A 67,664-nucleotide genomic window follows, 5' to 3' on the forward strand; every position below is an offset into this window, starting at 1 on the left:
TTTTGGCTGCCTGTGTCCTGATATTCCTTCTGCGTAACAGCAGGTCTCCGTGCCCTCCCTATAAATGACTCTCAGATCTAGAAGCACTTGAACATTTCAGCTGACTCAAAGGCACAGAAACTAGTGAAGTACTTAAGGGTACTGTAGGCACAGCATAATTACCCAACGAGTTACAGGAGGGCATCCTTCGTCCCCTGAATAATTAAGACACTTTCCATTTCTGAGAGTGGGACGTGGGCTTTGGGGAGAAATGTTTGGAGGCAGAATGGCAAATCCTCCGTTTCTCATTCTTCTCTGTTATTGCAGTCTCCTCTTGCTATCTATCTGGGGATGCTGCTAAATGAAAAGGTTTATGACAGCTCTTCAGCACTCAATCATATAAAACACTCTCTAAAAGATGTTCAGTAAGTTAAAGGAACTGCCAGCACTTCGTCAGGTTTTTTGTTTTTTTTTTTTTCTTCTTTTTAAATCATAGACTGGGATTTTCACCGAAGTAAAGAAAGTTTACACGCCTAAATTCTATTGGGTGTCAATGGGATTTGGGTTCCTCACTTCCTTAGGTTTCTGCAAAAATCCCTGTCTTATTCTGGATTTGCATTTCATCTGAGGGAAGAATAGCTTGCGGTTAATGCACAGAAATAAGGTTACGAATATTTCTAAACGAGCGAGGATTTGAACGTCACTGAATTACTCCCAGTTTATGCCAAAGCAGCTAAAAGCAGAATTTGCACACCGTATTTCCCCCCCCCCCCCAAATAAAATGAAGTTCCTGTTACAGAAGAACGCTAACATTTATATTGAGCTTACTCTCCGGCCAAGACTGTTTTTGTCTAAGCAAAAATAACTCTTCTGGACCAAATTCTACTCCCACGTCAGCTACTGTAAGCCTCCAGAGACTTCAGTGCAGTTGCTCTGGATTTGTCTGGATTTAGTTGCCCTGATCCTTGGCTATGAATGGAGGAATTTAACGTTCCTGGGGAAAAGGTGGCCTTTCCGCAAGGTCGCCGTTGCCCTCCGCGTACCAGTGAGGAATCAGCCAAACCAGCTGCACGCACTCGCCGACACAAACTGCTACTCGCATTTGATGCGAAAATAGACATCTCGCTAGCGATTTCTGCCTAGAAGACAAGGTACAGGGTGGGGGAAGCATCTCAGTACGGATCCTGTTTCCATGAAACAAGCTGCATGAGATGCTACTGATTTCAGCGATAGCAGCATCGGGAATTAAAGAATAAAAATACAGCAGGCTTTCTGATCCATTTTAAGCAAAAGATAGAGAAATCACGGGCTTTCTTCTCTCTGTTACAAGACAGGTCTTTTGGGGCTGAATCCTTCTCTCACGTTTACACTGGTATCAACCTTGAGTAATTTTTTTTTAAGTCACTATTTAATTTGTAGATTTTTCCAGGACGAGGATCTGATCTGCAGAAACTCTAAATCAGTATCAGCTGCCTTTAGGTCAAAGACCTCAAGCATTAAGTATACCTGTCAGCTAGATATATACAGACATATATCACAGCCTGCGTGATAATTGCCTCTTATTCCCCCAAGGCAACTAGTGGATAAGTAAAATATAATTAATTATTGTATTTTTCTGGCCTTTGATAACAAAGGTAGTCAAGCCACTTACTCATTTCTGCTCAGCATTGCCATAACTACTTAATTAAGAAAGCAAAATTCCTTTCTTTCCTTTTCTTCTCTGCACGGTTGAGTTCATTCACACAGAAAGGGACGTGCCAGGAACGGTTCCACTGAACGCAATCAACCGCAAGAGACAACCAGGACTGTCACAAATCTATAAAGCATCCTTCCCTTCTGATCTGTCATTCACCTCCCAGTTGCTCCTGCTCTCACATCTTTTCCTTTTCTCACATATTTTCCTTGCTGGTGAAAGAAATGCTAAATTAACTTCATCACCGTTGAAACGCACAGAACTTTGAAGGCCTGTCAGATGGGGAAGATGTTAAAAGTAGTCCCTAAGATCTCCCCTCTATCCAGACAAAACCTTCCCTTTAAAAAAAAAACCCAAAATTAACAGCTGCCCTATCAAAACACCTGCAAAATAAAAAATCTGGAGTCGATATCCAGATGCTACTGTGTGGCTCTCGCTCTCCCGTTACCACAATAAAGCTCAGTGTCCTTTCTATGGGCTAGGTCTGGTGTTTTTACATATTTATACCAATATTACCCACGAAATGTCTCAGAACTATGTCCTGATGATTAATAGACGAGCCTGGGACTTGAAAGAGTTCAGGTTTGGCTGCTGCCATGCCAAGAACTTCCTCTGTCAACCGGGGAAAGTCTTCAAACGATACATAAATATATAACTGTCATTTGCCTTCAGCAGAGCCTCTCTCATCTCTAGCACGGGGATAAAAGCTTTTGCCGATGTCAGATGGTGTTTTGGAGGAAAAGCACGGTGAAGCACTGTGCTCTGCAAAAGACCGGAGTCAGATAACGGCTACATAAATACCTATGTCAGATATTTTTTTGGTTCTGCTCGGCGATTTGAACATGATCCACGGGATTACACCGGTGTACAACCACCAGCCGTGAATCTTTGCATTCTAGCTCTGCCGTAGTGTTACGCAAGGGATTCAATTTGGCCTCTTATCTTGAAACATGCCTAGTTGTATTTTACGACTCTTGTTTCCCTTCCCAGTCCGGAGCGGGAGTCTGGGGGCCGCAGGGAGTTAGCACCTGGCGTTGAGAAGTCCAGAGCGTCATGTGCCAAGAGGAAAAATTTATTTTGTTGACGATTGTTTCTGACTTTCACTTCCCCCAGCTGGCTAGAGATGCAATTTTCAGATCTGCCTGAGGCTATCCTCTCTGTTTAGAGAAACAACAATAAAAATCCCCAATGCAAACTTAGCTGGTGTATACGAGCACATTCTGGGAGCTCACATTACTTGCAACTAACAGGGTTTTAGTGAGCTCATTGACTAATTATTTTCAGAAGCTAGCGAGGTTCATTAGATAAAATGGACAACTGTAATAAAGATTTGGAGGCTGCTCGTGCAACATTTGGAGAGGGGAAAGAACATCGCAGACAACCATGAGACTATTTCTGGATAGCTAACACAAAGCTTGAATTTATTCTGACTTAACAGGTTTTCAGATTTTACCGAGAGCACTGCGTAAGGGTTATCGAGCTGGCATGGCACTGGCTTTTCCCTGAACCACGCAGAAGGGCTGAGGCTGGATGGGACCCTCCGGAGATCTCCTCAGTCCAATCCTCCGCTCCAAGCAGGGTCAGCTGCTCCAATCCTTTAATCACCTCTGTGGCCCTATGCTGCGTTTGCTCCGGTATGTCCGCGTCTCTCTCGTACCGGGAAGCACAGGACTGAACCCAGTGCTCCGGACGAGTCTCGCCAGCGCTGAGGAAAGGGGAATAATCATCTGTCACCCACCTATGCCTCTCTAATCGGGCTTCAGGGTCCCGTGTCTGCAGCTGGTTTCCCCAGCAAACAATCCCGAGGCGGTTTCTGTCATTAAGAGAAAAGTCTTGCAGAAGATTCATTTTCTGCAGATCAGGGCCGGGGAGCTCAATTTCACATCCTCTCATCCGCCACGTGACCACGGTGCGCAAGATGCTTAACCGTCGCGAGTGGATTGGGTCTCAGAAGGTTCCAGAAAGATTGCTGCCTGCTTGGGCTGTTTTCACTGTGTATTTCCACTAACCCATTAGTCACCATCGCAGTTCCCATGCCTTTGTAGATATCCATATTTTAGCGCATTATCTAATTCACAGAGGTCTATTGATTCCCAGCTTTGCTCTGAAGGGCAGTGACTCATCTTTCAGTGCACACAATAGAAGAGCTGCTAATAAAAAAAACATTTAACATTTAGAGCCAGAGTATCTAGATGAGAAATGCTCCTACATTGCAGACATCCAGGCATCGTGAGCTGGATTCAGAATCGGATGAGCTTTTTTCCCCCTGCCCTGATGCCGAATACACGCACGCTCCCCGTGTGCTCATTTTCTGGGGAGCTGGATGGGCCCTGGGTCCGCAGCCCTCCGGGTTAACGGGCAGTCATTCCACGAGACGCACGACCTCAACCAGCTTATAGGAACTTCCTTTTTGTCTGCGAATGTTGGAGAGGACAGAGAGGGTTTCTGGAGAGGGAAGTTCGCCCCTGTCCACAAGAGGCCATGACCACGCTGTTGTTATTCTCCCTAAACGTTCAAACTGGGATCTGAACAAGACTGAAGAAACGCGCAGGCTTTGTACCAGACTGAGTTGTACAAAATGAGTCCCTACTCTTCAACTTCCAGAACAAATTTCCTTTTAAAGCTAAAAGGATGAGAAACTGACTGGAGAGAGAAAACTGCACATACAAAAAGGGAGAAAAACACAAGAATCATCTATCAGTCACTAATCAATAGTGCCTGAGCAGTACCGCTCGCAAAACTCTCACTGATTTCAATAGGAATCTTATTCAAAGAGACTCAGTGCCACCTATTGTGATGATTTCTCAGACTCGTGGCATTTTTTCTTAATAATTATTACAACATCTTTCATTTTTTGAAAGCCAGTCTGCAGGAACCCTCAGATTAGGTGAGCATCTCAGCTTTTTGCGCACGTTTGCCTGCCAGTGCATGTGGTTGCAGAGAAAAACCTCAGAGGACTCTGAATAAAACTGCATAGGGCTGAACCCAGAAGGCAAACTACGTAAGAGCGAGCTAGACTTTTGGAGTTGTATTCTTTTGATACACACCTGCTTTTCTTCCTCCCACGACCTCGTGAGCTCTTCTGCCCGACTTTGAATCCTGCCATGATAGGAATCCGGATAGATTAAACAAGTAGGTGTGGCGACTCCGACGCCAGACGCGCTGGGAATACAGCATTCCCTCTCGCTATCGTAAGCAGCAACCAATAACTTGACTCACGTGGCACCTCACATCATAAAAAGAGCAGAGGTAAACTGGTTTGAAACGTTATAGGAAACGGGGATCACAGTTTGGTGTGTACTCACGCATCTCCTTTGGCCTTTTATTTTTTGGGGGGGACTCGGTTATTTTTCAGCTAGCGCAGATCGTTGGGCAGCCGCACAAACCACCGTGCGGTGCTGGGCAGAAATAAGTGGTCGGAGGGGAAGGCAAGGACCAGCGCTGGGCAGAAATACGCGGTCGGAGGGGAAGGCAAGGACCAGCGCTGGGCAGAAATACGCGGTCGGAGGGGAAGGCAAGGACCAGTGCTTTTTTAGCAGGTCAAACTGCAAACATCCGTGTACAGCTACAGCAACTTAGTCTCTGGTTTGACCTCCCGACAGCGCTGGGGAGGTTTAATACCTACCTACGAATGGTGACTTTCTATCTGAGCGCACAATGCACTTAATTGGCACGGTTTAAGTGATGCGCATACCTTCTGGAAGAGGCTACAATCAATTCAGCCTGCAGCTTTCCCAATCTGGGGAAGGAGGGGGGGGGGGAGAAAAAAAAAGAAAAGAGCTTTAAGAGTAGGAAACCAGGGAAAGAATTTTTCTCGCTTCTCTGCAGGACTGAGCCATGTGACTTATAAAGCGTGTATTACAACACAGATGCTAATGCCTCTTGTGCCGAATCCATCAATTCACAAAACGTAAGGTCACAAGGCAATATTACAGGTCTTCTCACGCAACCCGTGTAGCGCAGGCCAGAGCGTTTCATCCTCCGCTTTCTTTAGCAAGGCCTTGACAAAGAAAAATATAGCCCTTGATGCCAAATACATACCTTTCAGCAATTCACCTACCGCTACCTGCATTATTATCAGAGTCCACCTCGGCCTCTCCTCCTCTCCCCTCCAGACAGGGGCGGAATCCCACCCGCCCGCCCGCCAACGTACGCCGTCCTTTCCAAAGTACCGCAGGACAGCATTTGTGCTGGGGGTGGGGGACCGCCTGTGCTTCTGAAGTTACAGGGTGGATCCAAAAGCCGGCCCACAAAGGTAATTTTCCAGCCAGCGGAGCAACCTAAATACCTAAGCGTTTTCAGTTTGACACTTTGTTGTACTTCACGTGCTGTCAAATGGAAGCCTTCGTCACAAATAAACCAAGATTTGTTAAAGGAAATGAACCTTGATAGGGTGAAGGTGCCGTCTCAATCCTTCAAACGTTTCTCCTGTCCTCATTCTCCTTCGCAGAAAACTTGCTGCTCTAGTAGACTTTCGATTTTTCTTGATCCTAAAGAAGTGACGTTTACAAAAATACCAACTCCGCTAAAACTACTGTAATGAAAGAAACACTGCGACACTGACTAATGCCGTTCATTCTAACAGAGGATGGTAAGTGAAGTTTTTTAAGACTCAAATCAGCTTAGCAAATTGGGGACCATTATGCAAAATTTTCCCAATAGCTCCACCTTATTTAATCAAATACTTAACTCCATGCCTATCCAGGCCAGCAATTAAGCATGGCAGGAATAGAATTAAGTGTGGGCTTCAATACATTTTTTTTAATGAGGATGTTTTCCAGGATTGGGGCCAAATGAGCCGAAATTCATCACTGCTCAGAGGTAAGTGTAGTGCTGTAAAAGGGAAAGAAGAATCATTAAGTTTCCTATTTGGACTAAACCCGAAGCATTAATTAGGACATTAATTTAATTTCCCTTCCTATGTCAGCTTTTAATTAAGCATTAATTTACCCTCCTATGTTGGCTTTGGGGATTGCATGGAATTGCCACGGATTCTTTGGCATCCTACAGAGCGTTGCCAGCACCGAGCCCAGGTGGTGGCTGGGCAGAAGGAGAGAGCAGAGAGAAGCGGGCGCTTCCATTACCGGGGCTCGTTGCTCAGGCAGAGGGAGGACGGCGTCTCCAGGGCTGCTGATCTGGCTCCATATCCGCATGCGGATGCTCAGATCCTCTGCTAGTAGGAATCTCTGCAGACGCACAAATTTACTCCCATTTCAGATCCGGCTCTAAAATTAATGCAGAAAAATTACTAATGGTGTCTTAGTTAAATTATCTCTCACTTAAATTCAGCTCTTTAAAATGTAATATTAAACTAACAATGTCTGGTGGCTCTTAATTCATTACTCCTCTATTTCAACCTTTTAAGACTTCCTCTTTTCATTTCAGGATATTAGCTTTGATATAACAACAATGGCCTTAGTAGAGGAAAAAACTTTCTCCTAAATAATCTTGTACTGCTTCAGCAAGATAGCTCTTCATGATCTTCATTTTCATTGTACGCTCGATTCCATTACTCATTTCTATTATGCACTGGAGTTCAAAGAATAGCCACAGCTACTCAGAAACAGAGAAAGACCTCAGCTATCCTCTCGTTTAGAAGCTTTCAGGGAATTAGGACCTCGCTGTGGATAAGGTACAAAATTGGGTTGGGTAATCTGGACCGCAATCCTGTTTCTGCCCCAGTCTCCCTGGATGACGCCGGACAAGCCATTCGACGGGTTTCTTGTGAGAGTGAAATAACAACTTCTAGCCCCACGTGGCTGCTAAGAGGATCCATTCATAATCCTTGTGGAATGCTGGAAATACTTCTGCCTCCTACAGAAACAATATTTATTGAATCAGGAAACAGAAAAGACGCTGTATGATCTAACTGCGACTGGGGAAGGACTGGGGAACCGCATATAATTCCCTGTTCCTACCGTCACTGCCAGTCTCGGCACGATGAGCTGGATGGATCGCTGGTCTTGTTCGCTATGTTTGTTCTTACGTAGCTGGTCTGACTCAAGCCAAAATTAATCGTGTGTTTCAGTTCAACCAACCTTATTTACACGGTAAGTACAGGATCGGGAGTTCCAGAAGGACGCTGTGAATGGCAGGGAGCTCCTGCCGCAGGCAGGGAAGGCGGAACGTGGCTGCGGGGGGTCTGTTGAGATGCGTCCATTACTCAACGTGCAGGATTGCAGAGTGAGGTCTACTGTGAACAATCTACGGGATTAAATTTTACCACAGAAATTACCAGTCCAATGCTTGCAAAAGGCCTATTTGCAGCCAGCAGAATAAGCTCGTAGGCAGAAAAACATTGCTAAAAGACCCACTCTTTTCATCCCAGAAGAAATCAGTTGATCGCCACTGGGGTACTTTGCCAGCCCATTCAAATCAGTAGGAATCCACCACCCAATTTAATGGGGCTAGAATTTTTCTCGTCGCATTGCCACAGTTATAGGAAAGAGATTATTGAAGTGCACAAGCATGATTCAGCAAAGTCCCTGCCCATCGCCACCCATTTTCCAGCAAATTTGGCCAAGCACAAACTTTGGCAGGGGGGATCGGGAGGATATTCAAGTGAATTATATTTTGTCATATTAAATTAAGAGAGGAATCAGTTAAAAATCATTTTAATCAAGGAAACAAATGGAAAAAGAAATGGAACGATCCCTTGTAGACTGCTTTTGACATTTGTGGATTTGTTTTGTATTCCCTCTCACTCAATAAACTGAAGGATGACTGAGTTCATTTCACAGAAGATGGATTGTATTTTCTTCTCTCAGCTCTATGATGCCCATCGAATTCAACCAGAAAAAAATTTACTGTGCTTTAAAAACTCATGATTCCTACATTATTAGAGTCAAACTGCACACCTGGGGCAAGGGGAAGGAAATGAATACAATCTCCGTGTATGATAGCTGTGATTACCTAATAACGGTGGTTAATATTTGGGGGAACTTTTGAAGCATATATGCACCGAGACGTATCGATGAAGCCAAAACGGAAAGGCTTCGTTTATATATCAGCCGTTGCCCAACCCAAATTACTGATTTTTTTGGTGAGCCAGTTGGAGACTGGGTCCCCACACCTGCTCACTCACTGGAAGAAAGCAAAGCAAACGGCAGCAGATGAAAACAAGTCAGGAAAAGACATTAAAGGTCAGTTCTGGCCAGCTGCAAGGGGTGTTCTGCCTCCCACCTAATCCAGAAAGGTCCCCACCACAGGGCTCTAAGCCTTTGGGGTGAAGAGGCTTTTAAATATTCTGGGGAAACTGTTGTTTTTTTTTTTTTAAATCTTTCTACATCTTTCTACATCCAGCATAAAGCAAGTAGTCAATGTCAGTGCAGCTCCTATCAAAGCCAACGCCTCTACAGCGACTTGTATCAGCTGAGGATCCGACTTGGTATTTTCACAACAAAGGGCAGCAGAGAAGGAGGGTGAAATTAAGAAAGAAAGAAAGAAAAAAGAACAAAGCGGGGAAAAATAAATAAAACTAAAACTGAAACCCGCCTATTCCTGGCAGGGACTGAAAACAGGGAGAGGAAGAGATTGTTCTTGCGCCCAGGAGGTCCTTATGTGTAATAGGCACGGGCACCAGTTTAAGACACTCAGTAAATCTGCAGCCTGGATAAGAGGTCTGCAATACCGATTGCAGAAGACACATTTTTGCTTGAGGATTCGGGCATTTTATTGGTAGATATGGAAGATAAACGTTAACCCTCTATCAGCAGAATAATGGGGTATATCTCCTGGTTGTAAGCTTTTGGGCTTGCTTGTGTTATTATTTGAACGCCCCTGGTGTTTAAGGGCACTAGTGAAACACGATGATGCCGTTATTGTGGGCATGAGAGAGAGCACACGGCCAAAAGTAAACCCCGATTCAAAGTCTCGGTACTACAATTTCAGCATTGCACAAGCGTGACTCCAATCCCTCTGCACAATATCAAACTGTAAAATGTGATCGAGAACACCTCTCCCTGCCTTTTCAAGTCAAATAAACTGCCCACCTCCACATACGCTGATATTTTCCTTCAGCAGAGCCGAAATGTCAATAAAAATATTTCCATTAGGTTTTTTTGCACCAGGATTTCTTTATTATCTCATAGGTGACAGGTGCAGACTGTGCAGCAAGGAAACTGCCTACGAGCTGGGTCACACCGCGCTGCGGCCTACGAGCCTGCACATGCAATCTTGCACTTAGGAATTTGCAAACTGGCTTCACTCTTTAGTATGAGAGAAGGTTGTTAAAGATTTAGCAGACCTAGTGCCAAAAAACTACTTCGGGAGATTGTTTTTTTTTTTTTTTGATCGAGTCTGTCTTCTGTAAAGTCTCATTTGAATGCTGTTAACACACATCACAGACACTGATGACACTGAATTATTTAATGCTACACACCTATCTTAGATGAAATCTTGCAGAGCAAAAGAAAATGTTTACTTCAGTTGGGTGCAGTTTCTTTATACGCAATATATGGTGATGAGACAGGCACTAGAAAATATTGCGGGAACGCGGGTAGTAGGAAATTAGTACAAATTCCTTTCGGCAGTCCTTCTCTGCTTCTCACACCCCCGATCCCCAGCCTTTTCTGTCCCCTGATAACACTGTCAATCTGCTGACGCACGGGCTTTCAATTCACTGACTGGTGTCCTTAATATTATTCCCGCTCAAGTCATGCGTTTTGGTGTTTACTTCTTTTGCAGTAACAACAGAGGATATGGCTATCTACCAAGCAAACAAAAGGGCTCTATTTTCTCCCCCTGTTCAGGTGCGCGGATGATTCTGAGAATTTGAGGCAGAACTTTGCCCGTGGGTAATTGGCCTTCATTCCTTTCAGCCTAACAACAACCTAAAATGGCCACCGTCCCATGTCTGCTCCACGTGAAAGGAGCTTGCAGTCTTCGTTCACTGGCACTTGAAATACTGAATTAAAGTTGGATTAAAGGTTCGGTTGGTTTTAACTCCAGTATTTCACAAACACTTGAGATCCTCCCAATTCATTCTTCAGGCAGATAAAAAAAACATGACAACAATGTCCATGCAAAAAGGGAATACGAATTGTCCTATTGCCCCCATTCCTTGACGGTTTGGCTATCACACAGCCCAAGATTAAGCTAAATGGGCGAGGAAATAGCGGTAACGGAGCAGTGGGAGGATGGAGCTACACCTTTGGCAAAGTGTCGAAATTTGCCCTCTTCGCTACGTGCGAGTGGCAAAAACTCTGAAACCTTCTGTAAACAGAATGAATCTCAAGCAGTCGCTTGTTCCTTCTTTCTCTTGTCCTGGGCAGCCTCAGCTATGAGCACCTTGTGATCCACACGCCAAACCTACGTGAAAGCATGAGTGAGGCTAAGGACGCCATCAGATCAAAATGCTGCCCTTGCCTGCTTTCTCAGCCTCACCGGTCTCCCGCTTTCTTTCTGAGGAAATGCAAGGGCACAGGTTCAATCTAAAAAGCCCCCGCTAGCCTGTGATCAAGCTGCCTTCTCCATCTACTGCAACAGAGGTGGCAATTAAGTACTTCGGGAGTCTCTCTTTGACAGACATACTCAGACCCTCACACGGAGTAGTTTCAGATAGGATGCTGTAGCGTGGGGACCTGTTACCTTGAGAAATGCAGTTTTGAGATCACAAGAAATGCATTTCCTTATGAAAACGCAGAGAAGCGAGTTACAAAGACTTACTTGAACAATTAATAATTTCAGGAGTACTCCAGGCCACCTTTTGAAAACCCTTGCAACCAAAATTAGGACTACATATTCAGAACAGTACCCGCTTTTCACTGGACAAACAGACATTTTCAGAAGTATTCAACAGCCAATGCACTGAGCTAGTCAGAAACCTGAAGTTCTTCTGTTAGTGCAAAATTGGGCTGAAGACCTTGGCTCGAACGTCTTTATGAAGGCAGACGCAAGACTAACGGACTAACACATACAGGAATTCATTTTAAATATTCATCCGCATTGTCTAAAGTTGAAGAGCATCTGTGGAACACACGTTAGCGCGAAGGCACTGCTTTTATACGTTTTGAGGAAAACTCTACTATCATATCTCCTATCTTCGGATGCCCTGTATCAAAGTAGAATCCATGTAAAGCCAATTAGAACCTATTTGTCAAAGGGTAGAACTAACATCATAATACGCATGGTCTCCTCACAGCTCACTAGCTGTTACTCGAAGTCACAAATCACAATAACTATTCTGTTGAAATTGTAAAGGAGAAGCTAGAAATCCTGCTAAACTCAATGAGCCATTAAATAGTTGACAATATTCTTTACAGGAACCTAGAATAGTTAATTAGTCCCAAAATACAAATGGTGAGCGTGAATAATTACCACCATAGATTCCAATCAAGATATCCAAGGCTAGATCTGCAGCTAGCATAAATTGATATTGCTTCATGTACAATGCCAGCTCATACCAGCTGTGAGACTGGCCCCAAAAGGTTGGTCTTGTGCTTAAAATACGGGGGTCCTAGATGAGAACGCCTTGGTTCTGTTCCCAATGCTGCCACTGACTTTCCATGAAACCTTCAAGTATTTTTTCTACCAGTTTACCTGCTTGCGTTGCTTTTGTCAGCACAGTCCTCAACCCATACCAAAGGATCTGTCTATTCCTTCATCTTCCTCACTATTAACTTCCTCACTGTTATAACAGCTCTTATAACAGCTTCCCCCGGCTGCTCTCTGCCCTTGTTACTATTCTTTCACCTCTGTTACTCTAGGTGCTCTATTCCCTTCCCTCTTCTGTCCTCTCCATTTTGGCATTTCCAGGCCAACGTTTCTCTCCTCAAACCAGCAAGGCTCTGCTTATTGACGGATAGAACGTTCCCCCCAAGTTTTGTACTGATGAGACGTGACATTCAGAAGTTATTGCATTATACAAAAACAAACAAAGAAATGCCATCAAGTTGAGCGCAGGGAATTTCTCAATCAGTTAATATTTGCATATCCTTGGATGAAAGATAGCAGTAGTACAAAGTATTATTATTAATAAAAGCCCACCGAGAATCTTCTGTCAGGCAAACGCAGCTAGTGATGTCCCTTGCTTTCTGTCTTGGCACCCCACCAAGCTTCACAGGGGTTTCATGAAATACCGGCTTCTTGCTCAGCCCACAAAGTCTGGCAGAGTTTGAGGGGGTCTGGATGATCAAGCTGGGCGACAAAGTTCTGAAAGGAGGGAAAGCCACACCGCACCTACATCACCGCAAAGATGTCACGTCTCGACACCGTGCGCTAAGCGTGACAGCAGAATTGTCCCTTCGCTGAGGTCCCTGCCTTCATTTCCCTTACACAGTCTTGATCTTGAAGGTGACTTTTCCGAACCAAGCTGCTCAGCTACGCAAAGGTAAGCTAAACTTGAGCACTTCATGGCTCAGGATGGTTCTTCATGGCCACTTCATGGCCATATTTTAACTACACGAATACTCCTATTGAGTATGGCCACTTCATGGCTCCTCACTCCTTAGGAAATTCATTCTGCATCCTTTTCAGCACTGCCCAACAAACAGCAAAACGGTGGCCCTGATCCTGCAAACATTCACAAAGCATTAGGGCTACCGACATCCAGCTTCTCCCCCGACTGTCCCGTCTAGCTGGTGCCTGTGGGCAATCTTGGCGGCGGAGATTCGAAACACAGCCCCGATCAACTGAAAAAATGCCTTCTGTTTCGTTGCAGCGGCTCACTGACCTATCATGCATCTTTGTCTTTCAAAATGAAAACAGGTGCTCGAGCAGGGTGTATTTGAGGACTTGCAAATGGTTTCTTCCCCTTTTGCTGCTGCAGTGTCCGCAGAGAGCCAACTGCCAGAATGCGCTTGTACAAATATATTTGCTACAGTAAACAGCCCAAGGCAATCTGTTGCACCCAAGGACCTTGTGTTGATCCTGCGCTACTCCTTGGAGGATTTGTTCCTCCTTGCAAATTTAAAGACGTGAACCTGGGAAGGACCAGAACCTTGTTCCTCTACGTTTGCTGGCCTGAGGCCAGCCATGCAAAAATGTATTAATAGACACTGACAATTTTATATGGCTACACCAAAACACCCAGAGCGACGTATACATCTAAAGCAAATAATACTTGAAGAAAACTGGAAAAAAGGGCCAAACGTTATTTCTTTTCAGGGGTGTTCCATAGCATTGCACTTAAGAGATAGAATTTGTGGAATTTGGTGAATATTTGAGAAAAATAAGAAATATTGAGGGAAAAAAATAATCTGCAGTAACACTGACTTACTGCCCTTAACTTGAAGCACATGGTTCTCAGTCATTTCAATAGGAGTATTCATGTAGTTAAAACAAAATATCTCCTCAAGTACTTCATTCGGGGCCTCAAGGACAAGGGTAACGGCCTTAGGGATGTCAGTGGTCAGGAGCCAACCGCTGGCATGAACTGTGATCTAAGAGATTAAGAGACTGCCCACGATCTCCTGCCAACATTACGGTGATAAATGGAGGCAGAGAGAGTAGCTAGGTCTGGTTTTGATACGACCGCTTGGCGTTTTCAACAGTCAACCCCCTCAGTTCAGGCTCTTGAACATGCAGCCAGTGAGGGACTCTGTTTTCATGACTCCGCAGAACAGGTCAGGAGCTCACTTTCAGGATTATAATGTCCCTCTCCCCCTCTTTTTTTCATTATCACCCCTTCCACCTATTCCCACCTCTCTAGCACCTCTCAGCTGCTCCTCTTGTAGCACCTGGAGCACGGTGGCACCACTCTGGAACCATCGGTGATGCCAGCATTACTGAAAAGGCGAGGGAAACCTTAGGTAACCGAGTTAAAGCGTCTCGACTGCTGCAGAAAGAGAGGAGGACTTTGTTGCCTCCAGCGAGCAGAAGGGCTCAACCTTGCCAGACCTGTCCTTGAACTGATGGGAATAAAAAAAGAAGATAGAGTAACGAGTCGGGGTATGAGAGACAGAAGGTAGAGAGGAGAGCAACTCTACCGTGGCGCTCTCCGCCTTGCACAGAAGCGAATGAGCAGCATCAGCAGAACAGGTTCTCCCCAGTGTACAATGGGATTGATACGGTAGCTGTCCTCTCCAAGGGTCTTGGAGGAGCCGAATCTACAAAACCTCCAACAGGTAACTCCATCTGGACTCAAATGGCACACTCTAGCGTAGCTTCATCAACTTCAGCGGCAGCTTTCACCATCTGGGTGAAGTCCATGTGGAAGACTACTCTGATCTGCTGCTAGAAGCGAGGCCAGAACCAAGCCCTGAACGTTGTTTTATTTGAACTCTGCTTACCAAGTTCCCAGCTTTCTGCTGAGGCTGGCAATGAGTAGGTGACTGTAGCAAGAGTTTCCTTGTGCGTACCTGACTTTAGTTTCTCTTTCAAAAGACCCTATCGCCTTCCCCATTGAAGTAATATCAGATAAACAGCATTTAAGGCTTTGGTAGCTGTGAAAATAAAAATAAACAAACAAAACCTCGGAGGCAATGCTGGGACAGGCTGAGCCAGTCGCTATTATTGCTTTGACATGAATTCAATTAAAATCTTGAGTCGCACAGTGATAAGTTCCTATTGAAGAGCAAGGATGTCAGTGGAATTCCAGCAAAGAGTCTTAACAAGTCGAGGGGCTAGCTTCAGCCCCGCCTCGTCCTTGAAATAACACAGCGCTACTGATTCGGGCACGGCGGTTGCAGGCTTTGCGTATCACACATAGCAAAACAATGTGACTTTTCAGAACAGATATCCCTGGAGAAAGGCCGCAGGCAGAGGAAAGAAATTAGGATGACATTACACTAAATGCACTGAGAGTAACAGGCACCGTTGGATTTGAACTGCTACTTGGAGACTTCAGCATGGGAGGGATTTCAACAAAGTTTAGCTGCTTTTTAGGGCATCAAAAAAGAACACAGGCTTTCAAGAGGCACATAAAAAAAGTAAAAAAAAAAAAACTCATCTGGTCATAATACCTCTTTTTTTTAGCGTTTATAACAGCCAGCACAGAACCGCAGCAAGAAACTCTCAAGTCGTGCCTGCAACTTCTTTTTGATCTACAGCTCTCGACCTCAACTTTAACCAGCTGTACAGGGCAATAAAGCGCTGTCTCAGACACAGCCTAATTAGCTCTGAAAAAGCTGATACGTCCAAAAGAACAGCACATATTCGTGTGGAAGATCCAGCTTCTGTCCCAGAAGCCCAGTAGCCACAACGCTCCAGCATCAGTTTGGAATAATTAGTGCAATGCTGTTTGCAGCACAGAGGCCGGATCTGGTATCCCTGTGCAGGTTGCATCAGACAGTATCAATATAGCTTAGCGACAGAGAATCTGTCGAGTTATTTCCAGGGTTAACAACTCAGACTGTTTAAAATATAAATTTCATGTCTAGCCTGAACTCGGCTGCTTTCAGGTTCCCACTCTTGGGTCTTGCTATGCTTTTGTCAGATAGATTAAATAGTCTGCTATGATCAGAAACATCCTCCCCACATGGACAGTGATGAACCACCATCAAGTTACCTTTAGAAGGATTTTCTTCTTCTAATAAAGGTAGCAGGGACTAAACCACACTAGGGCTTCTTCCACCATGAAGCTAACCTTAACAGAGGAGGTTTTCAAAGGCACAAAGGACCATTTAAATGCTCATTTCCCACCGAAAATCAGGGGCTGTGGGTGTCTTACTCCATTTGTAAAACTTTGAAAGTCTCCTCTCCCCTGTCTTGGACAGCATTAATGGAAAATAATAAAAAAAATAATTTAAACATGGAGTCTCAGAGAGATGATTCAACTACCAGCCCTAGCTGCCACAGCTGTCACTAAATTAGAAAGAAGAGAAACACAAAATCATCCTTTTCCATTCCCTTCAATTATGCCAGGATGGTTCTTCCCTCCGATGGGCGCTTCGGAGAGCCCTTCCCCATCAGCCTCTAGCAGGCAGAAAAGTGCTCAGCAAGGAAGTGAGAGAAAGGGGAAGGGGGAAAGAAGGGCAAAGCAGGACACCCTGGCTCTTCAGCAACGTTTGGCAGGACGCAGAGCAGTCTATTACTGGATGTCATCCAGCAGCAAACACGCTTGCTACAGAGCAAGGAAGGCAAAGAAGAGAACGCAACCGGTCTCTCCTCCGCACCAGCTATTCCTAGGGGACAGCTGTCAGGGGCTGATAGTTCCCAACAAAACCTGCAGAGGAGCAACAGGCATCGCAGAAAAACAAGCAAACAACGAAAATGAGATATCGCAGGTGCACAAAATAAAAACAAAATCTGATTTTAGAGGCGGCGGGGGAGACTGCTTAGCTGCCATGAGAGCCCTACCTGCTCAGGCGCATTTTAAGTCTTGCTGGATGAGTCTCATTCATTCAGTACCACCAGCATATTCATTAATTGCAGTACGATTCCTGTTGTTACACATGTTCCTAAGTAAAGCAGCTTCAATATTTCCTACGTTGCAAACGTGAAACCTTCAACTCTGAGAGAGGGCTTTGGAATACGCAGTCCAGACCCAGGACTGGACTTAGTCAAAAGGCACTGCAGTGAGGAAGGAAGCCAAGGAGGCACCAGTGCATGAGCTAGCTGCAACTTGGGAAATTCGCTTTCTACAACCTTGGGTAAGTCACTTCACTTCTGCACGCCCGTGATTCCCATTTATACCATTGATTAAAGAGCATTTTCTTAATTTTAAAACCAGAAAGGCCAATCGCAGCCCAGAAGGCCAACCATATCCTGGGCTGCAGCCAAAGCAGCGTGGCCAGCAGGTCGAGGGAGGGGATTCTGCCCCTCTACTCTGCTCTGCTGAGACCCCACCTGCAGTGCTGCGTCCAGCTCTGGGGTCCTCAGCACAAGAAAGACACGGACCTGTTGGAGCGGGTCCAGAGGAGGGCCACGAAAATGATCAGGGGGATGGAACACCTCTCCTATGAAGAAAGGCTGGGAGAGTTGGGGTTGTTCAGCCTGGAGAGGAGAAGGCTTCGGGGAGACCTTATTGCAGCCTGTCAGTACTTAAAGGGGGCTTATAAGAAAGATGGGGGCAAACTTTTTAGCAGGGCCTGTTGCGACAGGACAAGGAGGAAGGACTTTAAACTAAAGGGGGGTAGATTCAGACTAGACAGAAGGAAGAAATGTTTTACGCTGAGGGTGGTGAATCACTGGCCCAGGTTGCCCAGAGAGGTGGTGGCTGCCCCATCCCTGGAACCATTCCAGGTCAGGTTGGACGGGGCTCTGAGCAACCTGATCTAGTTGAAGCTGTCCCTGCCCAGGGCAGGGGGGTTGGACCTTTAGAGGTCCCTTCCAACCCAAACTATGCTATGATTCTATGAAAATAGGAACCTCAGAATTACCTAAGATGGAACTTGTATTTAAATTTCTCTTAGTTAACAGGCATTTGCTCAGGGCTTTGAGGGCAATTTCCGTAGAGATGCACAGATAAGCATAACCACACGTTTCACTAAGGTCCCTTCAAGCCCCTGAGGTTTCACCCACTGGGACCCTCTCAGGACAAAGCACTAGGCTACAAATGCCGCTTCGGGGTGCTAGAGCTTTACAGCCTCTGCTCCCTTGCATGGCTGCCCCACTCCTTGCAATGGCAGTGCCGAACTCTGCAAAGCAGCAGTTCCTCACCGCCCCTGCCTAAGGAGCCTAAGCAGTAATTAATCATACAAAATAGAATTACCTCAAACCTCAGCAACCCTACAAACAGTTTGAACAAGGATTGTTTGCTCTGGGCCTTCTGTTTCAAAGAGTACCCAGACGACAGGGATTACAGAAAGCCTGAAGAGGAAATCACATACGAGTTTGATGCCAGTTCTCAGAAGCTCATCTCTCTCTCTTATTTATACCCATGATTGTATCCCTTTCCAGCTGATTATTATACCTCTTTGGTTCTTGTTAGCTGACCTCCAACAGGCGCACGTTAGGAGGGATGCGTATGTGAACTTTTCAAAACCAGCTTTGCTCTGCTCCAAGGAAAAGGCCAGTGCCTTAATGGCTGCAACTGCCTACAACTTTAATGAGAAGAGGAAGCCTTTCTGTCTGTTTTTTTTTCTCCATAGGATGTCTAAGGTCCAGGCCCTCTGCTAGTTAACAGAGGGGGGGAAAAAAAGACCTCCCACTCCACCAGAAAAATGCATTTAATTAGGTAGCACAGATCTAATGCCTCCAGTGCTCTTTGGTTTAATCTTCGCAGTTGTCCATTTTTGATGGAAAATTTGTGCTGATTTCATGGTGGCTGCTTGGAGAAAAGTCACCACACTTCATGGTTATTTCATAGCTGGGGGGGGGGGGGGGCAAGTGGTGAACAATGATTTAATTAGGTTTCTGTAATAACATCTCAATTTCCAAATGGCTGCCCATATGTATTAGCATGGCAGGATCTCAATTACTGTATTTCCTTTAATTCTGTGACTTCAGCCCTGATGGAAACTGAGAAAAGACTGACATCATAAACTAAACCAGAAACTCTTTGCCCACAGAACGCGTATAGCACCCATTAGAGCAGTTCACGCTTCCTCCCACTGCAGCCGCATCCACGTGCAAAAGCTGTGTCCGTACCTAATCAGCGCAAACATTCACATCAGCGACGATGCTGCCAGATCAAGCCCGCCGCTAGAAAGACAACCCTGAAGAAAGGAGTATCCTGATGCATAGATCAGCTAAGATAACTTAGACTGCAGACTAAGGAAAAGGTCAGCCAAAAGCTTGTGGCATCCCCTCATTCTTGACTTCATACCCCCACCCCAACACATCTTCCAAAATCCTATCAATGTAAAATAGACGCATCCTACCAACACTCGCACGGCTCCATAAAATAGACAGTGTATTTCGCCCGTGAATTTCAGGAGACGGCATATATACAATTTAACAAGTCTTGATGATCTATCCTGTCCATAGGACTGGGTCAGACTGTTTATGGATGTGTTACTGTTGACATAAACAACAGGGCAAATAAAACACAACTAGACCCCAAAGAAAAACCCAATCAGTAGTGCCTGCCTTCTAATTCCTCATTAGATAGAGTGTCAAAGCCTCGGCTAATCTCATCTTACTGTACAATCACTCCATCTGTTCCAGCCTCTAGTTTCAATATGAATGGAAATAAACATAATTCCTGAAAATGTAAAAACATCTCAGATTTCCAAGCTCCTTTGTCTCTTAGCAAAATTTTATACCCTCCTGTTTGGCACAGTGAGCTCTTCAAGTGCTACCAAGCTGATTATATTAGAGAATACTACAAATTGGATAACTCAAAACCCTCCTAGAGAGCTCTCGTAACACTCCATGGTTGGATGGAAACTGGAACAGATGGGCGAGCTCCACCAAACGCTATATTAACCCCGCTGTTCTCTGACTGGTGGCCAATAACACACTCAAAAAGTACAGCTCTAAAAACAAGTCTCCAAAACAGAAGATGATCCAAAGCTTTTAATACACGGCGGCAAGACAGATGACCACTTGGCGACATACTTTTGCTATGATTACAAACAACTTCTTCCACGGAAATACAAGTATTTCAGCATCTGGGTGTCTAAAAGAGAGGAAGTATTTAAAAGGGAAAGGCATGTTTCAAGGCAAATTAGTGGCCACTCGTCCATACAGCTGAAATACTTCAACCATCACCTCATTACATGTAGAGTAATAGCAAAGAGAGTGCAACGAGGGCCACAATTGGACTGGGGAAATGGAGCAGGAGCCCTGGGGGGAGATTCGCAATGCTCCGGTCGGTGCTGCTCTATAAAAATATCTCTATTTTTGCTGCTGGGTACACAAATTCCCATTAGATTCAAAAGGAGCTTTGGGTGCCCAGAGTCTTTTAATCTCAGCCCATTTGAAGTTTTAAATACCCATCTTTCCTCCGTGCCACCGGTGAGTTGAATAACATGTTTTCACAGTTGGCCTGTGAGTTCTTAGATACCACAGGGCGAGGATTTCAGAGGTGCCAAAGGAATTCAGACAACCCCAAGATGCTCTGAAGGGGTCTGATGTGCAAAATGTTCTGTCTCTATAGCGAGGACTCTCCTCTTGTGGAAACCGGTTCCTTCTGCAAGCCACCCGTGCAAGGCAGCGCTCTCGTCCCAGAAGCAGTGGACTGCTGCAGATCCACCTCTCTCACTCCTATAATGCTATTCAAAGACCTTCCAGGTGATGTACTCAGCTGAGGTATTTACTGCTGGGCAGACGCCCGAGTGCTTTACACCAGTAGCACGACACAAGCAATGCAGCGCTGAGCGCCCTTGGTATTGTCCCTAAAAGCCAGCCCTAAGGGAATAGCCTAGTCCTGGGGGCAGGGGGCAACCAAACAAATGAAAAATCCATGTAAAAATCTATTGCTTTTTCCCTGATTAGGTATCAGAAAACCTCATCCTGCAGCGAGCTCCAAATGAGCGGATCCCCGCACTTGCTTGCAGATGCAGTTTGTAGGATGATCATTCCCCCAGACAAACAAAACAAGCTCTATTCTTCATTCTTCATGCTGACAGGCACGAAGGCTAATTGTTTAGAATTGCATTTCAAATGTCCCAGATGAGATAAGTGCCAGGAGGTAGAGGTAAATCACACAACTACCCACTAGCTGCCTCAGAGTTTAAATAAATAGAAATTCAGGGCTAATTAATATTTAGGAAATGCAACTTAAATCAGGCTGAAACACAATAATCACATTAAGTGCTTACTTCAGCAAAATACCACTGAAATGCTAAGTGTTAGTGAACTATGTGCGTATTTATCCACTTAATTGACTCCTGGCTCTGACAGAACTCTATTACCCGGGAGTTAGAAGGAAATTTAATTCTGATCTGTATGTTTACACTCAAGGACTTCTGTTTGACTTCAGCTTATTTTCAGTGGCAGAACCGAGGGGCTACATTTTTCCAGATGTAACACTACTAAGTCGAGCCCAAAACATGACATTTAGCTTTTCACGTGACAACCTTCCATTCGTATTTTGGAAATTTTTCACCCTACTTCAGTTTCACTTCCAGATGCCCTTAAATAAAGCAGCTACTCGGTGCTTTCGCACACGCAGACTCCGATAGGAAGCACTAACGCAAATAGCCAGCTACGGCCAATCTTCGGCTAAGGGAGCAGCCTTGCTTTTATTTGGTACCTCAACCTTGTAACGTACTGTGCCGCCGCCACGCAGGCATCAGCTGTGCGCTCCCCTCCTTCCGCACAACTTCCTCGTGTTAGAGAAGCTGCACGGAGTAAAATCAAAAGCGTTACGGACCTACGCGGTAATTGACTGCTCGACCATCGTTTCCCGCACAGGCCAGTTACGAAAACCCAGTGCCCCTCCAGTTTTTGCAGGGTGGATGGCAGCTCTTGTGCAGACGCCTTCAAAAGCCGCAGTTCCTGCGACAGCTTGACGCAGCAGACAGCTGTACAACGCTTCTCTTAAAAGCCAGACTAAAAAACCCATTTAATAAGCTCTCTGCTGCAACAGGACGAAGCGCCATCACATAGCTCATCTGACAGTCACACGTTTGCCGAAAGGCTTGCTGCGGGTTTCACAGCAAATTGGGACCTCAGTTTGCAGGCAGCAAAGGTCCGTACTTCGGCTGCTCAGAGCACCGGGCAGTTCCGGGGGATTTCTCCGTTCTCTTCCCACATGTGATCTGAAAATAAATAAATAAATAAATAAATAAATTTCTTTCCTTCCTTCTTTCCTTCCTTTCTTTCTTCCCAGAGGCACAAGGCTTGAATGGCCCTGCTGCTCCTTTCAATTCTCCTCCTGCGTGTGACGCATTTAAATATTTAACAAGTTCATAAGCTATTTGTCACTGCCTAACTTGCCTGCGCCAACACACCACCATGAAAACCTTCACATGTCCTGCTCGGCACCCTTTCAGCACGAACCAAGATCAACTGAGCTAATTACGCCTCTCGGATTGAAAGCCGATTCCAAGAGGCATCAGTCTGAGATTTACCATAGCTGGGACTGAGCAGAGGCATGTAAATAAATTTACAAGACTGTCAGCACACGGGACTTCACAGATTAAAGACAGTGTCTCGAATCGCATCAGGAAACAAAATAGAAACTCACGGAGAAGCAACGTTGCCTACGCCATGCAAAGAAACCTTGTTGAAATCAACGGCACTCCTTCTGTAGATTCAATGTGTGATGAACCAGGAAACATCCCTGGAACCATTCCAGGTCAGGTTGGACGGGGCTCTGAGCAACCTGGTCTAGTTGAAGATGTCCCTGCCCACGGCAGGGGGGTTGGACTAGATGACCTTTAGAGGTCCCTTCCAACCCAAACCATTCTATGAGTCTATTCTAGGTCTTATTTTAGCATCTGTAGCCAGTTTTCTGAGTGTTTTCAATGAAAAAAAACCTGGCCCAGAGGTAAGAAAGTTGAGAGCAGTTCAAAATTCACAATTCCCAGCCCGGCTACTGATGTTGAAGAACAAACACTGATGCCAGCTCTTGGTTCAAGAGAATCCCCGATGTAAGAGAAACGCCTGTGCTTGCAGGTAACGGAGAGCTGGTGCAGCGAAGGGGAGGACACAACAGGGGGACAGCAGGATGAGGCTGACGTCGGACCGTGTGTGCCCAGATATGACATGAAAAAAACCTCAGTGCTAGCGATACCGGGCAAAACAACATAAGGGACTCCTCGTCTAGCTCCAACGCTCCGAGACAAGCCAACTGCAACAAAACTGCTCTCCTTCCCTACCTCAAAGAAATAAAATATAGGGAGCTGTTTTTTTCTGCTCAATGAGGAAACCGAGATAAGGTTTGTGCACAAAGCCAAAGCGACGCTCCTGCTTCACTTGAAAACAGAAATTGATGTTTCAGATCCCTTTTAGAGGATCTGATAAAGATCAGATAAAGAGAGTGCCTTTGATTTCCACTCCGTGAGGACATGTATTGGAACAAAGCTTTTGATGGATACTCCAGCCCATGTCAGTGCCTGCTCCTTTATATAGCAACAGTAGGGCTTTGCCGGCACTATCATGAGGACAAATGCCACCCCTAACTGCGATGTTTTCGGCTCTGGCCTCCTGTACCAGACAGCCAATTACCAGAAGGTGCTTAGGGCGGTGCAGATGCAGGGCGAGAAAGAGCGAAACGTGCTCTGTCCTCATTTTGTGCTCTCGCAAAGTAGATGCCGACTGCTCGTGTTAGCCAAAGCCGGGGAACACTGGGGTAACGAAGGCCTGGCAGAGGGGAGGAATCTGTCACCCTTCCAGCGGCGGAGAGGTAGCCACGCAGGCACCTCACGGCACTGTGACTGCGCTGGAGAGGCAATGGTTTGCAGTGGCAGAGTTAAATCCTCACAGCAATGGGAGACGACTGCACCAGCTTCCCTTGTCTGCATCTGGGGCGTCTAGCAGAGATGGGTGCGGAGCAATGCAGGCACCAAAGCACCACCTGAATAATCTCGCTCAATGTGCTGTATCTTTGGTTTTCATAAAAATAAGCTGCAGAAAAGACCCTCGCAGAGTTGCAAATAGGGCCTGGAAAAGCTCATTAAAGGCAGAACCTGGCAAAGTCATTATTATGTATATGTCAAGTTTAATTCTGCAAAGAAACAAATGCCATTAGTGCTCTCCAAGTAATCAATACACACTTCATATCTGCCTACAACAGGGAACAAAAACCGATGGGGGGAGATGACACTAAACAAACCATCACACACGTTCATGAAGTCTAAGTACTCAGAATCCTTTATTTCCATACTATCCCTACTTGAGTCATTAGGAGACATTTTGTACTGTTCTCAGCCACGAAGACTTGCCGCAGGCCAGGATTAATGAGTCTGACTTCTATTGACTCAATTGCACCCAGATCAGAAACACTGGAGCTACAACTCTCAAAGTTCCAGACAATACGCAAATAAAAGCTCTTGGCAATGGAAGGGAGGACCAGCCTCACAACGAGATATGAGCTACCAAGGGCCCCATCATTTATTTCTGCCTTCCACCAGCTAGCTGCGTGACCCCGTGCAAATAGCTCTCTGTGCTTTGGGTCTGCAACTCGGAACACTCCACAGAAGGCTGAACCACAAAATTCCACACGGAGGGAACCTGCTCGCGCTCAGACACGTACGTGTGTGCGTACAAAAGCACAAAAATACGTATATCTCTATATAAGTCTGTGCTGAATTAAATGCATATGAAGGAAAGGGGGACTCGATGTTGCTAATGGAAAATAACACAAAGTGCTCGTTCATTTTATAACATCAATTCCAAAACAAACCCACCAAGCCAAGCTTTCAGTAATGCTGTCTTGTTTGCTGCAGATTCACTCTTACAAAGCAATCGGAAAACCTGCAATGAAAAGGAGGGGTTGCAATCCACAGGATTTCCAGTGAGTCCCTCTATTCTTGTTTTATTCAAATCAACAAATGCTCATCTCAGCAGGTAAAAAGAGTTGCCCAAAGTTAAGGGCACTAGCCTACGATTCAGGATCAATTCCTTGCTAAAATTTCCTGTGTGAACTAGAAGTGACTTAAGCCTGCGTGCCTCAGTTTCCTTCTACAGCTGAGCTAATACTTTCCTACCGTACACAGAGATTGTGAACATTCAGATACCAGGGCAGTGGCTATGAACAGGTAACATACAATATGCTTAACATACGTCTAACATATGCCGCTATTAACCTGTGTTCTTTTAACTACACGTGTCTGCTTTGGAACACCTGAATTTTTTTTTTTTTTTAATTGCGTATTCTGATATTTTCAGTTCAAAAACTCTTATCTGCAACTCAATTTATCAGTAGGGGATGTGGGGCTGGCTTCATCCCAACTGAAGTTCCTGCCAAACAAGTGAAGCTGCCTATTCACGCTGTACCTCTCCTTTTTAAGAGTCAAAACCCGCCTATAAAGGTAATTAAACCGAATGAGTTTGATTATAAACATGACATCATTCCACACTGGATGTCAGATGAGCTCAAGACAAAATCCCTTGCACAGTAACCTCCTTGTTCCACGCACCTGTGCGCTTTGGAAATGGCTCCATATGCTTAATCGAAAAGAAATCTAATTACCTTAATTTACTTCATCCAAAAGTAGAAGAGTAAACTGTATGTTTAATTATAAACTTTCCACTTTGGGCAGCTATAATTAATGAGTCAAGGAATCACGCAATATGCCTAGAGCAACCTTTATTACTCCTGAGGTACCCGGGCACCACTCGCGGTTTAGAGCAAGTCACCTCCTATTAGTATTAGGAGCCGAAGTGCCTACCTAAGGCATTAATCACGGAGTGCTACAGCTCTAAGACTTTTAATTACATACAGTGCGTACGCAATACATGGATCGCACACATAGCGCGATGTTAATAAATAGCCTTCCCGGGGCTACCAAGGGCCTTGGTTAGGTTTCTTTCACATGGTTAAGTTTTATGCAGATGCAGGCAAGGTTGTTAGAAAAATGAGACTGTGATTCCCCTCGCTGGTCCGGTACGGGGCGGACCGAGCCGTAGCTTGCAAATACTGAAGAGTGAACAACAGTCCAGAGCGCGGGATGCTGACGGGGGAGCGAGAGAATCTGGGCACCACTTCCAGCTCTCCCACTTACTTCAACCAACTTTCTCGCCTTTCTGAGAAAGCGTTGCCTCCGAGTCCCCTCGACGACGGATTTCTCTGGAAGTATCTCCCCTCCTTCTGCCTCTCCCCAGATCCTGAACTAGAATTTTTGGATCGTGTTACCATTTTTTCCCCTTATTTGAGATATGTCAGACAGCACAAAGATAATGGTGTCAAGCAAATTAAAATTCCCTCCATGCTCTAAGGAAAACACTACAGAAAAGACTAGATGGTTTCCCAGATTCGCCACTTTTTGTTCCTGGTCGAACAGCTTTTACGGAGATCTTTTTTCTCCAGTGCAAGGAGAGCCACCGCTCTTCTTGAGCACAGCTAGGAAGGCTGACCTCCAGAGGACTCTGCAAAGCTATTAGCATGAAGAAAGAAAGAAGAAAAAATAATCTTTAACAAAGTATAGATACAACCAGAACAGATAGGAAAAGGGAGAGGGGAGAGGTATTTGGATAATTACATGGTTTGTATTGCTGCCACATGGGAAAAGTCAGGGTGATAATAGCTAGGGTTATTGCTAGCCCAGAAGAGAAACAGAGCATCTTTGGTAGCCAGTTGGGCTTATCTTTGAACATGGAAAACAAACATGATTTAAAAAAGAATCTGCAAGAAAAATCTGTTCAATATTTTCCCTTAGTAAAATAAAACAGATTTTTTTTTTTTTTAATCTCTAGAGTCTACCTTTCCCAAGCTCCTCAGCTGTTTTCCATAGATTTCCCCTTTAAGTACCTATGCCATTTCCTCTTCCAAAGCTACAGAAAATGGTGCAAGAAGTGCTTTCCAGGCACAGCCTGCGTGCTGGCTCGCTGCAAAGCAAACAGGTTTGCTTTGACTGGCCAAACGTTTGATTGCGCTGGTTGGTATTAGCTGCACTGATTTCAACAAGGCTTCAAAGGACGATGACGGTAGTCAGCGGTGCCTCTGCCAAGCCCTGCTCGCTGAGGCTCTAGACCTATGTTTCAGGGTGCAAAGCTTTCTACACCGCGCTCGCTTTCCCTGCTGGATTGGGGTTGCTCTGCACAGTTTGGCTACAGACGAAACGTACTGAAACGAATGGCAGAGTGAAGCAGGTATCCAGCTGGGAGCCATTTAACCTCCAGTACAGGTTCACCTGCGTGACTGCAGATGGCAAAGTCAGTGGAAAATGGGTTTCCAGGCTTGTAAGAACCACCAGTACCTATCCGCAGCTGGCCACAAGCCGCCTATAAACACGGGACACCAGCTTTTAAAAAATTTGAACACAAGTCTCTCGATTTCCTTTTAAAATGTTACAAAGGTGCTATTAGTCCCCATTTCAGTCTCTGCTTCTGCTGTAACACTGCCTGCAATGTCTGCCTAAGCAGGCGTTAACCCATACTGTTCAGACTTGATTTAAAAAAATGCAAATCTGCATGTTTAAGAGTCTCCCGGACTAATCCTGAAGTCTTGTTTCATCAGGGCATCACAATACGTACAAGAGCTCAGAGGATCCCTTTGTAATATTTAGACCTTGCTACTCCTCCTTGCCCAGGGCTGCTGAAATTTTCATTCAAGGATGAGACAGTAAAAGCAAGCAGTTTTGTAAACTGGGAGAGCGTGCACCGAAAAGGAAAGGGGGGACCTAACTCATCTCAGTTCTTGTTGGAGCCTCAGCATAGATGTACATACAATTCTTCTATTCTCAACAGGTTCTCGAACAAGAAACCTGTGAGAGAACAGTCGACCAGCCATTCACTCAGACGCTGTAATCTGCCTACAGCCTGCCCGACGAGCAGCTGTAATTGTAAAAAGCTCTCCTTTGAAACTCAGTAGATAACTCCCTTGGTTCTTCAAGTGCATCATGCATTATTCCGAGGTTCATGACAAATGCCTCCGAAGAAAAGATCTCCAAAAAGCCCTGTCACACTGACTGTGCTCTGAAGAGCTCTTAAAGTATTCATACGACGCTGTAAAGCATTTCCGAGGCAGCCTTTACATATCTGTTACTTGAGGCCACCCATTTTGTTTCGAGTATATTAGCAGTTCCTCAGGTTTTAGGTGCAAGGCTGCCTCTTGTTTTCTTGTGCATTCATTACGTATAGTCCCTCAAACTGAGGAGGGAATGGGAGGACGTGGTATCATTACAGCTGCCAGTAACAAATCTGCATCAGTTATATCTGTCCTCGGTCGCTCCCAATAAACAAGTAAGAATTTAAGATACCCCTCTGGTCATCACAACCACAGGACCCAAATCCTCCTGTGAAAAGAGGAATATTTTCATCCCTCTTTTAGGGCTTGCAAGAAAAGAAATAAATGACTTGCCCAACATCACAGAGGAAATCTGCAGGAAAGCTTGAAACAGTGTCTCAGGTTTAGGTTAGTCCCCCGAACAATTTTGCTTTGTAACAGGAATGCAGAAATCAAATAAAAAAGAAATAAACTAAGAAACTCTTAAGAACTTCTCCCTCTGGGAGTGCCTAGGGGTGCCTCTGCAACAGCTAAGAGCCCCTTTTGTCCTGCTTGAGTACTAGGACTCTTTTTGACCAGCTTGGACTCCCTTGAGTTTTCAACAGGAGCTCACTGATGCACACACCGATGCTCTCGGTGAGGAGAGCTTCCTGCATTAGCAGCCACAAAATCATCCCGACTCCTCTTTTCCTTCTTCGTGTGCTCAGATGAAGCACATTCTCTGTTCTCAGCTGGTTACTTTTGCGGCCCCAGCGGTAGGCAGCTGTGTGAACCCTCCTGGGATGAAGCTGCCGGACAGAGGTCCCCTTTGCAGGATAGGGTCCCTTTTACCGTGAGAGCATCCAGACAGGCAACCGGTTTATAGCTGCAATATACAGTAATTCAGATAATAACACTCAGGAAGGACTTGGTGCCAGGAAAAATGAGTACCGCTGGCAGAAAATAAAGTAATAAGCGGAAGAAGACGTTTCACAGGTGATCTTTAGGAGATGGGTAGTCTAGAGAAGCCCATTAAAGAGAACATGAGCGTCTGTCTTTACTAACACGCCTGAAATCTAGCTTTCCATCTCCGAGTCTTTTACCGGCTGGCAATTTGTTGAAAGTGCAGTCTAACCACGCTGCCCTCAGCTTGCCCTTTACAAGGAGAGCTGCGCTGGCTGCAGTGCTAGAACATCAGCCCCACCGGGCTCGCTTTGGTGCTGACCCCACTTGCTCTCTGCTCTTGGTCAGACAAGCTGTCACCGTTCTCGTTCACGCCGCTCACCCCAAATGTTCGAGTGCTGAGAGACTGTATTACCACAATGGTCTCGGTCACCCACTGTGCTGTTGTTTTTCACGGGACACGGAAAAGGATCTTACAGCTTTTATAGCTTCATTTCAAGTACTTGGGAACTCCAGGCTGCTTTTGCTGTCAGTCAGTGCATTACTGGAGTTAAAAATCTCAGCTGAGAGCGCGCACAGACTCAGAGATGGTCCCTACTCCAAAAAGCTAAATAAGTAAGACAGCTAAATAGTGTGAAAAAGCATTCTCCTCACTTGATAGGACTCAAAGCGGGATGGAGAGGCTCCGGGGAAGTCGCAATGAGTCGTGTGACAGAGCCAAGGGTAGAGCTCAGAGCCCCGCTGGTCTCGGTAAGTCAATTCACTGAAAACCCCTGTACTGGCAAGGGGTCCTAGCGAAAAAGCAAAACCGACAGAGTTACGTGAGGAAGAGAAACCCCAGATGAGGGAGTTCACAGTGCTTCACTTAAACGGAAACGTGGGCCGACCGCCCCCAAAGGTTGGTGTAGGGAAGAACCAGATGCAGAACTGCATTCTGAAAACAGCTCAGCAGGCTGGGCCGTCTGTTCGAAGCAATCGGTGAGGACCATGAACTTCAGTGGAAATATGCTACATCAGACGAACCAAGATTTTAATTTCTTCTAGGCTGATTCAGAAACGTTTCCAAATATTTCTTAACTCCAGTAAGGTCAAAAGCCTGGCTCCAGCGCTTGGAATCCCGCCTCTGCCGTCAGCATCTCCCCGTGGCAGCTACGCAGTGCTCAGAGCTTGCCAAAATCCGGCCCTTTCCCCTCCGACGGGCTATTCACAACTAGCCGGTATTTCTGAAAAATATAAGCACTTACTTCAGTGGGGCACATTTCAGTTAGTGTAAACTTGTGCAGCTCCTGTGAAATCAATCAGGCTACTTAGATTTTCATCAGCTGTACTCCCTCCCACACTTCTTTCCCCACTTTCAGGAACAGACCTACATAATGACTGTCTGTAAATGTAAATTAGCACTTAAAACACTAATTATTACTATATTTGATCGCCTATAAGCAGCTACAGTTATATTTCTGCTTCTTGATGTAAAGGAAAAAGAACATCATTTTAGGCACGGTTCTTCCTTGCTAAATTTATCAAAGACTTTAAATAAGATAGATTTCAGAGAGACTATTGGGAAGAGGGAAAACTTGATAATTCCTTAGATAGCTGCAATTTTTTTTGTCTTCATTAACTATTTCCATTTATGATATTTACGGGGGGGGGGGGGGGGGGAAGTACGATGGTGATTCTCTAATGTATTAAACACATCCCCTGCCTTCAAAAAAAGCTGTGCTTCAGAACAACGCTTAAAAGCCTTCACTCCTCCACAAAGTTTACCCATTCCAAGCAGGATCAGGACTCCCCCTTACCACGGGCTTCCTAAGCCGAGTTGTCTGTGAAATGAGGTAGTCCTTGCTCCACACAACACGCCGTTTAAATATACACCCGTAACACCCCCAAACCAGTCACGATTTGTGTTCTATAGATGAAGCGACGAGGCCAAAAGAGACAAAGATTTACTCCCGGTCCTGAATTTCCTCAGTGGCAAAGCCTGAAATTAAACAACTTCTGAGCTCCAATGAAGGGCCAGGAAAAAAAAAATTCTTCTCCACAAACTTGGTTCACTATATGGCCAAGTTCTTTTTGATATTTCACAGTTGGTATTTAGTGCTATACAAAAAGACTATGAAAAGAATTACTGATGGTTGCTTTCTCCTTCTCTCCTTCACCCTCTCCTGAAAAATCTAACTTAGATCTTTCACGGTCCATAAAATCTGTCTCAGTTGAACAAGTACATTTCCACCTAAGGAACCATCTCATGCCCGCTTTGCTGATAAAAACTGCGTAGTTGATAACTGATTATATGCCAATCACTGTATCATGGTTTCTTGGTTTGCAGAAGACAGGCACATTTGTGACCCTTACTATACATGATCCCCAGAAATATTTCTTTCAAAACAGATTTCAAGTGGTGGGAATGCCTGCCTGGAAACTGCGGAGAAGCATGCTAATTTCTATTTCAGAAAAGAAGAGAGAGATGAAATGATGCCTTGGTTGGTTTTTCTGCTCATTCAGAAACTTTACAAACACAGAAGAATGAAGGGGAAAAAAAAAAAAAAAAAAAAGAACAGAGAACCTAGAGGAGATGAGCACATGTAAAGATTAATTTTGCATCGTATCTGTGGGCATGAACAGACAGAAAAGGAATTTGGCCTGGCGGTGGAACACGGAACGAGAGCGATTTTATCTCAGTGGGCCGTGCTGCAAAACCCGAAACAGGGCCAGGACGTTGCAGCAAAGTTTTCCAAACTAGAGCGGCAAGCTAATCTCGCAAGTGTTAGATAAGCCTTGGCCGTACTTGTTTAGGTGCGGGAATCTCCTTGCTTCGGTTCAAAGGTAACACATCAGAAGAGGATGGTCTGAAGTGACTGGAAAGTTATTCGCAAGAACCGGCCTCAGAACCTGGACCTGGCATGTTCTTTGATAAACGCAGACATAGCACTTAACAGACTGCTCATACCACCCCACTTTAAACGCCTAGCACAGTCAGCCAAATACCCACCCAGACCCTCGGTAATTCCTCTCCGTTCAGGGAAAAGAGAGGTGCCCTTCGGAGCAGGAGACTAACTCACTGAACTAAGTGCCTAGGAGTAACTCCCCGTCTCTTAACGAGTGTAACCACCCCTTCTTCCACCACGTTGACTTCATTGTCTAAGTTGACAATTTCTCGGCGCAGGGATTTACTACAGATTTCCACGGCTTGACTTCATACAGAGCCAAGACTTCACGTGACTTTGGAGTCTTTTCCATCCTCCCTGTGATCATGTGAATTTTTTTGGATTAGACTATTGGGGTCTTAGGCAGCAGTTAAGTTCTCCACCTTCTGCTCATATCTGAGCTAAAGATGACATGCACAGCATTTATTGACTAAAGAATCTCTTTTAAAATATGCTTATTGATGGCTGATCCTTGTGCTAGGCGCCTTTGTGCTAGTCTTTTCATGCTTGCATTCGTTTAACCAGGGCCAGAGATTAATTTCCTTTGCATTATCATTGCAGTGGTGACCTGCAGTAAATGTTGAGTTATGGCCAAACTTATCACAAGATACTGTTGCTGTTCATCATACCTAGCAATAATTCTCATCTCTGCCCAATAGCTCAAAATGGAGAAGCGGTGAGATTCCTACAGTAAATCTTGCAAGATATTGTCTGTTAACTTTTAATGCATGTCACCATGGTATAGCAGATAATTCCTTCCGTAAAAAACCTAGAACTTATCCCATTTTATTATTCTTTGAACACCGGCAAAGACAAAAACAAAATCCAACTTGCGTATTAAATAATACCTATGAGGTCTTAAAAAAGTCATGATTATGTCAAATTAACATTCTCCATCTCACATGCATTAGCACTGAGCGACGTTCAGCTAGAAAATACGGGTTACTCAGCACTGGATACAGAAGACTCACCCATACTGGTTCACACGAATAGGTTATGGTGGTGTGTTTGGTGTTTTTTCTATCCTGTCAGGGAAGAAAAAGCTGCAAGAGGAGGCATGACTCAGCCTTTTGTGTAAGCTGCCAAGTGACAGAAAGCAGAAATAATTTGGAGAACGTGCCGGAACCGCGGATCGTCCCTCCCGAGCAGGATGTCCTGGCCACGGCCACGGCTCCGGCTCCTCCCGCTCCCTGACCCCCTGGTTCCGCCCCGCACAGCCACTCTTCGGTGACACAGAACGTGGGAGTTTGGGTCTTTCCAAGCTGATGAGAGAACCGAACCCAGCGTTTTCAGTAATTCCTAGGTTAGAATATCACCAGATCGCTCTCCCGCTCCCTTCTCCCTGGGAATGCCATGTTAAACACCTGCCTTTTTCAAGGGTCCCGGTGCTGCCCTCCCTTTGTTATTTTTCTGGAACCCATCTGCCCTGTGTGGTGCGCGTCCTGCCTTACACGGTCGTCTTTACTGTCTAATGCTATATACTACAATGAAAATTTTTACAGTCTGAAAGTCATCATTTTAATGACTTTACAGAGCATAATAGGTATCATAACGTATACCTTAAATGGCTGTTTTCGGGAGATATGGGTTCATCATTTTCACTTCAGAACCAAATCACCCCCTCCCAAATAAAACAGTACGATTTTATTCAGGTGATTACTTGCTTCTATGACATTTTTTCCATAACATTCTCATATGTGCATTTTTTTTTTTTTAAAAAACACATTTGTAGAGAGGTACCAAATTCTTTATACTGAGATCTATCCTAGACATAAAAGCTTACGGAGCACCCTGCAGGCTCCGATTCCTGGTCCAGCGGAAGCGACCAGTTCTGCCTCTGAGTGGCAATAAGAGATGCTATTTAGGCAGAACATCCAAATCAAGCCACTTCTTTGGTCTGTTCCCCCCACGTTTCCACAGCATCCGGAGCCGCTGTATCAAACAGCTCTTCTAGCACCCACTCGTGTACCCACTGCCTATGAATTTGTGTAATCCCTGTTTGAACGTCCAATACCCTTTGCCTCTGCAACCCCCTGTGACAGCAAGTGCCAGAAAACCACTGCCCTCAGAGTAAGGAACTATCAGCCGGTTTAAATCAATCTCCTAATTTTATATAGCGCTGACGTTGCACCCGAAGTATTCAGATTTTAAGACGACTTGCTGTGAACTCCACACATAACTTGAATTGTCTACAAAGCGCTAGGGCATCAGCAGATTCAAGCGTTTACTTCACCGAGTCAATTATGCTGCTTTCTTTTAATCACGCCCAATAAGACAAATACCCTGCAAACATTTTCAAAAATGAACTATTGCTTCTTAGATTAGTTCAGACAGAAAAAAGAAAACCAATGGGAAAGCACAGACTGGAACTCGCACACGATGCAAACGCAAACTGCCATCGAAGCGTGACTGGGAAGGTTTGAGGGAAAAAATACCCGTACAAAAAAGGAGCATCAACATGGAATTCAATAACTAAAGTCACACAAAATGGCTATTTTACAAATAAAGCGAGGCTACAAAGGGCAGGAGGGAACAGCACATGATGGAACCAAACCCAGCATCAAAATCACGCTCCAGCACATACTGATGATGGGCATCTCCCTTTTCTTTGGCCCTTTGTTCCTTTAAAAACCGAGGACAAATATTTACTGTGCTTTATTTATTTCATCTCCTCAGTATAGTACTCCAACAAGACACCATCCCATATTTGAACATATGCTTGCTTCACTAGCACTTACACTTGCACGGGAGAGAGATTGAATGCAATTTCTGTGAATACTGCAAAAGATGTATGCCAATATAGATGGAAATACTAATACCCTGCAGTGACAAATCACTGCTTTATTTTGATCTCAGAGTTCTTTATGATAGATTGAAATAATCCAATTTTTCGTGAAAGATACCCAGGCACATACAGATCTAATCACCATAATTGGTAATAATAATTTTGTTGGAAGAACGCGTTAAGACTGATCAATAAGAAATCCTCACGGTGGGCAGCATACAAACAAACCAGTAGCAGCAGCCAATTCCCATCTTAAAGAGCTTATGACCTAAGTATGAAAACATCGGCGACAGAGCCAAAAGTAGAACCTACAAATAGGAAGGAAGGAAAAAAAAAAAAGTCCCAAACTGGAGCCAGATGGGCCCTGCCCAGTATCCTGCAGTGAGACTTCTGGAAAGGAATAAAAACCCCACAACACGGGCAACTTACAAAACGCTACTGCTTTCAAAGCTAAGCGTTTGGGAAGAGACACGACTTCTGGTGCTTGATATCACCAAGTCCACCAACAGAACAACAAGGCACCCAAAACCGTAGCAAACTCATCAGTGACAGACCTCAATACAGAAGGGCTCAGAACGCACATGGAGGAACTGGACTTTCCTGAGATGAGAAAAGAAAACAGAAAAAAGAATGACTCCAGGCAACCAAAAAGGACATCAGTGGAAAGTTTCCCCAAGAAATTAGATAGTTATCCAGATAAAACATCTGCCTCAAAACGACCAAAACAGAAAAATTCAAGAGGTATCTCGGTGCCTGCAAACTTGTATTCCTTGCCAGGAAAAAAAAAACAAAACAAAACCAAAAATCACAGGTGGAAAACCTTCCACAGCTCTAATTGAAAGTCAAAGGCTCCTAAAGTTACTTACGCGTTTTTGAAAGCACTGCCTGAAGTGCTTTCTCTTTGCTTCTGATCCCATAATGCAACTTCCAGTCCTCACGTAGGCTTCCTAATCCTTCAGCGGTTATGGCTACAAGTTGCCAATATGATTTTATGTTTGATCCCCCTGCTCTCAAAATGTGCCGCTGCGCAACTCCAAATGAACTGTTAGCACTGACCATGAAATCACTTGCTGCGATTTGTTTGCATATATATTGAAAAATCAAGTGATGTTAGTTCAGATTTGTGAAGAAGGGGTGGGGGGAGAGAAAGGGAAAAAAAAAAAGTATCTCAGTTGCGTACAACCCGTAAACTGAACAACCTGCTGCTTAACACTGCAGGGGCTCTTGTACCTTTCTCCGTATCTCGTATCTATTTATGGTTGACATAGCAATGTCTAGTAAAGCAAGGTTAACTGAGTTAATGCGGTGGCAAGTTTATCACAGGTATAAACACAATGGTCAGAGAAGAGGTCAAAGAAATGTAATGAACGGCATCGTTGAATTTCAGTCTAAACCCCTCGGCAACACGCAAGAAGCTGGTGCTCTTGCGCCTGACCCTTCGTTAAACAGCATCCCTTCTACTCACGGGATGTTTTTATATACAAGGGGCCCAGACGACTGCTGGTGTAAATCAGCGTAGCTACACTGACTTGTGTGGGACGATGCCAGCCGAGGGTCTGGCACAAACATCACAATGTAAGGCCAGGAATTACAAACGCTAAGGAGAACAAAAGAATTCAATCCAGGAGAAAATGAGAAATCAGTATTCTTCATTATGAGCCCTGCTTGCCTCCACCAGCTGATCGTTCCAAAGCGATGGAGAATAAATTCTGGTCTCAGCAGTTCTGCTGTATTGTAAATCCAGACCGATAACTCCACTGCACCCAGCAGCGTTTATTTTCTATTTAGGAGCGGTCCTAGCAAAGGACCGAAATGGTAGGACTTTGTCACGCTGCTACGGCCTAAGTTCACCACCAAACCCCGACTCTCAAAAGCGCTTACGCAGTTTGTCCCCTCTGAGTCATTAGACTGCTCACGGGGGGAATGATTAGGAGGAAGAAGAGGAGGCAAGGAGCAAGTTGCAAATGCTGAATCAACGTCAGCAGAGTCACGATGAAATTTTGTACGTGCTCCAGCGCTCTGGACGGTATGTTTTTCAGCCGCCTTCTTTCGCCGTGCTCCATCCGATGCATACCCTACACCCAGAATTAAAAAGCACTGTAGCTGTGAAGGTTAATAATTGACAATGGACAGTAAAGAGTATCTTAGCCATCTAGTTGAAAGTCAATGATGCTAAACGCATAATTGTCCAGTACAGCTATATTTGTTCCACGTATACTGCAGAACATTTTCTCATGCCCAAGATATTACTCTCCTGCGATCGCAGGAATATCTGAGTCAGATCAGCCTGCAAATGCTTCTTGAGGAAATTGGGTTTCTCTGCTCTATTAGGAGCATTTCATTTTTATGATTAAAATCAGAAAACAATGTTCTTCCCAGTTAAAGTGAAATGTGCAAAATATGACTTTCCTATAACTAGGTTTCCAAATACTTATCTAAAGTGCTCTGAAAAGGCATTAATAAATAAGGATGAAAAATGAAAACTGCATAGCTAACATGTTTCATAAACTATATTTGCTGTGAGTTATGGACAACATGCTTTAGAGAAATAACAATAATACTTTACACTTCTGCACAGCACCTTTCAGTTGAGAGACTTCCATAAATAAAATACTGAGCCTTACTCAGAAAGGAAGGCATCAATTTCTCCATTACACAGAATTAGGTAAATCAAGGCAAAGACTAATAACCAGCCAACAGTTAAAACCCCAGCAGACAAATTTCTGTGTAGACCCTTATGGACTGAAGTACGTTGGTGTGTGCTCGTGATCCACTCAAATCAAAGGGACATCAGACTGTAGCTCAAATTAAGCCTGTACCTACGTGGTTGGAGTTCGTGTGTTTTGGAGATGTGTTTTTGTTGCACTGGGGTGGGTTGTCGTTTCATGGCTGGACAGAGAGAAATATGAATGGATAGATGGAAGAATCAAGACTGTATCTCATTCCAGAAAGCATACTATTTTGGAAGATCTCTACAGCAAAACAAGGAAGGAGTTCTGACAGATCCTAAAGGTGTTCAGCCAGCTGGTTCCTGCCATCATGACAGAAATTAGGTACCAAAACACTTGTGATCGTCTGGACCAAAATGATTTAACCGAACGTCATACAGGTAGGCTTGGGCTGTGTGAGGTCCTTCAGGCATCATATTGCCAGCTGGACCTCTCTCCGTTTGCGTCTAGGCAGCTAAGTCAGCTAACAGTCAAAATTCTGTGTGGTTGGTGACTCATTGAGCACACTGCGGGGAAGGAAAAACTACGTTTTCACTCTACTATGTGAGCTCAGATCGCACAATGGCAGAAAAAATATCCAAAAGACAAAGTACATACAGAAAACGTAACGCAACAGGCAAAGGGAGGTAACCCAGAGGCCTTTTCTTCAATGCAACCAAAAAACCCTAGGTTCCAGGGCTTTGCATCTTCCAGATTATAAAACGGGGGAGAGCGGCAGGCTTTTGCAGGTTACAAAGGTCTAAAAATGTGCCACTTTGCTTGTGATGAAGGACAGCTGAGAAGAAAGGAGTACAATTGAATTTAGAATTTAAAAAATAATAATAATGAAAGTCCTGGAGGCAAAAAGGCAAAAAAAAAAAAGGAGGGGGGATTACTTGGCACACAGGGGTATGCAGGAAGCTCTGAAAGACCAGAATAACGCACCATCAAAACACAACCATTTTAAAAGAGTACCTTTTCTTCCCTGCTCAGGTTGTCGTCTTTTGTTCCATCTCATTTCAGTGACCGTCAATACATCTGTCTTTTCCCTTCTCAGCTGGATGTGGTTGACAGTAATCCAATCGGATATAAGCCCAGATGCATTTCTTCCTTTGTTCCTTCTTTGTAATCTGTATAAAAAACAAAATCCACAAAAGACTAGCATGCTTACAATTCAAAGTCAACCTCTGTTTTAAACTAAGCCCCCACCCTAGCAGCAAGAAAAACATCACAGGAAATTTATTACAGAAATTAAGCTGATAAAAAGTATTTCCTTTTCCCTCAATGCCTGTACTCTTTTAGCATAGCAGGGCAACCTGACTCTGATAATCTTATCCACTAAATATAACGCGTAAGAGAGTTCTGAGCCATCTTTAATTAGCTAATAACACCGAACCCTGCAGTAACAGGGTGGCCACAATTTCACCGGCAGAATCACACAGAACGGCTGAGGTTGGAAGGGCCCCATCGCAGACTGTCTAGTCCAACCCCCTACTGAAAGCAGGGCCAAGCTACAGCAGGGTGCTCACAGTCTTGTCCGATGGGGCTTTGAATATCTTCAGGGATGGAGACTCCACGAAACCTCTCTGGGCAACCTCTTCCACTATTTGACCACCCGCACAGTAAAAAAAAGCTTCCATTGCCAGAAGTCACAAGCTTCCAGCTGTCATCACGATGGGAATCTCCGTTTCCCACCTGGCTAAGCACAGATTCTGCCTGCACCACCTCAAGTACAGCTGGGGCTTCAGGCAAGTCTCGGAGTGCAAGGTCTCAGAGAAGATCTGATCGCTCTCTTTCCCATCATCTCCGACGCCGCACAGCCTGCCGAGTTCCTCCTGCAGCTCCTTTCCACGGCAAAACAGACCCTCCACTACCGCACCCCTCCTGCAGGCATGGAGGTCATCTCTGCCCTGTCCCAGCCTCGGCGCGGGGCACCGGGCACTCCCCGCAGCCCAAGACCCGCACAGCCGTCTCCTCCCACAGCAGCTCGGTCTGCATCGAGGTCTCTGATGGTAAGGACTAGCTGCTCCAGACCAGGCCGGTGTCAGCCCCATTGCTGAGCACGTGGATGCCGTCCTCGGCAGAGTTCCTGATCCCCGCTTCTGCGTGCCCTTCTCCACGAACCGTTGCGCCAAGTGCCGTGCCTTTGGTTGCACAAAGCGCTGCGTTTGCTGGCTGCCCGTCAGCTGCACTCGCGGAGCTGCGCTCTGGGCCAGCGCTTACAACAGGGCTCTCCCTCCTACCTGCTGAAAGGGCCCGTGACCCTCACAGTTGACCCTCAGTTTGATTAATGGCTTTTGCAAATCTTTCTTCCTAATACCATATTTCTTTGCTGGAGAGAGGAAACTTCAATGGTGCAGTTTTAGAAAAGGACAAAGGACAAGCAAAGGGATCAGAAATGGACCCCTGAGAGAAACTTTCTCAGTTGCCGTACAGTTTCAGCCCTGGCTGCAGACACTCTGAAGGCGTACTGAACTATGTGGGGGCAAAGGCCACCATGCTATTCTTGATTGCCTCCCGAGACCTCCTAAAATTCAGTAGCTGCCTTGCCAATTCAATACAGCCGTGCTTTGGTACCTAAAAAAGCATTGTTGTGGATCCCACCCCCCCTTTTTCTTTTTAGATTAATGACAGCCTCTAAGTCTTCAGAGAAAAGGCTGAGAACATAATTTAAGTTTACCTTAAAGTCTCAAAAAACAGGACAAAACCAACATTTCTCTCCCCCTGCCCCCTTCTGTTTTAGCACACCTGAGTCCAGATTTGTGAGTGTTCAGAACTGATAACGCTGTCGGATGCTTTTCAGCTCAGGGTAACAGGGTTGACACGTTCCTACTAGATTTTAATAACAACTGGCCATATCCGCACCTGCAGGAACTCAACAGGGGCCAAAGGCCATACGCAGAGGCAAGAAACAGCCCATGGGAAACGGCCGGCCAGGCAGCACCTTCCAGATTTATCTGAGCATCTGCAGGCACCGTGGAGCAGTCCGCTCCTACGGTGGAAGCACCTTGCTGCTGCAGACAGCGGTCTACGGAGCCAGCTCGCCGTGTAACACCTGCAGAGCCGTGGGGACCTGGTAAACACAGGATCCTTGCCTTCTGGAATTGCTTGCATTTTGTTTTCCTCAAGTCTACGGCAGTTGGCACTAATGTGAACGCACTAAGAAAGGATTTAAAAATCTCTGGCTCTGCCTTCTGTCAGTTTAATCTACCCTGTTCGTGCATCTGTCCGCAGGACATTCCCCTGGCCTCACAAACACCAGTTAGCTGCACGAGCTTTTTACATACACCTCCTCCTCTGGCACATGCATTACAAAATGCACTATTTTGTGCTCTTCAGAGCCAGCCAAGCAGCTCTCCTTGTTACATAAGCTTGGGCAGAGAGATCGACATTGTTGAACATATTCCTCTTCAGGAGCTCAAGCTGACTGATGTTTCCAGTTCTTCCTTCTCTAATTCAGTCTCATTTGAATTTACCCTGAAACAAGGGAGGCTACAAGGCTCTCGGCAGGAATGTTTAAGATGACAAAATGGTCTTGGGTAAAAGAAAGAACTTGAGAAAAGCTTAGGAAACAGAAACTGAATCTCCATTTATGCCACACATACCCTCTCATGACTTTCTAGATGCTATATTCTCACTAGCGCAAGAGATACAAGTAGTTATCCATCATCGGTTCATCGCTATTGTCTCCAACACAGGGTTCGGTCAGTGCTGCTTCTTGCTTAGGGCCTCAGGATATCACAGCTCTAACAGCAGTAACGGAGCTCATGGCTAACGGCGAACAAACCGGGAAACGCAGCCATTAGGATTTCATGTCCTAAAGTTCATTGCTCTTCGCAGTAATGCCAGGACCTCTAACCAGCAAGAAATTTCATTTCCCAACTTTCCAGTACCCTTTAGCAGCCACTAATGCATACGGACTACCAACTACCAGGAACACAATAAATAAGTCCTCTCATTTCCTACCTTGACCTTTATCTGCCTCTTGACAACATTTAAAAAAAAAATATTGTAATCAGAAATGGTTAAAACCCAACCTGATTATTTATGAAGCAGGTATATTCCCCTCTCCTGTTGCCTGCTTTGCTCCACTTAACCACCACGGTCATTAGCTTTAAATAGCATTAATTGCCATCTTTTGGCCTTCCAAAGCACATCTCACCCATCTGCACTGGCAAGACCTAAACACAGAAGAAACAGGGTTTGAGTCTTGTCAAAGCCAGGAAGGACGACAAGGGAGAATGTGCTAAGATACACCCAAGCTGGTGAAGAGGAGGTGTAAGAGACACCATCTGGATATTCCGCATCACAGGGTGGATTTGCTCAAAATTAGGATAGACAGTGTCGAAGCGGCAATATTACTACCCTCCTTCAGGGCAGCCACAGTTACTTTAAATTTAGCACTTGAGTGAGCTATTAAAATGGTCAAAGGGTCCAAGGGCTCCATCCAGCCCTGAATTAGCATAGCACGCCGGGACAGCAGCGCAAGAAACCGCACATGAAGCCAAACGTACGCTCTCCTGGCCACCAGCAACAGGGCTTTCAAGGATTGCACTGCCCTCCCTTATTGGATATCCCACCTAATAAGCAGTCGCTTTGAAGCTCTTACAAAGACCCCCGCGCATAAAAGAGCGTTTGCTTTCACAATTCTGCTCATGTTCTGGAAACCTGCGTATTTCCAGGAGGCAACCTGAACCAAGAAAGTCCACCAGCTACTTCTCTGTGGAGACAGACATGCTAAAATAAGGACATCACGCAAAGTTAGAGGCCAATGCGGGCTAACAGGCTGGTAATGTCCCATCTCCGTTATTCTTATTCAAGGATAATCGAGCCTAATGTATTCCAAGACAAAAGCCCCTGCCAAAGTCAGCTGGACTCTGGCTCATGCTAAATTAATAGAATTTAGGACAGAGAGGAATTATTAGCTCCCCTAGTGTGACATGCTGTGGAGTTGCTCAGTATTGAGGCCAAGCTAAACGAATCCATTCCCAGGCTCCGAAGTCAAACCAAAACTGAAATGGACTTTTGATGTCACCTTTGTGTCAAGTATCTTCTTTTCATCTTTGGTCATTTCTTTGTGCCAATTAGTTCCAAACGAGGGAAGAGGTGGGAACCGCAGCATCTTCTGACAAAACCTGTCTTCTGCTAAATTTACAGCTCGGTTTTATACACCTGAAAAATTCTCACACTTCAAATAAGCCAAGGACAAACTTGAATATCTGAAATGAATCTCCAAACCTTTTGAATTTTCCCCAGCATATGCAAGGAAGGCAGCTGCCAATCTCAGTATACATCTAGTTAGACTGCTATTCAGAAATAGATAGTAACTATTTTATAACAGAGCTATGCTATGATTCAACTTAAGCTTGAGTTTCCATATTCTATGACTAAATATTGGTTACACAAGAAGAATTTTGCCCCCGTTTTTCCAGCGCTGATCATGGCATCTATTTGCTTAATTAACTAATAGCGACACGGATTTGTCTTTCGTTTGTGCACCTCATCTGTTCAAACTGCTAAACGTTCATTTGTGATACTGCTTGCAGAAGCTGGAGTGTGTTTGGAAAGTACCTAATCCTGCTTCCACTCACACTGGCGGAATCAATGAAGTTTTGCCATGGAAAAACCAATGCATGATGCCAGCCAGGCCACTTATCTTTGGGATGAGAGAGAAACTCCACAGTCCTGACCGTTTTGTGGTCTTAAGACCTCCTGGGGCACACAGGCACTCTAGGTTTACATCTAAAACGTTGTGCTAATCCCAAACACAGGTATGAATGATTGCTTTTTCACAAAACAACTCCCCGTGCCCCACGAGCTCTCACGGTCCAGGGAAAGCTGCGTCTTTGCTGCCTTAATTGGACGAGTACAGAGCTGAGGCTGCGTTTGTCTCCACAGGCGGCTGCACCGAACTAAAGCAGACCCGGGATCTCGTGACCGCTTCCCTTTTCAAACACAAAAACACCGGTTTACTGAACCACTACCAAACCATATTTGCAAGCTGGAAAGAGAACAGAAGAAGTAAAAATAAAACAAGTTAAGCAGGCTTAGGTATCACAGCTTTGTTGCAAAGCTTTTTCTAGCTAAATTCAAGCTCAGCTGAAGGAACGATGCAGCCTTTCTCCTTGTGTTTCTCTGCATGGGGCACCTCTACAAATAAACATTTAAGAAACACAATCTTTCTCCCTCTCTCTCGCTTCCTACCACTGTGATTTACAAGGTGAAATTAAAAATACACACATCCCAGTGCTTGGGGTTTTACATCTTGGGTCACTGATTTATAAAAGCTGCCAGTGAATTTTAAATGCTTCGTTTTGATTTAGAAATCATTGCTTGAAAGTTGCATTTATCTCGAATATTCAGCTGTATTGCACATCACTGAAAGTCTGATTTATGGATTGCAAAATGTATGTCGATAGACTACAAAACGTGTTTCTAGATCACTCCCCCTAATAATAATATATGCAGCTCATTTGGGTGCATATGATATATGCATATCATATGATATGCACGTATTCATATACATGTAAATGCATATATGTGTATATATCTCACATATTTATATTAAATCCTTCTCTCCCTAACCACATTTTTGATGGTAAGATCAGATACCATGTCAATATATAATGACAGGCTCTGCAATGTCTTCCTTCCACCCCCTCACCTTATCATTCCTGCTAACACGTATAAAATTCAGCTTTAAGCTCTATTTCCAGCTCCCCAGGTGCCTCTTTCTCCTGCTGCTGCTGTCAAAGGCGGAGAGGCTGGATCCCAGCACGAGAGACTGGAGTCGCAGGATTGCAAAAGCAGGCCAAGTAATTGGATCCTTCATCCCATCCCTTTGGCGAGGGTGTGGGATTGCTTCTGTTCTCCTCTGTGCCCCCCAAGCTTACCTCTCCCCGCTGGGCTAGGAAGAGACTAGAGATTAAATGGAACCATGGGGGCATTGCTTTCCTTAAAATTGAAAGGAAAACATCTGCTTTTCCTTCTGGACTCCTACAATGAACACTGGAAGAACAGGAGGAAGGCCAGATCCCTCACAGGAAAACGGAGCCACTTACAGAGGAGAACATTTCACAACAGCTTCATTTTCTTTTCCCAATTCCATTTCTTGAAACGCCAACAATTCCTGACCTTCCATATACAAAGCACATCATCTGCTAATGGCATCGCACAATGCCTCATCACCCACTGATTTTTATTAACTAAGCCCAGTGGCAGTCAGAAGTCGGGTCCTATTGCGTGAGATGCTCTAAAAAGCTCTGGCCATACGGCAGCCTTTTCCACCAAACGTTCTCAATCTAAACAACCACCTTTTGCAGGTAGTGGAGCATGGGAAGCAATGGGATGGTTAAAAAAATGCATAGAGTAGATATACACACTATATTAGTCAGTCATTAGCACTAACCACAGGTTTCCCCACCCACTCAGCTATATTCAGCTTCAAGTGTATTACGCTCTTCATGCTACTGGACAGGGGACGTAGGCTGGCGTTGCCCTGATACAGAGCCAGGGGCTCACCGTGACCTCCACAAATTCAGCAACAGAAATCCACATACTCACACCTCCATTCACACTGGCCCCTGCCTCCTCCTGCCTGATTGCCACAGCCGAGACCAACCGCAACCGTTCGCCAGCAAAACCACTCCTGAGGCAGTATCCCTGGGCAGGGCTAGCGTCCCTTCTAACTCCTGCCTCCAGAGTTGTTCTGGGCAGTTGTGATTTTTCCGCTGGGCGGCAGCTCAGTTGATGTCCCTTGTCCACCTCCTGGGGATGTTCTGAGGCTTAATTGGTTCCTACTGTGGAGCGCTTTGAGATCACCAGACAAAAGGCAGAGGGAGGTGCGAAAAGGGTGTTTAGAGCATCTTGACGTTGTGCAAAGGACCAGAGCAAAACCAGCTTAGGAAACCCTATTTTACAAGTCACCCTTATGCTGGCTCCTCCATGCAGGGGTTAACTTCACCCTGTGCTCACGATTGAAAAATAGCTAGCCTAGTCATTCACAATTATTTATAGGCTGAAGAGGTGGCATATATTGTGCTAGCAGCACTTTTCAAGCTGATTAAGTTTGCATCACAACTTCACGTACAGCGAGGTCTGCTGGCAGCCGGTTGTTCTTACAGGTTAAACATTATACTCCCCATCAAATCACAGGCAGAACTGCATGAGACTTTCCTCCCTCCTTCCCAAAGGCCATCGAGAACACCAGGTAGCTGGGGTGGGAGAGGAAAGAGAGGAAGATCCTCTTTAATCTGTGTCGTATACGGGAACAGACCAGAAGGAGATCCACCACGGATCTACCTTACCGATCCGGCCTCATATTATTCAAGCTCCTCCCAGCTGTTAAAGGCTTTACCTTGATCTGCTAAGCTACGGAGGAGGTTTCATTGTCCTTAATCCAGAGGTGTCACAGGGAAACACAGCTTCGTATCCACAGTCAAGTTCCTAAATAGTACAGGGGCTGTGATTTTAAGGATGAGTCAGCATGGCACAAGGGGGTCCGTCCTCTACAAAGGGAGGAATTTGTAGGGTTGAAATTCGATTCATCCTTTCTGTAGACTGAAGAGGTGGGGCTTATCCACGGATAAGATGTGGTACTTCTCAGTGCTGTCTTTAACAGAGGTCTTGCAGTTTACTCCGGATCTGAGAGCTGAAGAAAGGCTGAAGAAGTCAGGTACCTTGGGAAAGCCTTTGAAACCCTCCTGCCAAACCTCTCTGCATCCAAATCCAAAAGTGCGCATGGACCACACAACAATCCCGTCCTACTGATCTGCGTCTTCTGTATTCTTTTCCATCAGGGTTGCGCAAAACAGATGGAGGACACTGCAAATTCCCTTCTTCATATTGGTGTCAGTGACCAAAGAGGTTGCAGGGCTAACGGGGAACTGGAAGTAGTATCTCTCCCTCCCCGTGGAGCCCCTGCAGTGCTAAAAGCTGTCCCAGAGGTGAAGATGCACACATGGAGGGAAGGAAGGTGAAAACAGACATTTGGGACAGTTATTTGCTCTACTTTCTGTACAACAAATGCCCTATGTAGAGTATGTTTAGAGAGCATTAATATTTATTCAGCCAGAAGGCAGGTTTATGAAGATACTCTATAAAATTACAATGTTGTAATAAATAAATAACAATAATAAAAATATAACATACGTGCATCCATTATCTGACCTAAATCAGGGTAATTAAAAGCTGCATTACCTCAGCTGCCAAAAGCGGTAATTCAAGTCATACTGCAACTTTATGGACACATTTCCATTAAGACCATCAGTTATGAGTAATATAATTTCCTCTTCGCTGAGCATTGCTTACCTAATTTCACCTTTTCCTTAATAATACACATTACTTAATTCTCCAAACAGCTATGTAATTTAACTAGGCGTGGTAAAAATCCACTGATTAGCCTGCCTGCAATTCTGAACATGCAAAGCAATATACAGAATACGATTCTTCAAAAAAGGCTTCAAATTTAGGACAGCAACAGGATTTGGGGCAATGGTCTAAAAGGTGCAATTACGATAATATGCTAGGAAGGCAAAAGATTAAGCTTTTTATTATTCTCTAACATTTTTTTTTATATTTTATTGCCAATAACTACATAGGTTTCTTTTCTATTTTCATTGCCTCAACACCTCCCAGGTTAATTATGTTGTCAAGATCATGTCAAAAAGTCACCGCTAAAATTATGATTCTCATTACATGATGATCTAATCAATTTTGTGTGGTAATTTTGGTCCAACCTATTCTACCAACACACACGTCCTGTACATGGAAAAATCTATTTCTCTGTCACACTATATTATACTGCTGTTCTTGCCACTGCAGTTAAGAGCCTGTCAGCAGTTCTGCTACAACCTCTTATATTCAAGGTTTATAATATGGACATTAAAAAAAAAAAATCATTTCTGGCTGACATTTGACAGGCATTTTCATTACGGAGGCCAATTACATTTAGTTGGAATTTTGGTTCCATTTGAACAGAGAGTCTCAAGTCTTACCTGTTACCCAAAGAGCTGTTAAAACTAGGGATTGAGCCAGGAACCAGAACCACAAATCTAAACCGCTCTTGAAAAAGAAAAAAATGCCTTTCTTGATAGTTAGCTCTGCAGATCAGGGCAACGCTGCCTCTGCTCTGTCTATCACTTAACTAAGGGCTTAGCTTGACCAGCATCAACAGAGCTGAACAACGTGGCATTAACCAAACACACAATTATCGGAGGATCTGCACCCTAACAAATGTCAGAAGTTGACACACAAACAAAAATCCCTGAAAACATCCCAAACAGGTAGTTAAAATGACCGTGTTCTACGTGAAGCCCGTGGTCTTATTGTCGATAAAGATCAAGAGCTGTTTAAATCTATGTACACAGGCTGTTATATAAATAGGGAATTACCAGTCCATAAGCCTTGTTCGGGGACAGTAAACACTTCTGATGTTCAGCCATAGGTGAAAACATGAAATAAAAAGGTCAGAAGCAAGTGGGAGAGCCTAGAGATGGCCAGCTCGAAAGAGAAAATGCAAAAGGCACTTCTCATACTTCCTCATTGCCATGGTTAACTAGACACATTTCAGTCCTGCCTGCGTGCCCACATCTTATGTTTGCTTCCTACAAACATTTCAGCGGTTGGCTTTTCACTGCCAAAAATGTCTTGCGGAGGGGAATTTTAAAACGGCATATGTGAATATGCACAGCGGCAATGTTTTAAAACATATCCGCACTGACGTTTTTGCTGCAGAACAGCTTGCATGATCGGTAGTCAAAAATAACGCTGAGTGGTTTACCAGGCTTATCGCAGAATGAATGACAGAGCCTGTGCCGCAGACTTCCAGCTCCTAGAGCGAACAAGAAAGATGGAAGTAACTAATCCACTGGAGAAAACTGAAATGCGCTCGTGAAATGTAGCTGCTCCTAGCAGTAGTGAGGCTGAATTACATTCCTACGCAAAGGCCAAAACAAGGCCAAAAGCCCCACCAAGATGCAAGCAGTGCGGAGCGCTCAGCTTGCACAGAGAATATGTTCCACTTCGACGGAATTATTCAGCACAAAAATATTTTCCAAGATGTAATTACCTTGGCATGCTTTGTCCAAAGAGGGATACAGGTGGAAAAGGTATTAAAATCCTAACCTCTTTGATCGCAATGCGCTAGTCTGTCGCAATCCCTAAACAGCATACATAACAATTTAAAACACACGTGATTTCAGAGTAGAATTCAATATATATAAGAAATCAGGCAGTACCATTTAAATAAGATGGGTCAGATCTGCTCGGAGCAGCCTAGCTCAAATGAATTCAGCAGAAGCATCAAAGCATGCATTAGCCAAGGATCAGGCACAAGTAGTAGTGAGTTCTACTGCTGGCAGGATACAGATTTTAAATGGGCTTTGCATCTAATAACACATTTGAACTCTCATATAAAAACAAAAGCGTTCCCTCCTTGTACCACACAGAATCATAAAAAAGCAGGTTTATTCAATAGCTGCTCTGAATTCTCCCAAACTGTATATGCATTTATGTAAAAAAAAAAAAAAAATAGGAAAAATGGGTCGTTGGAAAGAGTAAAAAATAATTTCCAGTTCATCTTTAAGTCGTGCATATGCTGTGGGCTAAGAGCAGCAGAGGGATCCACTCAAGACACCTATCCAGAGCAGCACGACGCTCTGCAGAGGCTCATTTAAAGAAAGCTAGTTCACCCACCCGAGCAGTACGGACAAGCTCACGCACTCCCTAAATGACTTGCCTAAAAGCCAGTTAAACCCCAGTCCTGCAAAAGGCTGAAACGTAAGGTCTTCAGTGGGTCAGGAGCAGGCATAGATTTAAAGGTGGGGAGAAGACAGACGGCGAAGTTAAAGGACCAGTCGTCCCTCCCTTCGCACCACCAAATACATTCAGTGGCGCAGCAGCAGCCATGCAGCAAGGCAGCCCCGTCCCTCTTCCTCTCATCCCATCCCAACCAGGGTTCATCTGCCTTTGGGCTTCATTCGGAAATGGTAGCAGTAGCTCCGTCTCCCTCGCCCAGGACGACTACTGCCTCTTGCTCTAACGTCTTGCCCCTTCTGTAGGTACTTAGGTTGCCTCAGGTTCTCTTCGAAGAGCCTGGGCTGACAAACAGACCACCTCCTGACCTCTTAAAAGCAAGAAACCAAACTTAACCTCTGCTGAGGTTTGACACACATGATAAATGTGCGTCATACAAACAAGCGACTAATGTTTTTTTTCTGCTTAGCCAATGCCTCTGTAATTTTTCAGCTGATAGTCAATCATCAGTGAAGCGTAAATAGGTTGCTATGTGGATTGGCTAAGCTACCTATTAATCAACCAGTTTAAAAAGATGATGGCAAATCTCCAATAATTATGCAGCATAATTAAAAGGCTGGGAAGCCTGATTTAGGGCTTATTAGCCCTCTAAGTCCTTCATTAGCCATATTAGTTTCCTGCATCAGATCCCAAAGGGAAAATATTACTGTTGCACCGTGAGTCACAAATATCTGACCAGTACATTGAAATATTGCACTCACTCCTGAATTTTCTGACCTTTGGAATGTCAGTATATAAAACCAAATGTTTTTGCCCTGCACTCGTTAAGCGGAGAAAATAACCACACATTTTATGTATGGCAAATACCCTTTTTCACAGGGTAAACCAAAAAAGAAATCCATGATGAACAATCTATTTTATCCTAATGGAGGTACCTCTGTCCTCCTGATCTTTAAAATGGGTGAAAGATACTGATCTTGCTTAATGAAACATTTTGACCTGTGCCTTTTCATCTTATGCACGTTTATATTTTTCAGGTATATTTACTCTTGGAGCGTGGGAAAGAAAAGAGCGGGCAAATCAGTGACCCCCCCCTTCACAAAGGCAACCAAAACCCCAAGTCAGGTACCATTACATGGCCTTGCAACGTTTGTCCCTCTTTAATTACTGCTAGACAATCTCTTCAAAATTTGCCGCTAGAACTGAAGATGATGGAGGCCAGCGTAGATGACAAGGGCAGAAGTTCACACAAGCTGTCCTGTAAATCAATCCACTTTCCTATGTGCAAGATCTACGAAACAAAAGAGAATTCCCCCCAAACTTCAATGCTAAACAAACTGGTCCAATGCACTGAGGTCGTGGCAATCCTGAAGACATGGAAGCCATGTCAGGAATCTCCAGAGATCTCCAGTTGCTCTGTAGATGGGGAGAGAGTTTACCTGGGATCAGACAAGGCACTTTCAGACAGAGATCACCTAGCCGAGTCGAGTTTCTGCTCAGCAGCATGGGATTGTCCCCTCCCCACATTTATGAGGCAGAGCTGTAAATTGTAGGACACAAATGCCAAACCGGAGAAGCTATTATTGCACAGACAGCATCTGGCACCTTTTGATGGGCTGCATAAGCAGATGCCATTGCACAAATGCCAGTACTTCTCAAGTGGTTCACCCAGTGTGATATCAGCTGGCTACCTTCCCGTTACGCTGCCAGCTGCCAATGATTCTTCCGGGCAACCTTCTCACCTTTGAGCAAGAATTGACATACAGCTCTGTAAAGCTAAGGAAGATATGTCGTTTTTTTTCTTCAATAAAAATAGATGTCTTCTGGGCTAATAGGTACCGTGCCGTAGAGCAACAAACATCTCCCAGTGTCACCTTCTCATTTTCTCTGCTGTCTCCCACATCGCACTGGAATCCCATCCCTCACCTATGACGGGAGCACAACCAGACACTCAACAAGTCCCCCACAGGAATTTCTCATGCTGTAATTTTGGGTACCCATCCCCAGACTATTGTCACATTGATTAAGCAAGCACTGTAGATCAGCACGTAAGAGTTCCTACCTAAACAGAGGCACGAACAGGTTCTATACTTACCTTAGTTTCTCACTTTCAAGTAAAAAAAAACCCCAAAACCAACCCATCACTCCACAACTCCACTGCTTCTTTCATCTCTAGACTGCATCTCATCTTTAGACTGCAGGTTGTCTTGGACAGGTATTGGCATAGTCCCTATTGGCGTGGTTCTGCTCTTTAGTTCTTCACAAGGTTTAGTCTTATAATCTCGATCTTGTTTCCTTTTGGTGAGAAAAAACATCATTTACATAATCAGATAGAGGCACGCTTTCCTGACAGAACCAGCAAAAGAGGAGTTGCCATTCAGCTGAGGATAATCATGCAAGTCTACCCCTGCCATCTAAATCGGGGCAGGATCTACCCCACCCAGCGCCACAGCATCTAGGCTGCCATCCTCTGTTACGAAATAACTGCCTGTCCTCCAACACACCTGTAAAACACGAAGCTCCTCCTGTCTTCCTCCTTAACGGAGCTTTCCAAGCCTGATGAATTATTATTTTGGCTGGGCTGGCAATAAGCTAATCAGAGCTGCTTGTTTCTGAAAGCCTCTAAAGCAAAATCCCGATTGCTGCTTGTCTCTGTGGTGCTGAGGCACCACTCTTCCCAGCACTAAGGATGATGCTTTTCTACAAAACAACATCCCCGCTGTAAAACGTGAAGGGATCTGTTAATTAAGTCAGATTGCCAGTGGCTCCTGGTGGGGAGGCAGCTGCACTGCATGTTCCAGTGTTTTAAAAGCATCCTGGTGTTCAAGAACGTTGTCATTATTTTCTGTACGGCATCCTCCTGAACACCATTAAACACACTGAAGCAACACATTTGCTCGAATATCACATTGCAGGTGACCAGGTTTCACTGGAAGACTATGACTGCATATCGCGCCTACTTTGCACGCATCCTTCCCTTCCACTCTTCCGAGTGGGAAGAGACGGTCCTGGTTTTAAAGAGCTTACAGCCTAAATGCATGAAAAGCGGAGATAACAGCTAAAACCAATCAACAGATAGATGGGGTGAGGAGTACAAGGTAACAACAGACAATTATTTTCAGTGTTTCAAGCAGACACAGCCAGCCAGCTGCTCTGTCATCACTCACACTTAGATTCTCACGACAGCTTCATCCCCTTTACTGAGGCATGAAAAGGTCAACCCAAAAAAAGGCCCTGAAGCCACCAGTTCCAGCTGCAGAAGAACTGTTGCCACTGACATCGTGGAAAATAGCCACAGACTGTGTGAAGAAAACGACCTCACAACTCTGGCCAGGCTTTAGGGTTTTGTGGTGAGAGTCAGGGATTGCAGTACCACACCGACTCGAAGCAGCAAAGCCCGAAGGACTCTAATTTTGCTCCTCATCCTCTGGCTGAGCAAGTATTGCTATGCTGCACCTAGAGCACACCAGCACCTCACCCAGACTTGTTCAAAGTGACTGCGGTAGGCACCAAGGAGCTAAGAGCTCAGATAACGACCTTGCCTCCTGTATGAGTTCTGCTGCGGATGCGCTGCCGTCGCTATCCCGGTTAGGTGGTTCAAAGCTAGCTCGGGCAGGCCTACGCAAGCTACGCTCACAGCTGCGAGCGCAGATCTGAGCTAAGGCTTCCCGAGTCACTTGAAATCGCAGCGGTGCAAAGTTGGGCCAAAGTCTTCCATCACCCACCTCGGGGTTACAGATGTGAGAAGAGTGAACCAGGCACCGTCACAGAGCTGTTGGGCGAGAGCAGAAGGCAGAAGGTGGAGTGGGTTTTGAGGGCGCTGCAAGGGGTTTTTGCAGAGAGGACAAAAGCGTTTGCGGAGAACTTGGGCTGCTGAGAAAGGCCGGCATGAGGGTTGGGAAGGGCACGGATGGGTGACGAGGCAGAGCAGAAGAGATGACAGCGCAAGCAGGACCAAGCTGTGAAGACCTTTTAAAATAAGGATGAGTAGTTCCCTTCACAGGGCATCCGCAGCCCAGAAGGAAGCTTGATCATTCTGTTCTGACTGTTTTAGGTCAGTAACAGCAAAACACGTCCGCTCAGCTGTAGAAAAGACAAAAACCAGGTTCACTTAATGTCTCCATAATCACAGAGATAACAACAGATCTCTTAGAGCGCCTCATTAGGATGCATTGCTTTCAGTTTGTCTGATGAAACCAACACCAGGGCACAGGCAATTCCAGTTTTATCTTAGTGAAATTGCTGTGAATTTAAAATTATGTGTATATATGATGGGAATAAATACATCTCCTTCAACTTCTAGTCAACAGAGGAAAACCCACATATGTGAGTTTAAAAAAAAAACCCCCACGTACTAACAGCTATGTGCAACTACGCGCTAACAGCTGCAGCTTAATGAATCCTCATCTAACTAAGCCCTTTAAAGCTTTAAACTGACAATCACCTATGTAAACTGAAAATCCCAAGTACGATTTGGTTCTTACACAGACGCGCTTTCTCCGAATCGCCAACGCAACTTTGGAGGATCTGCAACATAACGAAAGCTTTAGGGCTAGGAGCACCCTTTACACGCTTGAACACCCTCCTTTCTCCGGCACCAAAAAGAGGAGCACACGGAGATCACGGAGCTTTTCACTTCAATGGTTCAAGTGACAAGATCCTACCACATAGAGCCTCATTTTTGTTCTGTTCCCAAAATATTAAGAGGGCATAAAAGCGAATTAAATAGCCCTTATGGAACACCACTGCCGAGGGGGCAGAGACAACGGCAGTCCCCGCTGTTCTGAATCCTGCGACATACTAAGCAGGCCAAATAGCTGAAGGCAGTTCAATATGATACAATTAGGGCAGCGCTCCTCCTCTTCTGCCATTCACTAGAAGGGAAGAGCTTAATCAGTAGGGCCAGAGCAAACGAGACGTGGAATCGGAAAGTCGCCTTCTCCTAGCACCAAACAACAGGGACCCCTCCAGCTAAAGAGAGGGTAACGCAGGACAAGCTTATTCTGCTGGTCTGTACTGGACCGATTCTAGGCAGAGCACCTGGGTTTTCAGTTAATAAAGCGAGGCCAAGAGATAACTGCTACTGTTACAAATAATTGCCAGGAAAAAAAAAAAATGCATTAGGATAAGAAAATACAGAGCACATAAAAGCTCTCGTTAACATTCTTTATATGTGCTTATCATGAATTTTATACAGGGTTAAATATATTTTCTGGTGACTAACACTGCAAGGCTGAGGATTAAGAAGGATAATGTACAATGTGATTTATGAAGTTTTAATGGAAAATCCCCATGGGTTGTGTATAAATCTTATTTATAGCTTTAAAAGTATGTAATATACTTATTGTATATTTTAAAAACTGTGGGAGTGCAGTCCCTGTCATAGTTAATCCATTAAAAAAAGCAACTCCTAGGGGGCTCCTAGGGATAAAGCATTTGATATCTTAGAGACTATCAGTGTGTTCAGTGTGAAACGTCCAATATGATTTAGTTAGTAGGGGAGAAAAGGAGAGTAAAAGAACCCAAACTGTCTTGAAGGAAGGAACAAAACGGCTGTTTTCGAAGTAAGCTCAAAGCATTTGGATAGAGGTGATGAGTGTGTGGGGGAATTAAATAACTTGCTGTGGGCTCTGTCCTGATGCCTTTGCTAGCTAATCTCTGCCGGAGGCCTGAACTTAGAGCTCCGTCTTTGTTTTTAGACTAGAAGAGCCACTACGGGACCTTGCATCTCAGCTGTCAAATGATGCACATTCTCCTGGATGAAGTTAATCATACTAAACTGAACCCACAGAAGGAGGGAAGGCATGGTATTGTCTACCTGTTTTTGCTAAGTTGCTTCCTCTTATCCTTGTAAAGTCATTTTATTTTTCTAAAGGTTACGGAATCAATTTTACATCAGTTCAGGATATTAGCTCATGGACTCTGTGCTTTAGACTTAAAGGGGGGGGGGGGAAGAGAGTCCTATCTGAAAAAAACTTAGTTGCCACCAACATAGATAAGCCAATAAAGGACTAACTAACAAATTTTCTGTTTCAGACCGTGCAGGTTTGTTCTTTTCAGTGGTGAATGTTCATCCTTCGGGCACCAGCCCAAAATAGCCATATAGCTCCTAATGAAGAAGTAAGATTATCTTGCAAGATAAAATCAGGCTTTATGAAAGATCCCGACATATATCGTGTTAGGCTGTTGTTTGGTTATCTTTAATAATAGGAAAAAATCTTAGGGTCTGGCCAGGGAAACGAAATCCCTAATCTCATCTAAGGTAGGTACAGAGGATTGAATAAGGGTGTCTGAAAGTTAATTTTGCTTTCTTGTATTTCTTGCCATTTCTTAGAAGGATGTTGATGTATGGGAATTCCTAGACTAGACAATCAGAGCCAATGATTCATTTCCAATGTGCCAAAATGAGCTAGGATGGTACTTCGGATGAGAATATTGCAATGAAATAAGATTTTTTAATGACATTTCTGAGAAATGGTGATTCTTCTCTCCTAACACACTCAGATTTATTCTAATTATGTCATGTTGCTCAACATTATTGCTGGTGCCTTAATAACAACGTGACGTGTTCAGACATATTTCAGCCTACCCAGGGAATAAGAGGTAAGCATGTGCTAGACATGTTTACCTTTTGAAAGGTGCTAGACGTGATCATTCAGGGAATATATTGCCGTTTCTTACATTTTACATCCAGGTCAGCTGCCAATTTTCTACTTCAACAAGGCAACATGAGGATACAAAGTAGGATTCACTGCTGTGGAAATTAGAGAATAAAGAGCACCCTCACAAAACTGGACGTTTGATGAAATCTATTATTTCGTGCAATTGTAATAAATCTGCTCTTCAATGGAGCATAAACATTGCAGGAAAGGCTGGGGCCCCCCTAGGCCAAACACACCCCCATGGATAGAGACAGTCCCCACTTGGATTAACCTACAAGCTAAATCAATGGAGTAAATAAACATTAACATCATGAATTACAGAAGGAACACAAGTCTTCCCAGTCTTACAGTGCTGCATCTTATCAGTGCATCACACTTCTGTTTCCCAAGGTAAGACTACGATCCAAATCCGCCTCCTCCCTTTTAAGTTCACACATATAGATGTATCTCATCTCTTTTACGCGCAGGTCCCTGCAAAAAAACCCTGGCGATGATGCCAAGGTCTGGAGCATCAGATGGAGTTCCCACCTCCAGTAAATGTACTGGAATCCTATAGGCTTGTCTAGTGCAGTCCTCACCTTCCTCCTTGGGGGAATAAATCAGGGCCCCACAGAGCGATGGAAGGAATTGTTCTGGAGTTATTCCCCCTCAGAAGAAATTCTCCAGATCTTTCTACACCATCCCTTTCCACGGTCTCTTCATTGCCACTGTTTTTAACCTTGATAAATTGGCACGCGCAGCCTGTTTCTTCTTCCTGCAGTAAATTACCTGCTTCAGTGATGGTGCCACATACCAGCTGCACTCAACATATGGCACACAGAGGACTGCCATTATGTCCTGATGTTCGGTTCATTTGAAAAGATGTCGTGCAGCGTGAGCCTAGGCAGAACCGCCACTCCCTCTGAGCTGTGATCACTGGAGAAGGGTTTCACATCATGGATACTTCAGGCATCTAATTTAGGTGAAGCTCAGTGGATTTGAGCAAAGAACCTTAGGCTCCCTTTACAGGGGAAGAGGGCGGTACTGCTAAAGGAATGAGTCGGAGCATTTAAGATAGATCTAAAGTAGTCTGAATGGATCTTGCCCCCATTTCCACAGCGTGGGGCACTTTGGAGCTTGAGAAGAAGGGTACACCAAGCCCTTTGCTACCGAAAGAGAAGGGACTAACCGGCACTTGCACCACAGCAGAGAAGCAGCAGGGAGAAATAGCCAGTGTCAACGCATAGCATTTCCTTCGCCACCTATGAAAACACCTCATGAAAGGGATCCTTCAGGCCACCGCTCAGAGATACAAAAGAAAGCAAATTGCCGTTAGATGTCACGCACGTTTCCGCAGCGGAAGGGCAGAGCAGCGAATGCAGAAGCAACGTGCTGGTACAATAACTGACAACATTTTATCAACCTGGCCCAAAAGGTTCTAGGGGATTTCAAGAAGTGCTAATTTATTGGAAAGCCGAATCATCACCTATAAAATATTTACACTTCTGACAGCCTTATAATCCAAAATTCAGAAAGAGAGATCTCATCAGCATTTTTCAGAATGGGAAAGACAGCTGAGAAATTAAAGAAGGGTGATAAAGTTTTACCAGATAATTGCAAAAAAGCAAGCTTGAAAGCAGCCCAGCTAAAGATACATTACCCAGCAAAATGGTCTCTTGCTGTTATCAGAATAATCCTTAGGGGCATCTTCAGTCCTATAGAATTTAATAGGAATGAAGCCCAATAGGATTTTCTAGAAAGTGCATTAAGAGCCTGTATTTGTTCTAGAAAATGATAACCTTTCTATAGGGTTTTAGAAGCTCTCCAGCAGACTTGTATACCGCAGCCAACATTTTCTATTTCATTTTATAGGATGATTTAAAGCCTTTTTTTTTAATGCCAATGCCACAGATATTGAAAAGATCACTACTGTTTATCTTAGAAAGGAAGAAAATACCTAGTCACAGAGGAAAAGTATGATGAAATAAACCCTAGAGAAAACAATGAAAATTCCCGTACAACCCTTAATGAAGTATTAGGACAAAAATAGTTTCTTTCAACATCACATTCCGATATCATGAAAACCAAGAGCTCAACTAATTTCAGAAAAATGAGTCAGAATAAAGCACATCTGGAGTTACAGGATGAGGGTGACAAAAAGTTAACACTGGGCGTCTTTCAAAGGGGTAGAAACCGCCACGTATCCTGTGACGAATCTATCGGGTAAGGAAATCTAACATCCCACAGCGGCTTCTTGCATCACAAAAGCCCACTAGTTTCTTGCGCTTTTTTTTTTTAAATCCGATGCCGCCGAGCAATGTCGGCAACAGACTAAATCTCCCCTCTCACCTCTCTTTAGGGTAAGACCTGAGAAGACAGTTGTTTGAGGAGTGAAAGCTATACGGAGGAACCCAGATTTCCGAGACTTCAGTAACATCTGTGGGTGTTACCAGGTTTGGACTTTGGGGGCACAATAGAAATGAATATTTTGTCACGAATGAATTTAACGGAACTGGTCAGGAAATGGCACCAGCAGCCACTCCCCACGATCAAATACAAAATTAAGAAGCAGAAATCGTTACTTCATGTTAGGAGAAAGCAAGTGCCTGGCTCTTTCCGAATCTCATTTCTACAAAACTACTTTACAGCCATCTCAAACTGGAGATAAATGACAGGCAAAGACCTCTCTATTTTGCCAAAGGAATATAAAGGTGCTTTTTTCAGAAAATGAGAACCAACGCCCATAATTTCTCCCTGCCAGCGCAGAGGTGAGACTGGTGTAAATCAGCACTCACCCAAATCAAAGGACTGACACCGTTCAACGCCAGCTCAAGATTTTGTCCTCAGTATTTAAAAGGGAGGTCCGTGATCCCAGAAAGTTCTCGTGTGTACCGGTTTCACACACAAATGCGCCACGACATGCCTCGCATACAGTTGAGCCAAGGGGGTTAAAACCTGCCAGAGTCTGTTCATTTGCGTGAATTAAAACCCAGCAACACGCAAGTGCCAAAATCCCCCTTTCATACTAGTATATTGCGAGTACATCATTAGCTCCGGGGGAGTTGTTTCTGATTTGTAGCAGAGAATGGGAGAGGTGAGACCTATTTATCTCTCTGTTGGAAAGTCTCTCCTACATTAAAGAAATCGTCTTAGCCCTTTGCTTTTCTATTGAGTTTTCAAAAGCAGAAAATCTAGAAAAGCATTACACTCAGACCTGAGGTTTTTTCCCCTTAGTATTCAGTCTCTCTCACACGGCTGCCAATGCAGAGGTTATATTAAAGGCGGCAGCAAATTAGGTTAGAGGATTAAGGGACAGCAAGCTTTCAGAGGTGTGCTGCGCATCTGATTTCTCCCTGCTTTTCACCTCAGGGAGAGATTTTATGTACTTGTGCAAAATGAGTGCACAACCTTGTGAAAGCGGTGGAGAGTCAAGTTGGCAGTTTGTAGTTAACGTTACTCCAGCATCAATGCCAGAAATGTTATGAAGGGGGAGTCCCCCCCGCCCCAGTTTCCTCCTAGTTGCAGGATTCAGGCAGGCAGAAGAGGGAAAAAGCTTGCTTGAACTCTATGAAGTCTGGGAATTTGCTTCATAAAACCAAGATCCTGCTTTCTTGTAGCGCTGACCGCGCCTAAGCAAGACTGAAGACCAAAACAATTCTCTTTCCATACGCGCAGCTATCTGCAGTCCGTAAATCTCGGCTCAGGCTACCCCTGCGCTCTCTCCAAGTTCTCACCTCCGATGGAGCTGAACTTTGAGGCTAAAGGGAAGGGGCGTGCGTCTCTGTGTCTGTGCAAGCACAGAAAGTATTGCAACTGCAACCAGTAACAAAACATTTGAAAATCAAAACAATTACAGAAGCAAATTAAGCCTACTTAATTCTGAATTAGGGGGTCTACGCAGAAGTTCAATATAATTTAACTTTGGTCAAGTTAAACTAGGTCAACTTAAATTCACACTTTCCCGAGTGTCCCACATAAACAAACCCATTGACTAATTTAGTTATCAAGGAGATGGCTTTCTAATAGCAGGTTTATTAAAGGATGCTGCTTTAAAATCTCACGAGATCAGCTATTTGTGGATAGATACTGCAAATACGAAGGGCAGTTTTCTTTAGCTGCAAGTTCATGAGACACGAGCTGAGCTCACGAGTGAGCTGCACTTGCTCAGTCCCAGCGGACCGAGAGTCCCGACTCATCTCACTTTGTTATTCTTCCCCTTTGGTGATACTTTGTCAAGTCCAACAGAGCTCTTCCTACTGTAAGGCAGGGGAAAAAAATCCGGATGGAACTGATAGAAGAATCTAGCTGGAACGTTGATGGCATTTCAGTGGAGAGACAGTAATGGAGGGCTGGATGCTCACCAAAACAAAGCACTGAACGCTCCCTTAGATGAGCAGAACTGAATTCACTTACACCAGCTGAGAATCAAACCTGAGCGTGGGACGTAGGGGTGAAATCTAAATGAACCATGCAGAAAATGTTCCCTTACCAGCTGATTGTGCCAGCTGTCTACTTCCTCTAGCTGCCATTAATTCCGTGTCATTGTCCAACACGTGCCGCCAAAAGCTGGTAACTCTTGAGTTCTTATTAACGGCAGGTGTAGAACCGGGTCACCTCTGCAGAACACAAGCATTTCTTACCACGAGCAAGTTCTAAACCAGGAAGGAAAAGGGACTTTCAGCTGTGAAAGGAAACAGGGTAATAGATATGGAAGTACCAGCTACTCAGCTGTCTCCCAAACACAGCTTAATAGTTAACTGGACATGGGCTGCAAGCTTGAAGGAACTACTTTAGAAAGAGCTAGAGACATCCACATGTGCCGAAGGGTTGGGACTGAAACGTGTATGTTTGCGCATTTAGGTACCGGTAGGATTTTCATCGACTCTTGAGAAAATATATCCCAGTAGTTTGTGCCAGCTGTCCTCCAATCTGCACACACAACCCCTACCGCCATTTCGTTTTGGATGGGGTACAAAACTAGCCGTCTGAGCACTTGCGATCATTAAGAGATCTGATGGCATTTAACAGCCCCAGAATCCTTGCCAAACTCCAATTTGCTTTATCACCTCCTGCCCAACTAGAATCTTTCCATGTAAAATCAGTGTACGGTTTTTGACACGAAGCCAAGTAAAACCCTAACTGCAAAGTTTTGCAGACTCTGGACCACTCTCAGAAAAATAAAATGAACCGATACCAGGGAAATCCCAGTCTCCAACAGCATATTAAAAAACCGTACAGACAAGGCAGACAGCTGAGGAAGAGAAGAGCTATTTCTCTCCAAAATCAGTGACACAGAGACTGAGATAAAGAGATTCTGATATATTTATCAAGGCTACAAAATCCGTGGTAGGCATCAGAAATGGACCCAGATGTCCAGAATCAGTCGCCTTAGCCACAAAACCGGCCACCTGCAATTAATGTTCTAAACATGAAGAAGAATTCAGTACCCATAAGGTCAGTCCAGATTATCCTGATCTTAGGGACAACCTAAACAGGACAACATACCTGTACGGGCTGCCTCCACGGCAGGAGTCCTCCAGATGGAATTTCCTGAATGGTGACCCAGTTCAGCAGCCTACTCTGACAGAAGCCCTCCAATGCCTCCGAGGGGCTGGGCTTTACCCTGTAATGGGTCTGTGCAGCACGGATCCTCACGTTAGCTCTGAGCTGAGCACGATCCACAGGCAAGCACAGCATAGCTGAGTCAGCACAGTGTGGCAACCAGCCTAATTACCCATGTTAAGAAGATAATTATCCCAGGCAAAGTACCATAATGATGCTGCTTCTGGGGCTCAAGCTAATATCTCTTCGTAGACAAGAGCAGTTTGCTGAGATCGGTAATACCATTTTGTGTCAGGCCATATAAGCGCTCTCTCTGCCCGGCTGAAAGGGGAGGAGAAGGTGGGGGACAGCACTTCCATTCCTCTCTCCTCTCACCGGGGCATTCGAAAGATGAATGTGCTAAGAGGAGAGACAGGCACTAAAGTTCAAGCAAGTTCTTCAGCCATGTAGAGCTCCTGGATTTCAAAAATGCCGTTTGCCTCTCAGTGACTGGCAGTCTGGGTTTCCATTCGTGGCCGGTTCCCAAGTGAAACTAAGTAGAACAGCAGCTTTAAAAAAGAAAACAGCAACAGCATGCCTCTTTATCTCTGCACTAGTTAATGTACCAGAACCTGCAGGGAGACCTGTGGTTGTGTGTCTGCAGCCATTAACTTTTGCTTTATGGTTTCTTTTTTCTCATTATGACTTCCATTCTTCTGAAATCTCAGTTGGAGGCTTTTTTTTTTTTTAAGCAGACCAGTAACTTATGGCAACAACCACACACAAGAATTCATTGAGAGGGATAACGTGTTTTGGAAGAAGAACATGTGGGGATGGAGAGGAGAATGAAAGTGATGATGCTTTGTGGGCAGCTTTTATCTAAGAAAGGAAAGTGGGTCACGGTGGCAATGCACGTCGCAAAACTCAGCAGTGGTGAGAGTTCAAGATCCATGTTAATGAGGCATCCCTGATAAGTCCAGGAGGAAATGTGGTAGCAGAACTTCACTGTTAAACTGTCAAAAACACAGCCTGGAAGCAAGCACAAAATGACAATGACAACGGTCTCGCACGTCGTGCTTTACATCAACAAAACATAACGCTCTTACAAATGGAGGCAATTGCGAACTACTGTAGCAATTTCTCCAAATACTTACTCATTTGTAAGAGTTTGCACCTGATTTCTAGCATGAGATGGGTTTTTTCCTAGAGAACTTCCAGCTATCAGAAATTGTTACTTCATTATCTCTTCAGAATACGAAGCCCTTTATAGTCACATAACTTCCCCCTGTGGGGATAGACTGTGATCAAGTTTCCTTTAGCAGTATTTTGATTAACTTAATAAATTGAACTCCTTAATACTTCTGTTGCAAGGGGTATCTCATAGAATCATAGAATAGTTTGGGTTGGAAGGGACCTCCAAAGGTCATCTCGTCCAACCCCCCTGCCCTGGGCAGGGACAGCTTCAACTAGATCAGGTTGCTCAGAGCCCCGTCCAACCTGACCTGGAATGGTTCCAGGGATGGGGCAGCCACCACCTCTCTGGGCAACCTGGGCCAGTGCTTCACCACCCTCAGCATAAAAAATTTCTTCCTTCTATGTAGTATAAATCTACCCCCCTTTAGTTTAAAGCCGTTCCCCGTTGTCCTGTCGCAACAGGCCCTGCTAAAAAGTTTGCCCCCATCTTTTTTAGAAGCCCCCTTTAAGTACTGACAGGCTGCAAGAAGGTCTCCCCGAAGCCTTCTCTTCTCTAGGCTGAACAAGCCCAACTCTCTCAGCCTTTCTTCATAGCAGAGGTGTTCCATCCCCCTGAGCATTTTCATGGCCCTCCTCTGGACCCGCTCCAACAGGTCCGTGTCTTTCTTGTGCTGAGGGAAAATTTATATTTTTCTATTTCCACCCCTCTTTTCTCAACCTGATTATCAGAAATACCGATATCCCTGAAGAATAAAAGCCTGTTTTGCTTTCAATCATGGAAGTCTGATGACAAAGGAAAACCTGTTACTGTTGGTGTTGCACTAACACTAATAAGTTAGAGAGAATCACAAACCCTGCAGCTGCTGCACAAACACAAACCCTGCAGCAGAAAAAAACATTTCCAAAACTGAGCTGCTCCATAAAAAACCCAACCAGACAAAAATTTTGTTAGCAGGGGAATTTTGTTCTACAAAATACTGGCTTCTCGAAATATGACCAAGATGCCATAAATCCAGTTCCCCAAGTTATCATACAATCCTCAAACGCCTTTGAAGTCGCGGTACCGGGAGCCTCTCACCGGTAACGACAAAGCCATGTGTTTGCAGTGCCTACCAAAACACCAAAGGTATAAAAGCCAGTGGCGCAAAGTAGCGTGCCGAGGGCTGACACAAAACGTTTTTCCTCACAGACCTCCAAAGCAAAGTTTGCTAGGAATGTGTGCTGCCTTTGTGCCTTTATTTCTGTGTCAACAAATGCGCATCTCCTTGACTTTCAGTGTCATCCTGGCTCATTTTAGTAACGGGGTGCAGCCTAGAGACCTCCGAGGTTTGCTTGGGGGTTTTTTTTTTTTTGATCCACATACTGCAGCTAATCCCAGAGCCGCTAATTCACAGTTTATCCAATGACAGTGGACTGATTCTGCACGGTCTCCGCAGTACTCTCTCTTGCTATCACTATGAGGACAGGAAAGAGGGTAAGAAGAAAGAGGATAGGAATTATTAGAAATCATAACATTCAAATTCAAGTTTGCTACTTGTTAATGATATGCACATAACCGGAATCAGAGAGACTTCTAATTCTACCTAGGCTAGTCCTCAGTTTTGCCTCGATATTATCTCCCCCTCTTTGGATGAGTGAGTTTCTCACAATGCATCCTCCTACTTGACATTTGAGATATTATTTTTTTCTTCTTCTTGGGTTTAGCATTTTATTTCCTTCAGCTGACTCGGTGAACCACTCACACTGCACTGGGTTGTATCCTCATGTGGTTCATGAGTCACTTAAGCAATACGGGCTACATCAGTGTAGCCAAGAAATCTGGGAAATTCGTAATCCAAGAAGAAAAGGCATATAAACGTAAAAGGAAAAAAAAGCATGGTAGGAATTTTACGTCACTAGAAAGGTATCAAACTAAACAAGGAATGACTAGCATTATTATTGCAATAATAGAGGCCTGCTGGGCTAAGAGTTCTAGAAACAAGAGAGACTCCTTGTTTCAAAACAACTTTCAGTCTAAGGGTATATGATACCTGTCCTGGTTTCGGCAGGGAGAGAGTTAACCATGACAATACCCAAACTAGTAACTGGTGCAAGAACCCATCCTCTCTTCCCCCAAAGTTAATGCTAACTGTGGGAAGAACTCCGATATCCTCGCACTAGGCAATTTAAAATATTTATCTAGTTGCAACCTGCTAATGTCAGAGGTTCAGATAAACCATATGGCTTACACCTCTTCTATAACATTTTTCTCCTGTAATACAGGACGGGTATTTTCAGTTCCGTCTCCAGATTGAGCGTTCTCCTTCTGAGCAGCAGAGTCGTCTTGTCCGAGGGCACCAGTTCCAATGTTGCTGTTGGTCCACGTTATTCTCCTCTAGACACACCTGCTGGCTCGCAGCTTCCTGCAAAGGCACGTACATTGATTTTCCTGTTCTAATTCTTTGCCCTGTAAAGTAATAATCGCCTAACACAAGTAAAGAAAAAAACCCCCAAACAGATTAAAAAAATAAGCAATTGCGCATTCCTGTTAGTTTGTATCCTAAGTACGGAAACGTCACTGTAAGTGCTGGATATACTTTAAATACTTTGCTGATGGCAGAGGATCTAGTCCCTTCCACTCTGTCAGAGTTGCAGCACATTTTACAGGAACTTTTGTAGTAAAACAGCATCAATACCGCGACTGACAGAAGTCTGAATGCTAGAAAGACAACATTTAAAGACAGCCAGAGTCCACCGGGTGTGAGGAATGAGTTTTCCTGACTGTTCCTCAGTAACTTCCGTATGATCGATGCCGAATATTGCTACTGCTCTGTCGGCGGTGTAGCCACAACACAGCAAATAAATCAAAATCGGCCTCTCTCTCGACAGGCATGTCCTGTGTGTTTTCCAATTCAGAGTGAGGGTGCTCAGATTGTTGCTATTTATCCCCTAGGGCCTCATTACACTGAATATTCAAGCCTTAAGCAACCTATCTTTTGGCATCCTCTACAGATATGAAATCAAAATCATTTATCATCCCTATAAATTGTCATTAAAACCCACTTTTCTGAAAATAGGCTCAATAATTAATATCTTTGATTGCACAGGGAAAACTGTTGAATCTGTTAGAATACATTTTAAATGCCAGCTTTCACTTCCAACGCAAGGTGAGAAAACTGAAATTCCCACTACACCACCCACACAATCCCAGGTACCGCTAAAAACCTAATGACTTTTCCAGGTCACCTGATGCTAAAAGGAACAGAGACAGGTTTTTCAACACCCACGTTATTGTCCTTTTCAGATGGAACAGGTTTGCTATAAGCAAGTAGGACGAGAAAACCACAACTTTGGGGTTAGTATTAGCTGTAAACATTCATATTGTGGTCCTATCCAGACACTCCATTTAGGGGACTGAGCACTGGTAGACGCTGCAGAAGCAGAGAGAGTTTCTCTTGCTTTGGGCATGCAGCCAACAAGAAGGGCATAATTAGGCTGGTATGCAAACTCTGTAAAAAGGAGTCAATACAGAGTTTGTAACGCAAGAAACAGATGTAATACAGGAAAGAAGGTGTCAATATTGAGCACTATCTTACTCCTCCCCTGTGCCAATTATCTAACCCAAGATCCATGAAGATTTTAAGAATCCCCAGTCTCACTGAACTCAAAGTTAGATATTCCGGCCTCTTATACCTGCCTCCTCGGTGGAAACAGCCTTCCGTGGTCTGCACAAATGCTTAGCACCATACCAGAATCATCACGTGGCTTCAAATATATAGGATGATGAAAACTCCAGAAGGTACCCTTCAGTCATGCTTCGTAAGTTCTGTACGTGCAAAATGTCTTGAAGGTCTCACTGCACCTGGAAAGCAATAGATCAGGCATATTCTGAGTTACTTTTGATGGTCTTGATCTCACGTACCCCCTCCCAATCCTCCATTTTAGCAGCTCTAAAAGACTTGGAGAACTTGCCTTTTTTGTATCCCCTATGTGATGTACACCACAGCTTAAGTTCTGCAAATGCTGAAGTACTGAGCACAAAAAATTCTTCCCAGCGGTGGTCGCTAGGAAAAATGCAAAGTTCTCTAAAGCTGTGTAATATACTGGGAAACTTTTCCAGTCTACGTCCTACAGGAGATAATAATTTCTTTCCCTTTTTGTTTTTCGACTGGCAAAAAGCATTATAGAATCATAGAATCATTGAGGTTGGAAAAGACCTCTAAGATCATCGAGTCCAACCGTCAACCCAACACCACCATGCCCACTAAACCATGTCCCTGAGCGCCTCATCTACACGTCTTTTAAATACCTCCAGGGATGGGGACTCCACCCCTTCCCTGGGCAGCCTGTTCCAATGTTTCACCACTCTTTCAGTAAAGAAATTTTTCCTTACATCCAATCTAAACCTCCCCTGGCACAACTTGAGGCCATTTCCTCTCGTCCTATCACTTGTTACTTCGGAGAAAAGACCAACACCCACCCCGCTACAACCTCCTTTCAGGTAGTTGTTAACATAGTTATGTTGGTAAAGCAAGGAATTCTTTTACTGACGTGACCTACATTATTTGGAGAGCCCTGTAAAAATGCCAGCAGAAGAACTGTTTTGCCTGTTTAAACTACATTGACTATGTTTCTTGGGAGGTTCGCTGGTGTAGCTATTAGCAATCTGTTCTCGTACAGGCAAGGTCTAAAACAACTCGAAGTTATGAAATCAGTCAAACGCGCTCTCACTGCTTGAGGGGAAGAAAAAAAAAAGAGGAAATGGAAGAAAACAAACACTTCATAATTAAAATGCTTAACATTTTAAAGTTTATTAGAACAATAATAGAGTGGAATGGTTGCTCTAAGAGCGTGCTGGAAAATAAAAAAGAGGCGCTCTCAACAAAGAAAGATACAAAACCAGTTAGTGGTTGGAAATTAATTCAGAGCAAAAGTGACAGATTTCTCTACACAGGCACAGCTAGCCATATCTCAAAATATTATCTACAGTCATCAAGGGTTGGATAACTAGAAACAGTATCAAGATGTTCAGATTTTCTATAGGTGAAAAGACCTAAACCAACTGCAGTCTACGAGTGATCCTAGGCAAGACAGGCAAGCGGTAGGTGAGAGGACCATTTCTCTGGATCTTCTAGGGGTTATATAAAGCACAAAGGAATTTATTAATGCAGCCACTGACCTTGCGGCAGAGTCAGGGACCAAAG

General features: G+C 44.5%; 1 long non-coding RNA gene across 1 annotated transcript; it reads right to left on the reverse strand.

The window, feature by feature from the left end:
- Positions 1-21,905: 21,905 nt before the first annotated feature.
- On the reverse strand, positions 21,906-60,359 carry LOC143170535 (uncharacterized). The gene is made up of 3 exons (XR_012997064.1): positions 60,236-60,359; positions 38,327-38,481; positions 21,906-22,200 (listed from the first exon to the last, which is right to left on the reverse strand). It is a non-coding gene; the product is annotated as an uncharacterized LOC143170535 (long non-coding RNA).
- Positions 60,360-67,664: the final 7,305 nt, after the last annotated feature.

The sequence above is a fragment of the Aptenodytes patagonicus genome, chromosome 24 (genome assembly GCF_965638725.1).
Source record: "Aptenodytes patagonicus chromosome 24, bAptPat1.pri.cur, whole genome shotgun sequence".
Taxonomy (NCBI): Eukaryota; Metazoa; Chordata; class Aves; order Sphenisciformes; family Spheniscidae; genus Aptenodytes; species Aptenodytes patagonicus.